This window comes from Beta vulgaris, chromosome 1 (genome assembly GCF_026745355.1).
Source record: "Beta vulgaris subsp. vulgaris cultivar EL10 chromosome 1, EL10.2, whole genome shotgun sequence".
Lineage (NCBI taxonomy): Eukaryota > Viridiplantae > Streptophyta > Magnoliopsida > Caryophyllales > Amaranthaceae > Beta > Beta vulgaris.
In genome coordinates, this window is record NC_079202.1 from 14,761,810 (window position 1) to 14,816,809 (window position 55,000).

At 36.7% G+C, this 55,000-nt stretch overlaps 1 protein-coding gene and 1 long non-coding RNA gene across 2 annotated transcripts; both read right to left on the reverse strand.

Annotated features, from left to right (window-relative positions):
- Positions 1-14,190: 14,190 nt before the first annotated feature.
- LOC109133838 (uncharacterized) lies at positions 14,191-15,252 on the reverse strand. Its single transcript, XR_002039056.3, has 3 exons — positions 14,793-15,252; positions 14,619-14,701; positions 14,191-14,536 (listed from the first exon to the last, which is right to left on the reverse strand). It is a non-coding gene; the product is annotated as an uncharacterized LOC109133838 (long non-coding RNA).
- A 4,456-nt stretch (positions 15,253-19,708) lies between these two features.
- Positions 19,709-20,536, reverse strand: LOC104884909 (uncharacterized). Its single transcript, XM_010669611.1, has one exon. The coding sequence runs from the start codon at positions 20,534-20,536 to the stop codon at positions 19,709-19,711; it is 828 nt and encodes a 275-aa protein (XP_010667913.1).
- Between the last annotated feature and the right edge of the window lie 34,464 nt (positions 20,537-55,000).

The following is a 55,000-nucleotide window of genomic DNA, read 5'->3' on the forward strand; positions in this document are numbered from 1 at the left end:
GAGCACTTGTTTGAATGTTTATTGGAATGATACAAAGTCAATGTGCCAAAGTTGAAGTTTAAGTTTGTTATTCGAGTCGACTTGAGTAGGATGAGCGATATTTTACCTTTTCTAAACACATGAGAGTGTGAGAGGGAAGGGATATTATGGTTGGGTTGGTGAGCGTTCGGGCACACTTTATGCTCGCCACAAAAATTGAGAGGAGTGACACCTTGGTGAGTCCCTTTTCAAGATATGCAAGTTATGTATGGCGCTATTTTCGGATAATTTGCTTAAGTGATTGGTAGTCAAAAGTGATCTGATTCAACTGAACTTGAACTTTGCTTGCTTGAAGGTTATTGAGGTCAAAATGTTTGAGTTTCGTACTTTTAGGGGTGAGGCAAATTCTATTCATATTCATGTTGTGCTTTGCTTAGGGGCAAGCAAAGGTTTAGCTTGGGGGAGTTTGATATTAGGTTTTATATAGATTTTTTCCCTTTTTATGTGCTAAAAGTTGTGGTTATGGTCTCTTAGGAGCCATTTGGTACTAACTCTCTCCATCTAGTTGTGGTTTGCTGTTTTGTATTGGATTGTGAGTTTTATGTAGCTATTACCTACTTATATGATTGCACACTGGATTAGAGAGGTTGGATGCTGAATTTCTAGATCCCGAGGATGCTTTCCGGGACTTTGAGCAAAGGAGAACAAGAAACGAAGCTTATGCTGACCGGCCCAACAGGATCGGGCGGCACAGCCGATCGGCGCAAGAGACAACTTTTATGGCTCTGCTGCGGGCCCGATCGGGCGTTCAACGCCCTGTCGTATTTCGGTGTTTCGCCCGATCGGGCGAGTGGCCCGACATCGGGCGCCCTCCAGCTGCTGCTGTATTATATTATCAGACCGCCCGATGTCATCGGGCGGGTCAGCCCATTCATCGGGCGTCTGGCGATTTTGGTCTTTCTCATTCGCTTTGGAGCCCGATGTCGTCGGGCGACTTTGGCCCGATCGGGCGTCTGACGAGACGCGGTTTTTTAATGATTACGGGCCCTTCTTTCGAGATTTTCTTCTATTGTTTTAGGGCTTGTATAAATAGAAAAATCAGAATTATTAGCTCGGATCTAGTTTTTATTATTAGTTTTCTCTAGAGAGTGTTTCAAGAACCTTAATTTAGTGCTTTGTGATTTCAATTCAAGATCTTTTGCTTATTCATAGTTCAATATAATTCGGTAATCTTTCTTCATTATTTCTTTGTTATTTCTCCATTGTATAATATTTATTTTCTTAGTTATTTGCCATGTTTCAAAGTATGAGTTTTTATATGATTCTTGTTATTGTTTTCATGATTATGATGAGTAGTTCTATATCTAGAATTGTGGAATCTATGTATGCAATGAGGGATTGATAGATTAGTTTGATTATCTTGTATTTCAATTGTTTCCTTTGATTGATTCTTCATGCTAGGATTATAAGTTAGGCCTGATTTATATTTCTACTGTTGCAATACTGAATCTACTTCGAGAGGAGAGATACCGTATAGGCTTTCAATTATTAGGCAAAGTGACCCTTGACTATGCGAGAGCGGCTGGGTGATCTTTGAGGGAGGTAATGTTCGAGAGAAATTACATGTGCCTGACAGTTGACTTACTAGGTGGTTATTATTTATCCTGATTTCCCGAATTGTATGCATATATGATCCATGATTCTAGTACTTTATTAATATATTTACACCTTCATATTGAATCTGCTATCTGTTTAGCTTAGTAACACAACCATTCATCTGATTTCGTTAGTATAATATTAGAGTTCAGATACGATAGTATAACTTCTCCCTGTGGATTCGATCCTGACTTCCCTGACTACTAGTTAGTGGACCTTAGGTTATTTTTGATTAGGTGATACGACTTTAGCCTATCAAACATACCTCGGGATCCTCTAAACTGCTGCCATGTGAGCTTTGCTTCGCTCACTCATGAACCTTGACAAAATGGTTACTAAATTAACTATGTCGGGCATCATGTGTGTGAGATAGATGAGAGAACCGACCAGACTTTGACATATTGATGATGCATCGACCTTATATTTGCCATCATTCTTTGATAGCCTTTCATTAAGTGTCATTAGTGTAGCCAATGACTTGTATTCACTCATGTTAAACTTCTTGAGTAGGTCATCTGCATATTTCTCTTGTGAGAGAAACATTTTTCCCGGACTTTGCTTGACTTGCATGCCAAGAAAGCACTTCATGGCTCCAAGGTCGGTCATCTCATACTACGACATCATTGCCTTCTTTAATTCTTTAATCATTTTTGAACTAGTGTGTGTAGATTAGATCATCTACAAAGAGGCACAATATGAGAAAATCTTGAGCTCCTTGGTCCTTGATATATAATGATGGCTCAATTGGGCTTTTTGTGACTCCATTTTGAAGAAGGTACCATCAATTTTTCCATTCCAGGCCCTGGGAGCTTGCTTAAGCCCATAAAAGGCTTTACGAAGGCGGTATACTTTGTCATCTTTGCCTTCGATGAGATATCGTTGCGGTTGCTTAACATATACTTCTTCTTCGAGCTACCCGTTTAGAAATGCTGAATTGACATCTAATTGAAAAACTGGTAATATAAGTTGAGCAACAAGCAAAGAGCAAGGACTGACCTGATAGTCTCCATGCAGACAACAGGAGCATATATCTCGTTAAAGTCAATCCCTGGTTGTTGGGAGTAACCTTTTACGACGAGAGAGCCTTGTATTTCTACGTGGAGCCATCTTTGTTATACTTGACCTTATACACCCATTTGAGACCGATGACTTCTTTGTCTTCAGCTTTCTCAACAAGCTCCCATGTGTTCATCATTCATGACCTTGACCCATTTATCTTCTTATGCTGCTGGTTGAAATCTTTGTGGTTCGATGATGAAGAGAGCCTTCATAGCTTGATTGCACTGAAAATCTTCCAAGTATCTTGGTGGTCGTTGATCCCTTTGTGATCGTCGAACTCGAGCTAGACTATGAAAACTAGATTGTGTTATTGGACTTACCGATAATGATGGGATATTATAATGCTATTATATATGCAACTGATAGGATTCAAGGGTATGATATTAGTCAGACTGAAACAATTCATTTTAGCAACTTTATGAAGGAACACCAATTGACTAAAGCTCCCTTCTGGTGTTTATTATTCATGGAATAATAAAGGTACATGTGGGGACAGGATTTCAAGCAGAATTGAGAAGGCTATAGTCAATTGTGCTTGGATCTCTGTTTATACTGATGTTGTGATTAAGTATCTCCTTGCTAGAGCGTCATATCACACTCCTTTATTGTTTACTCTGGATAGAATTCAACATGAAGGGGGGAGACCATTTAGATTCCTTAACTTTCTTGCATACCAAGAATGTCTTGGAGAAGATGAAGGTTATTTAGCATGCTCTTAAAGACTTTCATGCCAAAAGTTTCTCTAAATCTCATTGTAAAGTGGAGGAGCTTAGTGAAAAACTTACTACATTACAAGCTTTGCCTGCATTACAGTCTGATGTTACCTTGCAACATGAAGAGAAGGAAACCCTGGAGCAATTGAAAAAATGGTCTCATATAGATGAGAGTATCCTGATGCAGAAATCTAGAATTAACTAGCTATCAATGGGTGATTCTAACTCTAAGTTTTTCTTCACAGCTACAAAAATGATAAACGTTGGAAACAAGATTTCCTTGCTTCACAACTATTAGGGGGTTGTGTTGACTAATCCCCGAGACATCCAAGATGAAATTAAGCTTTCTACAATAAGCTCCTAGGTACTCATTCTGATACACTGGAGGCATTGATCTAAGAGTGGTCAGAAGTGGGCCAAGATTGACTCAACAGGCCTGTGAGTTATTGACTCAGCAGGTAACATTTTGCAGAAATTGACTGTGCCTTAGCTGCTATTAAGGATAATAAGGCTCCAGGGCTGGATGGATTTATTGCAGTGTTTTTTTAAAAAAAGTTGGCACATAATTAAAGAAGATGTGTATGGTGGTATCATGGAATTATTTGATACAACTTTCTGTCATAGACTAGTTAATAACATTGTTATTACTTTAATTTCCAAAGTTGATAATGCCATATTTGCAAAAGATTTTAGACCTCTAACTTGTTGTTCTGTAATTTACAAGCTGATCACTAAGATTTTAACTAGTAGACTTCAACAAGTTATTACAGAGGTGGTGAGTTTCTCTCAAACTAGGTTTATTCCTGGTAGGCAGATAGTGGATAATATTCTTTTGGCCACTTAATTGATCAAAGGTTATAACATAAGCCATATGTCTCCTAGATGTGTCATTAAAGTTGACATTAGGAAAGCTTATGATTCTGTTGAATGGTGTTTCTTGGATCATTTGATGAAGGAGTTACGGTTCCCTAATTAATTTGTAAAATGGGTGATGGCCTGACTATAATCACTCTCATACTCCATTCTTCTAAATGGAATGCCTACCTTCCCATTCCCTGCTCAGAAAGGCTTGAGACAAGGGGATCCTTTGTCTCCTTTCCTATTTGCACTGACTATCGAATATCTTAGTAGGTGCTTCGGGGTTATGAGTAGTCATGCTAGTTTCAACTATCATCCTAAGTGCAAGAGATTGAAGCTCACTCATCTAATGTTTGCACATGATGTGCTCATGTTTGTGAGAGCAGATCACAGTTCGTTGGGGAAAATGATGGAAGCTTTTAGGAAATTCTCTACGACTTTAGGGTTGGAGTCAAATAATGGAAAGAGTTGCATCTATTTCTCTGGCATTAACCAAGAGGAGGCTACAAAACTGGCATGTAGTATTCAAATGCCTACTGGCTTATTGCCTTTTAGGTATCTTGGTGTTCCTCTTGCAACCAAGAAACTTAGTGCAAACCTCTTATTGACAATATTACTGTAAGGGCTCAAGGGTGGATATCTTATTTCCTTTCATATGATGGTAGACGTTAGCTTGTTTAGTCCATTCTTGAGAGTATGCAAAACTATTGAGCTCAAATTTTCCCTCTTCCTAAGAAGTTATTTAAGGTAGTGGAGACAATCTATAGAAGGTTCTTGTGGACTGGAGCTGTGGATAATTCTAGAAAGGCTCCTCTGGCATGGTCTTCCATTCAATTGCCTAAAACTGCTGGTGGCTTGAATGTGGTGAATATGGTAAACTGAAATAAAGCAGTTATGTTGAAGTTGTTATGGCTAGTGCTTTTAAGTAGGATAAGCTCTGGGTGAGGTGGGTCCATGCCTACTATGTCAAGAGAAGTAGTGTGCAGGATGTGTTGCTATTTCCTAGTAACATTACTTGGATTCTTAGGAAGTTCATAGCTTCCAGAGACCTTTTGGTGAGAGTTGGAGGATAGAGTGCAATCAGTTCTCCTCTTGCTTTCAACATTAAGAAGATTTACAGAAAGCTCCAAGAAGACAGTGAAAGGGTTGAATGGAGAAGATTGGTGTGTAATAACAAAGCAACTCCAAAGAGCAAATTCATCTTATAGCATGGCTCTACTTGCTCAACAGGCTAGCAACTGCCTCTACAGTGAACTAGTGGGATTTGAATGTTAGCCCTTACTGTAAGATTTGTGGGCAGGAATTAGAGAGCATTCATCATCTATTCTTTAGCTGCACTTACAGTAAAGAAGTTTGGCCGCATGTTTTGGGGTATATCAACTGTCAACCATAGATAAATGCAGTGGGGGAGCTTGCAAATGCTATAAAGAAAGAAGTTAAAAAAGCAAGGATAAGGTGTTTGTGATGCTTTATACTGAGAGTATTTATGCAATATGGTTGCAGAGAAATAGTATGTTCTTTAAGCAATCTCTAATGAGTCCTAGCAATCTAGTTAAAGATATCATCTTTAGAGTGTCATGTAGATGTAATGAGCAGGAAATGACTAAATTGATCGTATAATCTGAAGGCTGTAAGTTTCTAGTGGCTAGGCAGTCTGTTGTCTTTGCTTGAGGGTTTGTAAGGTACTGTTGCTTAGGCAGCCTGTTGCCTATAGTTGCTTTGTCTGTAAATCCTTTTTTTTGGTTGTCAATAAATAATTTGAATTGTCAAAAAAAAAAATAATAAGTAAGCACTACCAACAATTATAAGCATAAGAATATAAATAGTTAGCATGGAAGAAAAAATGCAGATATATAATTTTTCTATCCTATATGTCCTTCCTATATTACCCATCTCTCACGAAACAATAAAGTAAATAAAACAAAATAGAAAAATTAAAATAATAGATAATTAAATAATACTATATAATTTTTGAATAATAAAAAAGAATCGAAAATTAAAATAATTTTTTCGAAAACCCGAATTTTCGAATAATTTTTTTTTCATAACTTAAAAAAATATATATTTTAATTCGAACCAAAATACTTGACACCTCGAAACATGTTTGAAAAACTAATTTAAACACAACGAATAAGTAGGAGCTCAATCCTAAGAAATTCATTTTAAATAACCAATTAGTTGGGCGTTTAAAATTTTTAAATAAACCTAAAGCTCCTAGATACCACTTTGTAACACCCCGATAATTCTCTCTTTTTCAAAATACCTTTTTAATATAAAATTTGAGAATCATCAAAGCATTATCGCCTGTGTGATAACGTATCGGCTTATTCAAAATTTTGGAGCGGAAAACATAACCACTAACTTTAGAATTGAAATTTAATTAATAAGAAAGTCAACTTCAAAGTCAACCAATAACATCAAAGTTAACTTAAAACCAAATCAACCATAAAGAATGCAAATCAAAGTACGATAAATAATTAATAAACTACACAAGCTCTCCATTCCGGAACCCAATGATGCATCATCTCCAAACTTCTAGATGACAATGCACTAGAGAGTCTGCTCACTAAGAATGGATCATCACAGGATCAATAAGGCAAAGCAATGATCAACACACCCAAACAAAAGCACGTAAAATCGGCAAAGCTGAGTACTACATAATAAATAAATAAACAATCCTAACATGATACCAATAAATAGTAAGTCTGGATAAATAATAACATAATAACTTGCATATAACTTTTACTGAACTAATCTTTAACAACATTCTTATTACTCTAAATGGAATAGTCACTGGACCGAGTTGTCTAACTAAAACAGTCTTCCCTTTGGAAGACGAAATACGGGCGCGACTCCATATTCTCATGACCTTGGAACCTTTTAAATAAACATAGGAACATTGATCAATTCGATTCCTAGAAAAATCCATGGCACACTCACCATGTACCCCAACTCCTATTTGTCCAGTACTTCAGACTTGCACCAGTCCAAATCTTATTACTATCCAAGTTTAACTTTACATGATTTACCATTTATTAATTGTTATGACACACAAGAAACACATATGATATATGCTCAAACAATCATAACGTTTTTTAATCTTAGGATTAGATAAGTGATCACACAACTTACAACCCAAGTAAGATTAATTCCTTCTTTAATCCAACTTTCTTTATTTGTTGAACTTAGCCAACAACCAACTTACCTTTCAAAGGTATAAAATATCAACTTACCAAATAAGGTCATCGGTCCTCGTAGAATAGTGAAATAATAGTAAAAGGGAACAACATGATTCAATCATGATCAATACCAATAAATATATTAATTCCCCTATGTCAATTAATAAAATAAAGTTCCTAACCAACATGCTTGCATCAATCTTCCATACAAACATGATATAAATATCATAACTAACATGTTCGCACAACGGCATAAAACATGCAAAATCCAACATAATAGCAATCATATCTGAACTCACATAGTTCCTATACATGATACTACATAACTTTCCTTCTTAAAATCATGATATTACATTAATCAACATATAGGTATGTACGTACCTTGTGTAAACAAACCGATAGGCTACTTCAACAATCTTAAAAGTTGCCTAGAGAGAATTCTCTGCATAAAACAACCAATATAAATTCATAATCAATACTCAAATAATTTCCAGCAACTTCAAAATACTTTAAACCTCCTTTAAAAATATTTAAATTAATCGTCTCCATCATTAAAACTTCAAATACTAAGACTTCCTAGCATAATAGTACCATACTTGTTATTAAAATCTTTAAAATTCCATTAATAATATCCTTTTTAAAATTCCAGCAACATATAATCTATCAAAACTCTCTTTAAACTCGCTTCAACATACTTAACTTTTAAGAATAATCAATTCCATAGTATATAACACACTACTATTATTTTCCAATCTTTAACACCCTAAAAATCCATGCTTTGATAATTAAAAATCCAATCTAAACATAATAATTAAATCTGAATTTTTATTTCTTCAATACATAAATGACATAATCTTAGATTAATAATCAAATCATCAAACTAAAGCTTTTAAATATAATTAAACTAAAAACAAATCTTAAAAACACAATCTTTTTTTTTGGTAAAAATGTAAGAACTTTGTATTACCAAAAAAGCAAAAAAGCACCAGCCACAACACATAGCAGCCTCAACATCTCAACAACCAACATATACTACAAACAACAAGACAAACAAACTACCTGAGGCTAACAACAAAATTAGAGAAACACACCAAAATCAGTTATTAGGACCAACTAGTTCTACAAACCATCGTTTCTCACTATCCCTCTATATATGACAAAGTTTACCTTTGATTATAATACACACATCTATCTGAATTTTCTTAAGTACAAAATCAGGTCTCCACACAACAGCTTCCCAAAGTGCATGATTTCCAGCTTTCCAGATTTGGTACACTGTGGCAGCAATGCACACATAAGCAATTTGTTGTTTGACCTTGCTAAGGAAACTTCTACGCTATTTCCTCTAGTGAACCTAAATATTCTCTTCAGTACTCATTCTTATGTGGGACCAATTCATAATGCCTTGACTAACCACCTTGTTGAAAAGGCATTATTTGAAAAAATAGGTGAGAGCAAGAATCATTACCATGTTGACATGGAAGGCACTCAATATCCAGACATATACCAGCTTGTTGTAACTTCTCACATGTTCTGAGCTTTCCCAACATGGTCAACCATGCTATGAAAGAGTGCGTGGGATGCTGATAGAGTTCCAAACCCAATGTTGTCACCCTACATTGTCTTGTTCTCCTCTAAGCTATTTGTAATCTATTATTTACCAAAATACTCTTTGTTGCCATCTAGCCATGAGTTGTTATGCAGCTCTAGACATATCCTTTATTCTGCAAGTGACTTTCCAGTACCAGCTTGCAGAGTTAGGAGCTACATAGCTCCACCAATTCTCATTTTTAAGATAAATATTATGCACCTATCTAATCCATATAGTTTCTTCTTTTTTTTTTGCAATTTTCTATGTGTACTTTTCAATTGCTGTCATGTTCCACAAAACACAATCCCTGATACCACCACTCTTCTTTGGTTTGCAGACAACCTACATACTAAAGGAGATTTTATGTTAATGAGACTTATCATCCCACAAGAATGCTCTACAAATTTGCACTATCTTTTGCAACACTCCTTTGGGAAGGATAAAAACTTGCGCCCAATATGTATGAAGGCTGAGCAATACAGAGCTCACTAGGAAATTTCTTACCGCATAAGACAAATGCCTAAAAGTCCAGCATAGAATTCTATTAAGAATCTTATCCACTAAAATATCACAATTGGTAACTGACACTCTCTTGGATGTGATAGGAACACCCAAGTAACAAAAGGGGAAATTAAATTTCGTAAACCCAGTCACCTGTAACATCCTGATTTGTATCTCCTCATGCACATTACCAAAATAAATAGCAGATTTTTCATTGTTTGCCCTAGTCATAAGCACAACACACTTCACCTCCCCTTTGCAAAACAACATTAGGTCATCAGCAAAAATGAGGTGAGTGATCTTAAGAGAAGAGCACCTATAGTGATAAACAAACCCAAGTTTAGTACTCATCTTCTTAAGAATTCTAGTAAAGTATTTCATAAGTGTGAAAATATGCCTTGAATATGTTATAGTCGAGCTATCTACAAAATGCAACTCGCGGAATTAGTCACGACACGCGCCTGAAATCGCCGAGAGCTAACCGCGACTCGTAGCCAACGTCGTGACTTGCGCTTTACGCGGAATTCTTCGTCGCGTGTTTTGTTAGTGTTATTAGCCGAGTTAAATTCCTATTTAACCTAATATCGTTTATTTAACGATGTTAGCATATATAACATCTGTAACTCTGTTTTTCCTCATACACATCAATAAAATATTCTGTCTCTTTTTCCCCGTGGACGTAGCCAAATTGGTGAACCATGTAAATCTGTTGTCTGCTTTATTGATTTTTCAATCTATTATTTGTTACTTTCTCACATCTGTCATAACAATAAATAACACAAATAAACTGAGGAGAGAGGGGGTCCCCCGATCTAAACCCCTTCTTGCCCTTGAGAAAACCACATAATCCACCATTAATGCTTATAGAGAAAGCAGGCCAGGACTAGTGATACAGGTCATAATCCGACCTTTAAACTTCTTAGGAAACTTCAGCTTGCTTAATAGATCACCTAAAAAAATCCAGCTAACAGAGTCATAGTCTTTCTTTAGATCAACCTTCATTGTGCATCTGGGAGGATCACTTTTTCTTTTATAATGATTTAAAATTTCTTGACAAATCAAGATATTATGCATGATGCTCCTATCTTCAACAAATGCACTTTGCACTTGATCAACTATGCAAGGTTAAACAAGCTTTAATATGTTGCAAATCATTTTAGAAATGATCTTGTACAGAATGTTGCAACAGCCAATAAGACGAAACCAACTTACCTCTGTAGGTTGCACAACTTTAAGAATTAAACAAAGAGTGGTAGCATTAATCTACTTGAGTAATCTACTAGTATGAAAGAAGTCCAATATTGCTGCCACAATATCAAGCCCCACACAAGTCCAACCTCTCCTAAAAAAAACCACTGGAGTAACCATCAGGCCCAATAGCTTTCCCCTCATTAATATCAAACAAAGCAGCTCTAACATCTTCTCCAGAGAAAGGAGCACATAACGCTTGCTGCTGACTACTACTAACCACCACCTTCAGAAATAATAGCACTACTCACTCTGTTGTCTGCACTAGTCTCATTCCCATTAAGTATTCATAGCACCTTAAGAAAGCAGCTTCAACATCACTAATATTCTCCTACCAAACCCCGTCAATGTCCTTAATGCGTTAGACATGATTTTGTTGTGTTCGTTTCCTCAAACAAGCATGGAAATAAGTAGACTTTTCATCTCCACCTTTTATCTCAGCAGTCTTAACTTTCTGTTTTACAAGACTAGTTCTTGATGTTGTCAACCTGGTATACTCTTACCTAGCCAACACCTCCTGCTTGTGTAAATCATCATTCAAAGCTTCTGATAAATTGCTTTTTGGATGTTAGTAAGCCTAGTAAGAGCAACCTGGGCATCCTTCTCAACATTTGCAAATCTATCTCTATGTAAAGCTTTAAAATAAGGTTTGAGCCTCTTAAGCTTTTTAAGAACTTGGTACATTGCAACTCCCTCTACACTACCTTACCAGCTCTCTGCAACTATGCTAAAAAAACCCTCATCATCATACCACATGTTACAAAACTTGAATTGTTTAGCTTTCTGCACCACATTAGCATCCAGTTTTATAATAATAGAGTAGTGATATGAGATACTCTCTGGTAAAAAAAAAAGCATTAGCAGCCCTGAAAGAGTTGAACCAACTGTCATTGGCCAAGACTCTATCAGTCTTAGAGAAAACCAACTCTCTCTCTCTTCTTTATTTGACCAGGTGAAAAAAGGCCCACTAGAAGGGTGATCTTGAAGCATACAGTCTCTCATACAATGTCGGAATCTTGCAACCTCATCCATTGTAACCTGGGACCCAATTCTTTCCCCTATGTTCAGGATATTATTGAAATCCCCAAGTACCAACGGTCAAGCTCCTCGAATTGTATTGCTAATATGCACCAGAGAGTCCCATGACATTCCTCTGTCACCAGCATCATTAAATCCATATACCACAGTAACCTCAAACTGCTTCCTAGTGGCCTTATGAATCACCTCACAATGAATGAATTGATCAGCCCCTGCATACTCAGACACATTCACTACAAAGATACTAGGTCGCCAGATTAACTAAATTCTCCCTCCAACATGAAATCGGATATTATTTATAATAGAACAACCTCTTAGGGTATACTTTATGGAAATTTCCAACCCCACCCTAGTTTGCAGAAGCCCTAATAGTCCAATTTTATAGTGAGATAAAACCCATTTAACATCACTATGCTTTTGAGGACTATTTAGGCCTCTCATGTTTCAGCATCCTACACTATCCATTAGGAGGCTTCAATACTCCCTCTTCCTGCATCTTGTTAACAGCCTCTGACTGATCATCAGTTTTAGGTGCCACACCAGTGAGTTCCTTGTTCTTCCCACTACCATTGTTAGGCAAATCAATTCTCCTCCCATCTTGTCCCAGCTTAGAATTCTTTATTATACTGTGAGGAGAAGGGAGTATTATACCTGATATCTCATCATGCACCAGCCCAACAACAGCTGCTCCCACATTAGTATCATCAGCAACCTCTCTTTCAATAGCAACTGAAACCACCTTCTCCTTCACAACCAACTGTTTCCTAAGCTTCACTTTTTCAATGCTAGTTCATACTTCTTTTGTATGCACTGCTCTCCAGTATGACCAATATCCTTTGCACCCTCACAAATTATAGGTTTGCAATCATACAACACCTTCTGACTCACTTTCAACCCTTTCTCATTAGTAAACACCACTTCATGTAAAAACACAATATTTAAATAAAACTTGAGGCAGAAGAAAGGTAATCAACCAAAACAAAGAAGAAAAGAACAAAGGTGCCTGCGGTGGTGACATGGCAGCAGCTCGGCGGCAGCATGGTGGTTGCTGGTGGTTAGATTGAGGAAGGGAGGTTACTTGTTGAAGAAGAAATCATTTCTTAGAAGAGATGAAAGAAAAAAATTGTGACAGAGAAAGAGGGAGGAAGAGGCGTCGATTTTTGGTGTGAAGTGAGGAGAGAGAAAATTATGTGTGGGAAAAAAATTATGGGTTCAATGAATTTATATATGTGTTTTCCTTGTGGGCTTAAGAAAAGGCAATTGGGCATAAACAGAGTTTAATGATTAGTAAAATTGATGTTTGGATCTCCTAACACAACTAGAAGTCCTTTTCCTAATCTAAATAGTGTTTAGGTTCCTCAAGCCCCTTTAGACACCTTTTTCAAATCCAAAAAGTATTAATTTCAAATGTTTTTCAAAGCATGCTTAAACACAAAATTTTTAACTTCTTTAAATTCTTGAAATAATTCCTTTGACTTTCAAATAGTCAATCTTTTAAAGAAATAAATTATTGAATATTAAATTATATTCATATATATATTATACTAAAACATTTTTATAAAACTGATAAATTTACGGGGGATTATATTCACGCCTGAAACCTTTGGACTGCAAAATCACCACCCTTCACCTGTCTCTAGCAGCCGGGGTACCCGTGCACAACCCTCGTCATTGCTCACACACCTCCTCTTTTCCCTGCCACTCTTTCTCTTTCACCTGCCGCGAATCTCTCCTCCCCTCCGCTTCACGTTGCTCGCGCCATTCCAGAGTCGTCTTTGCCACCTTCGATTAAGGTTAGAGGGGGGGATGCACGACTCTCTCCTCCCCACTGATGCATGTTGGTTGCGCTTTCTACCGGAGGAATGGGGGGAGGGGGGTGCACGACTGCAGGTGCAAAGGGGAGTGGGGTTTGAAACAATAGTTAGGGATGGGAGGGGGTTCGGGATAGCAGGGGAAGGGGAGGGGGAGGCGGGTCAGTGGTGTAACAGCCCACGTCCTAGCTTTCTTCAAATCGATTAAAAATTGAACTTAATAGCATTAGCGGAAGCAAATCATAGTAAAAATGGTACGGAGGTTGACACCTGCTTGAGTCAACCCATTAATATGGCTGAGTTGACTTTATGAGCTGAGTTAAGAAAAAACATACATCATACGAAATATAGTTTAGTTATTACAGGCCCATATAGTAATTATATCATAATGTACATCCAAACATTCTTCACCAAAAGACAAGTTTTAAGTTTCAAAAGATGATCATGTTCAAGCTTTGGTCAGCTATGATTGCGGAGGTATCATTTCTCCAGAGCTTCCCATCTGCCTACCTTAGCTTGCTAGTTCCTGCACAAGAGTCTGCCCCCACCAAGACAGGTACATAGAACAAAATTCAGCTTACGCTGGTATACAAATCAATCCTTTACGAAAAACCGAATACAGCCACATTTAACCATTTTCTAGTATAAGAAAGAAACCCCATTTCATTTGCTTTTCCAACATGCAAGGGTTTATACTTAATTACAATCAAAATACAGTAGCTAATAGTCATACAAACCAAGAATTCATCCTCAATTTTCCTCTCAAAAATACTTCGAATAGTTTTCACAATACTTATCTTCCAAAAAGGGATTGAATTTGCATATCTCAATTTGTAATTGGTACGATCCGACTTCTCCTTCTCCTTAGGATGAGATTTTAACTTCTTTGGAATCCTTAAACACCTATTTACATCCACACAAAAAAATCATAAGAACATACCTAAAGGAAGTATCTCAATTTACCCAAACTATTCAACATACTTACTATTTTTCTAGTTGAAGAAGATAGCTCTTTTTCTTGAACTTCTTGGCCTCGAAATGGTGATTCCTTTTCTTCCCAATATGCTCCTATATGTAGTGAATGAGAATCAGGCTTTGCATGTAGAGATTAAGAGACAAAAATCCAAAGAAACGAAGCTGAGGTAAGTTATGGCTTTACCGCCAGAACTGGCGAGTGAAGAGAGGAAGGAGGAAGTGTTTTTGGGCAGATCAATTTTGGTTGGTTTTGGTGATGAAAATTATGTAGGATGGAAAGGTATATAAGAGGAAGGTATGGGTGCATTACTTCAAACTTGGTCAACCAATTTGAGTTCATTAATGTGGCTCCCTTCCACTTGGTGCATACCAGAAATTTTCAGCTCTTCCCTTTTGTCTTAACATGACTCCAAATTCTGTAACAGCCCGCACTTTCGAGCTGCTAGCTAAACACACTTAAGATTCACTAATTACAATCAACGCTTAATAAATCTCGAATTAATATTTACTCGTAGCGGAAACATAATCTATAATACGATCCTGAACCTGTGGGTCAACTCATGACCCACAGCATAATAACTTCAAAACCAACACTAGGGGAAAAAAAAAGGAAGGGCTGCGGAGGAAGGGCTGCACTTTTTCTAAAATCGCGCCCTACTAGTGAAGGGCTGCACTTTTGTACAAAAGCGCAGCCCTACACAACAGAAGGGCTGCGCTTTTTTATAAAAGCGCAACCCTTCACTCAATAGGGCTGCGCTTTTATAAAAGGCGCAGCCCTTCTGACTAAGTAGGGCTGCGCTTTTGAAGAAAAGCGCAACCCTTCTTTAAAAAATTTGAAAAATTCAAGTTCGCGGGCTTCAAATACTAAGCGGGTCGTCAAATATATCCCTCATTCTTCTCTCTCCTCTCTCACGTCCCTCATTATTCCTTTTCCTCCTTCTCTCACATCCCTCCTCCCTCTCCTCCTTCTCTCTAATCCTCTCAAAAACTCCCAGAAATGTTGCGACAAAAACGCTGAAATGATTTGCATGAATCATGCCGATGGAGTCCGATTGCCTATTGTGACACCTTTTCGGAAGCGGAACGAGCCAACGAGTCAAACTCACCGCTAGGCTATAACGTTTAGGCTTTTTAAGCCATCCGAGTTCGTTTAAGCCTCCAAATAGGCATTTTAAGATTTTTCGAAAAAAAATTTTCCCTTAAATTATGTATTAGGGTTTGTTTTATGTATTTAAACATTATTAGGTTAATGTTTGGAGGTATTTCTTGTATTTCCAGATCTATAATGTTCTTGTATACTTCTCTTTGTTTATATATTTTGATTAATGTTCTTGTATACTTCTCTTTGTTTTGATTAATGTTCTTGTATACTTCTCTTTGTTTTGACGATTAAGGTTCTTGTATACTTCTCTTTGTTTATTTTGATTAATGTTCTTGTATACTTCTCTTTGTATATAATTTCTTGTATTTTCATCTTTGTTTTGATTAATGTTCTTGTTATACTTCTTGTATACTTCTCTTTGTATATTAGTTTTTGTTCCTTTTTTTCATTTTCGTTTCATTCTTTTTTTTGTTTTGGGTTTAGTATTTTCGTTTCGTTTCTCTTCTCTTCTGTTTAATTTCAGAAAATAGGAGATTATGAGTAAAAACATGTCCAAAAAAAAAAAAAAATTTATTTTTTTTTTTTGGTAGGAAGGGCTGCGCTAGTTAGGAAAAAGCGCAGCCCTTCTAGCTCAGAAGGGCTGCGCTTTTTCCTAACTAGCGCAGCCCTTCTGGCTAGAAGGGCTGCGCTTTTTCCTAACTAGCGCAGCCCTTCTAGCTTAAGGGCTGGGCTTTTCTAGCGCAGCCCTACTTAAAAAGTGAAGGGCTGCTACTGAAAGGGCTGCTGTCGAAAAGCGCAGCCCTACAGGCCTTTTTCAGCGCAACCCTTCTTCATTTTTCCACTAGTGCAAATACCAAATTACAATTTACTTGATTCTAAAATAATAGAATATTATATTATTCACTAAGCACTTGAATACTTCCAAATACAACTTTGAATCCCTAATATATTTACAATTTGATAACCAACTCTTTATTTCCGATCCACTATGAGCACCCAATACAATCCTGCAAATTACAGAAGAAAATACAAAACAAAAACAAAACTAAAATGAGCGGAATGCTGAGTAACTTTACTTCAGCCCGTCAAAATGATTTTGGTTCGTAAACATTTTTCATATAAGAAACTGACTTGGTAATTGTTCGAAAAATAATTATTCTTTTAAATATATCGCTGGCGTAGCTTAATCACGTAACAAAAATCACTGGCAAGTACAGGCTCATAACATAACACAACAAAATATTCGACCTTTTCTGGACTTAACTCATATCTGAATCATTTCTTTTAATCAGTACCTTGCCCACTATTCATCTCAGTTCATAAACTAAGTTAGCTAAAACCATTTCGAAATCATCTCCTCATTATCATACCCAAATCATATTCTAAGAAACATAGTATTTCCGAACAATTCCAATAACTGAACAAAATGATACTTTTATAACAATCCAATAGCAATTCACAACTAACTAATAGAGACGCATCTATAACCATGGCCATGACTACAAACGATGTATAATATAAAAAATACAACATAACACATACGTACATATAAATACATTTTTGCTAAACATAAATGTTACCTTAACTACAAACCAATTTTTCCTACTAACAATCTTCCATAGAATAACACTGATTAATCTTCAATAATAATCCTCAATCCCCAATATAGCATGAGCTCAACAAATTCATAACCATAGTCACATTACCAATAACAATAAGAATTATTAGATAAACATTCCATAAATTTAATATACAAAAACTAATCTACTAACTCATTCTTATAACCTATACTTATTCCTAATCCCCATTCATTTGTCATTTTTATACACATATCAATTAATCTTGCACTCCATACTCTCAATCAAAATGAACTATCATCAATATCCATTCTACTAATCCAACTTACAACAACAATTTCTCACTTTAATTAACCTCATAAGCTAACTCTAATAAAACTCATTTCTCTGAAAATCATAATATAATAGCAAGTTCAATTCTCCAATCCAACTCTAGATTGACATAAGGGTTTTATAAAACAAGACCAAATTCAGAATTTACCAAATTACTTAAAAACAAAATCAACAAGTTGATTTTATAATTTACTTAACAAAATAGAAGATTATAAAGTAATTCAAAATGAGTTTCAATCTAAGTAATTGAACAAAAGTTCTAATCTTTAATCTCAACAATCCAAATAATACCAATTTCAATCCCTTAATCTGATTTTGCAAATCAATAATAATTTTAATTACACTTGTAAAAATCAGAATTATTAATAGTATAAAAATCATATTACAATTGATGAAATAAAGGTCATAATTTAAACCCAAAATTTATACATTCATCTAACAATTGGGTTTTCTGAACAAAAGTGAGAGAAAGATTGAAAGAGTAGTACCTAACATCAACACAACAACAACAACAACAACCACGAAGCTGCAGCGACGACAACAAAAGCATGAAAGAAAATAGCAGCAGCAACATCAAACTTGCAAAGGTCATAACTCATAGCTCCGGACTCCGAATTTAACGATTTTTAAGTCTAAATTCAATAACTTTTCGAGATCTACAACTTTCATGCAATACGTTTGGGCAAATTCCGACTTCATAATGCAGAAATGAAACATGTACAGTACGGGGTATAAAATCAGAGGAGAGAGAAAATTATTGTTTGGGGTTTTATTTTGGTTTTGGGGTTTCCTTTAATCTTGATGAAGGAAAATGGAAGATTGACCACAAGGCAACCATGTGGCATATTTCACCTATTGCCACCAGAGAGAGATGAGAAATTGAATGGCTTTCTCTTTTTTTTTTTCCAAAATATAACTTAAACCCATATTCTATTTACACATTAAAATTTAACTTTTCAAAGATGTTTTACAATAGTTTAATATACAATTAAGGTGATAAAATATAATTATCTTTTAATGAAACCTGCTTAAAAATATGGGCTATTATAAGCGGGGGAAGGAGAGGGGTGGTGGTGGTGATGGTGAGGGGGTGGTGCTGAAGTGGGGGTAAGGGGGATGGGATGGTGGTTAGGGTTAGGGTAAAGCTTAATGTATTAGATTAGGGTTAATGTTAGGGATATATTTAGGTTAGTTAATTAAAGTAGAGGGAGATTACAGGTTGATGACTAACGGAGTTATACTGCGTTAGTCGTTAAGGGTAAGTGGATATATCTTTTTGAAAATGGGAGGTATATGGTGAATTTCAAAAGTTAAAGGGTATATGGTGCAAAAAAAATTGTTTGGGGTATATGAGAAAAAAACCGTATAATTTATGTGGTGTTTGTTTTTAATTTAAGGGAGTTGGTTTATCTTGTGTTTGGTGTATTAGTTTTATAAGAGTATGATAATTTATATAATGTATTGGATGTTTGGATTTAAATGGCTGTGATACCAATGGTTGTGGAATTGTAGTGAGCTTAATGTATTTTATAAGTAATATTATTGTTGTTTATGGTAGAGTGGTAACAAGGAAAGGGAGAGCTTTGTTAAATGGTTTTGGACTTGTATTAGATGCTTAGTTTTTTTTTTCTTCATACATGCCCATACTCCTAGTTCTATTTATATGGTCCATTGGTTTAACCGACTTAGGTAGATATTGTTTTACAATGTTCTAGTGTTTTCTAGGGGCTTTGTAGACTAGATTTTTCCTAGAATATTTATCTTAGATATTTCTTAAGCTAAGTCATCGACATTTACATAGTATATTCTCGATTTTTCTAGATTAATTTCAACAATCAGGACCTATAGGTCTGTATGAATTGGAAACGAACATGGATCGAATCATAGAGATTAAATGGTTTAGCAGAGATGGGAAAAAGAAACAAGCATGTGAGCGTGAGGAAGACAACATAAGCAAAAGACAACATGGATAGAAGTATAACATTATGGCGCAAACGAGATGTGTCTAAAGACTTAAATCGTTTCTGCTCTTTGTTTAAGATACTACAGAATTTTGTGTTCATTAAAATATTGGTGCCGGAATGGCATCTAAAGATTGAGTACATTGAGAAGGGAAACTCTTGTTCTAACAAAGCATCTAGAGATAGACTCCAAGGCATCCTCAAGGTCAAGGATAGCCATTTCTAATAACTCTACTTGCCTTAGCACTACCTTTGAATTGTTTTCTGAAAGAGAACTGAGGGCACGATCAATGTATACTACTTCGCTATCGTTTTCTGCATCGAGATATGCATGTTTAGACTTCACAAATTTTGCAACCAAGGACCAGCCCCGTGTCTGAGAGGCGGCCTTCTTCCCAATGACATACGAGAAAAGGGACTTCAATGTAAAGAGACTGGTTGTCTCTGCCTCTTTTAGCATTAATACTGTAATGGAGACATTTTCAGGTTGTGTCAGACAGTTTTTCTCAGTTTTCTTCATATTCCCAAGGCATTTAGAGACTGCCTTGCAAATCTTCTTTCTCGACATCAAATATACATGAACACCTTCATCGTTAATTCCTCTACGAAGAGCTGATTTGATTTCTAGAATAGATTCTTTCATTTGGGATAGTGCATCAAGTGCAGAACTAGAAGCATCTAACAATGCAAGAGATCCATTGAGAATCTCTTCGACATCTTTCCTGTGATGTTCATCAGAAAGAAGTTGTTGGTTATGTGGTAAATGAATCATAATGTTCATTTGCTCATACAAGTCCTTTATGCTGCACATGTTTTCGCATATCGATGAAGACGAGGGCTCTGCTTGTGAGGCCCTAAGCTTACATAAGTTAATTTGTATGCTTGAATCAAGTGGATGAGATGTGGATGGCAAACTGAGTGAACGAGTGTGTGAAGATGTTTTTGGGATTGCCATTTTCAGAATTTTTGTTGTCAAGTATCTTTTTATTTTGGTTTGAGGATTTGAATGGTAAAAGCCTTTGCCAACTTACATATTTATATAGCATACTTACCCAAAGAAGCTACAAAATGGCTCTTCCACGCGGAGGTTCACCATGGATTCCGCCTTTGATTCCTCATTCACACGATTACACCACATGAACATTATAAAAATCAATGTTTACGAGTGAGAAACAGGATAACATAGACACAAAAGACAGGCATTTGATGATAAATTACCACATGAACTATATTACTCAGTAGTAGATCTTGTGGTTTGCAGTCAGGTAACAGAAAGAATATTGACAACCTTGGGTCTACATTAAAAATTGGTAATCATGTGTTAATTTAGCTGTTTTGTCCACTATATATAGTATAATCCACTTTCAGATGGTTTATAGTTTTTTTATATCTTTTGAATTTTTGATTAGGTAATGGTTGTAGTAATGGAAAAGCCATATTTGGATGTAATAGCCACTTCAACCTATGTTAAAGTCAGTCTATTTGAAAACTCGGAGTGAACAAGAGGAGATTATAAAATTTGCAATAAAACTAGCTTTTGCTTAATTAAATATTGGAATCCAGACTAGGGAATAGAGTTAGAAATTCTAAATCAGAAGCCGTGTTTGGGCAGGAGTGCTTCCTTTGAGGAGAAAATGAAATCACTAAAAGACAGTAAACATCTCATAATATTTGGCATAGCTGTTGAATATGCAGGATTCAGGGCCAGGTAGAAATTTTATAACCCAACTCAAATACGCGAACGCACTAATGCAGGCTTACTGCACTATACTCTCAATTGTGACACTTTCACAGTATGTGCTACTTCGACTGCTGATATATTTGTTTACAAACTGAAAACAGTATAAAAAAAAGAAGTGAGATTTTGAAAAAAGACACGAGGATGAAATATGAATCTTGCAACATTGTATTTAACTATGTTTACTGATATATACTTATATCTTGGTGAACATATATGGTCGAAGTTTTCTAACTTTGATCTCAAAATCCAGTGTTGCAATTTTTGCGAAACAGAATATTTTTTGACATTGTTACACCCACGAGCGGAAGAGTATTCACTGGCTTACATAAACGTAAAAGCTTGGTTGCTTGAAGGGGGTGTGTGCGGACTGCGGAGAAAGGAAATTGATGGCACAGGAACAGACAAATGGAATCCTCTATCTGAAGTTACTCAGAAATCTGTAAATGCTGGTTACGTTGTATTAATTTATATGCTACTTGTGAATTAAAACATAAGGACATAAAGATGTCACATGAATAGCCAGCCCCTCTAGATCACACAGGGTACGCAGCCAACCACTGACATACTAGTATATACGGATATACCATCTCAAGTACATAAAATATCCAAATACTTATCAATTTGCTGAAGAGTCAAGTTGAATATGATGTGATATAATATTGGCGATTTCAACCTCCTATAGAGTCAGTGTACTTTACTCCAAAAATGTACACTCTTGTGGAACAAAAAATCGGAGCCGATACTTGCTCTTTGTCGCTGGTTAATCGTCAGGTGCATGAGCAGCAACTCTACATCGAGACATGGAAGGGGTTACAACAAAATTTTTAGAGGAACAACTCAATGAGTCATGCAACTAGACTGTCCTAATAATATTTTAAACTCAATAAGCACATTTAGACTAACTAACTTTTCCTTGCTCAACTTTAGACTGAACAAAAGTCAGAGAATTTTGTCGTATTGCGCTGAAACATGCACTAAACCAAGCATCTTGTACTATATCAGAATAGGTGTTAGAGGAACAGGACTTACCATGTAAGTTTATTGTGAAACGTTGAAAATTATAAGCTATCTCTAAAAATAATAAGCAACCATATATAGTTGACATAGCAAATTTATTATTATCTTATGATAAATTATTGCCCACTCAGCTTTTGATTTTCAAATCTAAAATTAATTGTCATTAATTAAATTCGAAGTTCAAATATTTGTTTTTTCCCTTTACTGATTTTAATGAAGATTGTATATTTGGAGAAGAGAAATGATTAATATAGGAGAAAATTTTTGAGGTGAGAAAGGATATATTGAGGAGAGACAAACTTGGAGGTGAGTATCAATGGAGGACAGAAAAATTTAGCGGTTAGAGAAACAATGTAAGAGAGAGAAAATTGAGGTAAGAGAAATAATTTAGAAGAAGAAGAGTAAAGCTAAACGAGTGATTAGAATAAGTAAAGTTCTACTCTTTTGGAGAATTGATTACAAAATTGTCATTGGGTGTACCATGAGACACCCAGGTGTACCATGAGTGGACTCCTAAATATAGGTTTACAGGCTCATTAAAAGGTGAATTAGTTGAGTGTCAATGCTTTCACTTACAATCATGGATTTAAGTAAGCCAATGCAAAGGAGACGCGAAATTGATAATCGTTAAATGAGAATAAGTGTGTGAAAGAATTTGATGTGATGAACAATGAACTTGTGCTTTTCAATAGAGAGAGTTTTCTCTTGTTGCTTTCATAAACATGTATAGAACAATAAATTAGAGTCCTTTGAAACAAATGAACATCTGATATTATATGACTAATAACTGTCACAAACCAACTGAAGAGATGCGAAAATAAGCGAGCATAGAGGAGGAGCTGGCGCTCCCCTCTGAGCGGGCGCTCCAAGTAGGAGCCGGTGCTCCTCGCGCACTTTTGTCAGCTTTTCGCGTTCTTAAAATCCCTGTCAAATTTGATTGCTCGCTTTAAATCGAGCGAACGCTCCTTCATCAATGTAATAAATACATTAATGAACTCTATAACTCATGTTGATTCGAGTCACACCACCACAACCATTGCGACTCAAAATCACGTGATATGAAACCAACACATCTAATATTCTAAATCTCCAACAATCCTCCCTCATTTACAGTATCCATTTGTATTACTAGCACACACTTCATCACTATAAAAACAACCTCATGCATAAATGAAAGTGTACAAAGACTTGAACTTCCACTTAGTACAATACACATTCCAAGAATTCATATCCAAATTGTGTCGTTAAACGTTTGAACCATTAGCAATACATAATGAACACTTGAAGATATTATACACACAAGATCAAATACTTGTTCTCATTATATACTTGACACTAAAATAGCCATGTGTCCGTATCATTCATAAGTACATCAAAGCTATGCCCACTAGCTCCTTGAATCGGCCAAACTTCACATTTACATAGGTAGATCCCTTAGAAGAAACATGCTCCTATGATAAAGCATAATGTCAAGAGACCTATTAAGATTATACAACCTCTTAAATTATCACAGATTTAAAGAACTTTACCTTAGATGAGTATATTAGTTCTTTCAATCGTCAAACATGGAAATTAATCTTATTGAACTCAAGACCCATCTAATTCGGCGTTAAGTTAAGATTTTCCTACTCGTGATTTTCATTGGAACCAATCCTAAACCGACTGCCATCCTCTTTATCGTATCTCTAGCTAAAGCCTTAGTGAAGCAATCCGCTAGATTATACGTAGTCCTTACATAGTCAACTTTAATAGCACTATCTTTGATCAATCCTTGGACATAGCTATGTCTCACACCAATGTGCCTTGATTTACCATTGTAAACTTGACTATAAACGCTTGCCAATGCTGCATCACTATCACAATGTATAGCAATAGGTGAAATCGATTTCGCAACAAAGGTATCTCAAACATGAGATTCCTTAACCACTCGGTTTCTTTGCTTGCCGATGACAGAGCTATAAACTCAAATGTCGTCATTGAAGATCCGCAATGCAACTTTGTTTCTTGGAAGCCCAAGATATAGCACCTCCTCCAAAGAGGAATATCCATCCACTTGTAGAGGAATGATTTTCTATGTTAGAGATCCAACTTGCATCCGAATACCCTTCTTAAACCGAAGGATATCCACTATAGGACAAACCATAATCCATGGTTTTCCTTAAATACTTTAATACTCGATGAATAGCTAGCCAATGTTCCATTACATCCGGCCTAATACTCGTCATAGCATACATCAAACAACCTATAACCCTCGCATACTCAAGTTGAGATACGACATTACCATCATTTGGCAAAAAAAATTCACTTGGGTCCATAGGAGTTGAAACAAGAGAACAATTACTAACTTGAACTTCTTGAGCATTTTCTCAATGTAATCAGATTGTGATAAGATCAATTTTCCATTCTCTCTCTTAATTCTTATACCTAAGATGAAATCCGCCTCTCCCAAATCTTTCATGGAGAATTTTGACGATAGAAAAGATTTTTCCCATTCAACTTGTGACAAATCCGTTCTAAAAACCAACATGTCATCTACATATAAACAAATCATGACACCATTACCAATGTCATCAAATTTGCTATACACACACTTGTCTGAATTATTCAACTTGAAACCATTAGACAACACAACTTCATCAAACTTTTGATGACATTGTTTTGGTGCTTGTTTTAGCCCATACAAAGATCTAACTAACTTGCATACTTTGTGATCTTGACCTTTCACGACAAACTCTTCCGGTTGTTGCATGTAAACCTCTTCCTCTAGCTCTCCATTCAAGAAGGTCGTCTTGACATCCATTTGATGGAGCACAATCTTATGAATCACCGCAAGAGTTATTAATAACATTATAGTAGAGATTCTAGGAACGGGTATATATGTATCGAAATAATCAATACCCGTTTTGTGAAAAACCTTGAGCCACAAGACGGGCTTTGAACTTATCAATAGTCCCATCCACTTTCATTTTCTTTTTGAAAATTCATTTACATCCAGTTGGTTTACACTTTGGAGGTAAATCAGCTAGAACCCAAGTGTTATTCCTCATGATAATCCATCTCATCATCAATTGACTCTTTCTAAAAAGCAGCATTTTGAGACCTCATAGCCTCATTAAACGTTGAAGAATCCAATTCCACATTAAATATATATGGAAACTTAGTCACTATAGAACTCCTTGATCCTTCAACCAAATATACATGAAAATTTGGGCCGAAAGATTTCTCTTTTCTCGCCCTTTTACTTTGTTCTCCTAGGTTGTGATGATGTCGATGCAACATTCTCATCAAGAGTTTGTTCATCAACTTCTTGATCAATGTGGGTTTGATCAATTTCAACTCCTTGATCAATATTGGTATAAGGAGTAATATCCTTTGGTCAAGGAATTGATGAATATCTATTTTCAAACAAAATTGCATCTCTTGACTCCACAATAGTGTGTATTGACCAAACATCGTTTTGTTCTATAACATAGAACCTATAGGATTTGCTATGAAGAGCATACCCTATAAAGATGCACTCAACTCCCCTTTCACCGAACTTTTTATGTTTGGGTTCCGGCACTTTTACAATTGCCCTAATCCCCAAACTTTGAGATAACTCAAGTTTGGTTTTATTTTATACCAAAGTTCATATGGGGTAACCTCGTTCTTTTTCATTGGAACGCGGTTTAAAATATGACAAGTTGTTAAAATAGCTTCTCCCCAAACACCATCACTTAAACCCGAATAGGATAACATATAATTTATCATTTCTTGGAAAGTTCTATTCCTTCTTTCCACTATACCATTTTGTTGTGGTGTATAAGTTGCGGTTGTTTCATGTATTATTCCCATAGATTGAAAATAACTTGGAGTATAGAATTCACCACCTTTATCGATTCTAAACCGTTTAACTTTGTCATTTATTTGTAATTTAACTTCGTTCTTATAGATCTTAAACTTATCAAGGGCTTCATCCTTAGTAAACAACAAGTATACATAACAAAATCGAGAATAATCATCAATAAAAGTTTTCATGTATTTTTCTTGTTCCCTAAGAAAGGAGTGCTATGGAACTCACATAAATGACTATGCACCAAATCAAGCAATGAAGTATCTTTTTCCACATTTTTTGGAAAATATTTTCTAGTTATCCTTGTTAACATGCATGTTCTACACTTCTCTATACTTGGATCAAAAGAGGGAATCAAATCATGCTTATACATGGAAAATAACTTTTTATAGCTAACATGACCAAGTCCATTATGCCATAGAGAAGAATTGTCATTAACAACAAAGCAAGTATCTTTCAAAGCATTCGAAATACTTAGTTTGAACATACTATTACAAAGATAACCAAGTCCTACAAATGCACCACCCTTAGACAATATAAATTTATCAGCTTCAAACACCATTTTAAAACCTAGTCGATTCAAGGTAGCACCGGAGACTAAATTTCTCCTAAGTTCCGGAGCATACAACACATCTCTTAAAATAAGAGGCTTTCCGGAACTAAAAACTACTTCTACTTGTCCTATGCCTAGAACCTTAGTCGTAGAATCATTTCCCATGTTAAGAACTTCTCCATTGTCAACGTCCTTGAAGGTCTTAATTAGAGACCGCTCCTAGCACACATGGCTTGATGCGCTCGAATCGATCCACCATGAACAATCATCCTGTACACAAAATGTTTCAGAATTCATACACAATTCAGATTTGAATTAAGTGAAACTTGTGTACTCAACCTTGTTGAGCATGGGTTTGGCTAGATTCGCCATTCCCACTATTCTTTTTGTTCATTTTTTTCTTCCAAATAGCGCAATCCTTCTTGAAGTGGCTAGACTTTCCACATTCCCAACAACCTCGTTGAGCACCTCCACCAAACTTAGGCTTCTTCCTATTATTGCATTTGGTGAAATTATTAGCCCTCTTCTTAGGATTAGAAGACTCCTTTTATTTACCATCCTCCACCATGTTAACGGTGAAACAATTAGGATTGACATCCTTTTGTCCATCTTGGACTCGAATGCCCTCTTCAATCCGAAGATGAGCACCCAATTATTGTTAAACATTCATATCGTCTTTCTTATGCTTAAGATAATTTCTTACATCTTTCCAACTAGGTGGCAATTTGTCAAAAATAGAGTAAACTACAAAGGTATCATCCATCACTATGTTGTGTTGTTTAAAACTCCCTAAGATTCTTTGAATTTCAAGAAATTGTTCCATAATAGGCCTTTAATCAACCATTTTAAAGTTATTGAAATACTAACCAGAAATTTCTTGCTAGATGCATCCTCGACCATGTAATTACTTTCTAAATCATCCCAAAGAATAGTAGTGGATTCTACAAATTGATAAACATCAAACAAAGTATATAGCATACCGTTAAGGATGTGACCACGAAATATGTAATCGTTGTTCTACCATTTGTTTCTCTTCCTAATTGCTTCAACAATTTTATTTTACACTTCATCGGGTTTGGAGTACTTAGAACATACGCCACACTTAGAGAGGTAAGGAGGAAATGCATCTTCTTCTGCCATCTACGAGAACTCACGCCTTCAAACTTGTCTAGTTTGTGAAAATTCGTTGTCATCTCACAAACCGTAGTCATCTTCGATAAATAATGCTTTTGGATTGTTATAAATGCTACAAAGATGTTACAAGGATCACAAATTTGACTACTAGAAACACCAACGAAAAATATTCTAGGCGCGATACGCTTTCCCAAAAGCAATATTCTAACCCTTACTTTGAGCACGGATTACACAAAATTCACTCTCGAGATACAAAGAAGAAACAACTATGATCACACTCACTATGATAATCGTTAAATGAGAAGAAACTCTATCACACACACACACACACACACACACACACAAACACACACACACCCACACACACACACACACACACACACACACACACACACACACAAACACACACACACACACACACACACACACACACACACACACACACACCACACACACACACACACACACACACACACACACACACACACACAAACAAACAAACACACACACATATATATAATATGTATGTATATGTAGGGGAAGACTCTTGTGAGAATACTTTCTTTAGGTGAGAACACTTTTTTATGTGAAAATCTTATGTTCTAAATTTAAGTGATATTTTCTAAATTATGTCGTCTTCTAAAAAAGACTCCATTAAAGTTTCAAACTCAAATTCAACCAATTTCTTCACAATTTTTTCTAAATTCTTCATGATTTTTTTTGAAATTCAATCTATTTAGTTCGCATTCATTGACTACGAATTTATTACGTTTCTTTCTCCCGTAGAGAAGACTAATTGTTTCTCCTCAAGAATACCCGTTTTTTTTAATGAAATAGACTTAGTTGAGGCTCCATATTCAACTTTAATCAAGTTCTTCGCAAAGTGCAACAAAATTATTCATAAAGATTCAAATTATTTAGAATGGATTCATGTTTGGTATCTTTTGTCAAAATTCTTTTTTTTTTTACTACTTAAGAATACACATTCTCTCTCCTCAAAAAACTCCACCAAATTCAAGATTAAATTCAACAAAGTTCTTCATATATAAATCAAGAAAGTTACATGAATTCAATAGAGGTGCTTACCAAGTTTAACGAATTCTTCATCAAAAGTTTGGAAGTTCGAATGTATTTAGGTTGAATTTCATGTTCTAAAATTCTATATTTCATGCTCTTAAATTTGTTATTTCATATTCTAAAACTTGTTATATCATGTTCTAAAATTTGTTATTTCATGTTCTAAAACTTTTTATTTCATGTTCTAAACTTTGGAATTTCATGTTCTAAAAATTATAGCATATGTTCTATAAATTATTGTTCTAGAAAGTGTTGCATATGTTCTAAATATTGTTGAACATGTTCTAAAAATAAAAAGTTAAGTATGTTCTAAAAAGTATTGCATATATTCTAAAAATTATTGCGTATGTTCTAGTCATGATATATGAAAAAGTATTGCATAAATCTTTTCTCACATAAGGACTCATTCTCACCGGATCCTAATCATATATATACGAAATATACTAATACATATATTATTAGTATTAGTATAAGTAGTAATTTTTCACATGAATTGTGAATTGACAATTGATATTTAGTCGATTTGCTGTTAACCGATTGCTAAATTTTCATTTGTTAATATTTATTTGAATTGTTAAGTCTCCAAATAGCTTTTTCTAGTATCATCTATTTCGCACTTGCTCCACTCCTCACCCGTGGTTGATAGAAGGGACAGATATGGATGAAATTTTTGATGGGTAAAGGATGGTGTGGAGTGGGGATTTGGATCGCGGGTAATGAGGACGATTGAGATCCATGTGTCCCATTTTCAAACCATTGTCAGCCCTATTTAAGAGTTGAAAAATTATTCTATTATGAGCGCATATCTTTGAGTCCTTGTGGGCGTGTGGAAGTTTTTATAATTCTTCTTTATTGTACTCCCCTTAATAGTATTTACGTTTTCTTCTTTCTCCATATCATTATATCTTATACTCCTTTATTCCTATTTTTGTTAATCTCAATATTTGTATTATGAATTTGTATTTAGTTCATATGGGTGTAAGATCACTGGTGCACAATGGTCCAAGAACTTTTTTTTTGAGATACTAACATTTTTTGCACATTATGCTTGTGTGTCATATTAACGGTTTTATTTCTCAATTAGTTATTCATTATTGTTAGAAAAATTTTGATTCAAACAGAGATGTATAATTACTCTTTTTAATTTGTTTTTCTTAGATCTATTTTTTGTTGGTTTTTTAGTTATTTGTAATCACTATTCAAATATATAATTGAGAGAAGGAAATATAAGGCACGAGAAAGCTTGTGCTCAAATAAAGTGGAAGAATTGGTGTATTAGGTTCTATTGAATATTAATAAAGTGAAAGCATTTGATTCAAATAAGAGATTACAAAATAATAATCAGCATTTAGGTTTTAAAATATTATTAGTATAATTATTAATATGAAATTCAAGTTTATATTTCTTCATATGATTGTGTCAATCAAGTTATATTGTCAATTTAATTTTCGATATAGTTTTTCACACATATATATGTAAGAAGAGCAAAATCATTCTCCTTAATTTATTATCTATTTGAAATTTCAAATCCAATTCCATTGTTAAATTGTTCAATATATATGGCGAGTAGGAAGAAGAAAAGGTTATTATATATATGGTAATTTAAACTCATTAAGGATAATCAGACATCATCTTCCTTCTCATTGACTTATATAACAGAGATCTATATCTAGTCTCATAATTTCCACTAGGATGGAAAAATATCCTTCGAAAAATGGACCTAAATCAAATTCTTTTCAAATGAAAATAATGCCACATTTAATTTACTTTCTATTTCACATTCCCTATATCCGCTCCCTTTATTTCTTTTCGATCTAATACCTCTCCATTTTTTTTTTTATACTTTGACATTTTTCATTATTAACAAATCTTACTTTAATCATCATTTGTGATTTGCACGTGACGTAAAGTATAGTCATGTGAGATTCTGTAAGATTCTTAATATGAATATTATAAATATCTACTCCCTCCGATTTTTGTTGTTGTTCTTATTTAAAATTTTATAGTTAGAGGAAATTGGTCAAAGTAGAAAGAAATTTTGAAAATCGATGGAGTACTTTTTAGTAATTTTTCGAAATACAAAACTAGAGACATTAATGCTCAAAATTTTACATTGACATATATTAAAAGGCAAAGTCTAACAATGTTTTCAAAAAGGTTTTCTCAAAAATAACAACCAAACTACAGGTGGCTATTGGGCGGGCCCAACCGGGCACAACGTTGGACACAACCGGATAAGGAACCACCCGGACCGGACCACCAAGTTGACAGTTCAGAATAGGGTTGGCGTGTGTCGAATGTGGGTGGTAAGGAACTAGATCAGACCACCCTGAACCCGGACCGTAGACGGGATTACGATTGAGGGTTGGCCCGCCCACGAACCTGAACCTGAACCGTGACCGTGATATCACCAGCCCCAAAACCGCCCTCTCCCTGAACCGTGACCATGACAACACCGGCCCAAAAACCGCCCTTTCCCTTCATGCGTGCTACAAAACCGTGAGTTGGGACCGTTGAAGACCGACGCCCTCTCCTGCCTTCGAAATCGTGGGTTGGGAGTTGGAACGTTCAAGATCAGCGCAAAAACCGTTTTCTCCTTCCCTGCCTTCGAAAATAAAGCAGCAAATTTTTGAAAATGAAGGTGGACATAGTGCCATACTGTGATACTGAATGAGTGAATGGCGTGGAAAGGAGAGGATAAGATTAAAAGGGAGAAGAAAAATAAAAAATGGGTGGAAACTGAAAAGCCTGCAACCACCATTTTTGATTCCACCAACATATTGTTAGTAACAGTATCAATTATAGAGAGAATGAGAAAAGATGAGTCGTGTAATGTGTTGTATGTGGGCCACATGGGTAACTATTTAGAAAAAAATAATAATAATTCATCTGTTACTGTTGCAAATGACTACTGAATGAATTTGCATAATGCAATTGCAAGCTTTTGCAATGTAGCTCTACTATGCATCAATATATTTTCTTTACTTACCAAAAAAAAAAAAATGTAGCTCTACTATTCATTTGCAGACGGATGAATTATCATCCACCCACCCTAATTCAGCAATTATCTCCCAACATACTTCATGATTTTCCCACCCCAATTGAAATTCAAAATTAAAATGTTCCCCCAAAAAAATTCCTATAAATACCGCATTGGTAATACCGCATTCGACCATTTTCATTCTTCACAATTCTCAGCATCTCATACTCTCAAATTATTGCAATCTCGCATACTGAACCTTCTATTTTTATTTCTTTGAGTACTACTTAAACATCCTACTTTCCAATTTTATTTATTGCAAAAAAAAAAAAAAAAAAAAAAAAACTTGTTTGGCTTTCTGTTATCTACTTAGCTAAGTTTTAGTTCCTTAAACTATTATTTTACTATTTTTTTTTTACTTTATTAGTTCTAACAATATCACATTACTTTAATACTTTAGTTTCTATCTCCAAAAAAAAAATGTCTACATTTTTCAAAACTATAACTGGAAGAGGTAAGAGCGGTGGTTCAACTAGTCGAAAGGGTGGTTCTTCTAATTCACCGTCCATCAACAATAGCGATTTCATCCAAGATTTAGAACATGAGTTGTTAGATGATAATGAAGTTTTTGCTGCAGCCACCTAACCGACAACCATCGGCTTCAAACATGCAAAAACCGGGTTAGTGTTCAATAATTAGCAAATCAAATATCACTTAGCAATTTATTTATGATTATTTTAATAGTCAATGTAAATAGTTAAGTCAATGTAGATAATTAATCATGATTATGATACATTAATAATAATTATGTAATGGTAATTATGTTAATTGATATTGATTAGGCTAATATATCATTGATTATGTTACATAAAAATAACTTAATCAATAACCATTATGTAAAAAAAGTATGACTTAGCTAATTAATGGTAGTGGTGTTATTCAATAATGATTAAGATAATTATTCTTGATTATGTTACATAAAAATGATTTAAGCAATAACAATTATGTAAATCAAATAACACTTAGTTAGTTAATCGTGATTATGTTAATCTTAAATAATTAAGATACTTAATCATGATTATTTAAAATTAATAATATTTTAGCAATAATAATTATGTATCATAAGTACATAAATAAACTATCACATAGCTAGTTAATTGTGATTATTAACGATTTAAAATTAAGATAGTTAATCGTGATTTTGTTTAATTAATAATGTTGTTGCAATAATAAGTATTCATAATAAGAACGTAAATGAACTAGCACTTAGCTAATTAATTTTTATTATGTTAATCGACAAAGAGTAAATATATGTTAACTTAAATTTCGTAGATGAAGCTGGTGAAACCGACATTGGCAACGACGACGGTGGAGCTGGTGGCTCACAACCTCAAGGTACCAAAAAAGTGTCATGGGTGTGGCCATTCATTAAAAAAGTTGCAACCAATGAACCCAGACAATGGAAGTGCATTTGTCAACTTTGCAAGAATGCATGCGTCAACCCACCATCGACTGACAACTGGAGGAACGGTGGTGGAACGGGAACCTTAGGTCGTCAATTGACCAACAAACATAGCCTTACGGCAGAGAATGTTAGCAGTGGTGTTGAACCCTAGTTTTGATAATGACAAAGAAACAAAGGAACAAACTAAGTAGTGAACTAATGAGTTATTTAAGTGTATGGAGTTTAAGGTATCAATGCAAGGAACTGGGAGAATACGAAGTCAATGAAGAAGTCAAGAGAGGATTTCAAAGGCTAAGTAAAGAAGTTTCTATGTTGATACTGGAGCAAGCATTGGATCAAGAAGAATAGAAGCTAGGCGTTTTATTTTCTAGTTCCAATGTAAAGGAACAAAGAAAGAATGGTAAGGAACTGTGGCAGTTATTTGAGAATGAGAGTTTGTTCCTTTGTAAGGAACAAACTAAGTGGCACTAACGAATATGTTAAAGGAACTGTTATAAAAGGAACTAGACTTAGGCGCAATATTAATAACGGTTAAAAGATAATGAGTAAGTCATGCCTAAATTATAGGAAATTAGTTATCTAATTTCAAATGATAAAATCAGTTTTAAAAAGAAAATCTGTTTAGGAAAAAATTTTATTTTCGGAAAATAAGAAAATAAATATCCGGTTGTTAGAAAGATTTTTTTAAAAGATATTATTTTCTTAAAGATTAAAATTCAGTTTAAAGATAAAAAGTATTTTAATAAACTGATTTTCGGATAAGCTCAAGGAACTCCTATTACTTAGGAGTAATGGCTGAATATTATCCACGTTCATTATAGTTCATGGGATCATGGGACATGATGTAAAACGTGTTCCTTAGGGGAAGGAACATCATGGGTTAATGGATTAAACTGTACTCTAATTAATCCCACGTTCTTCATGATTAACACTATAAATATAGAAGTCTAGATAAGTTCCAAATTGTGTCTGACTAAGTAATTAAGTGAGTTTAACTTATTAAGTGTCAGTGCCTTCATTCTCTCATAATAGCCATTTGTTCTTTGCCTTCTTACTCTAATTCCACTAAGCTTATTTCGATCAATTGTATTTTGGTTTTTGGGGTAAGGGAACTTTGAGTGAAGTTCTGTAAGAGAAAGGCTTTGAGTGAAGCTTGTATGTGTGAGAAAACTTCGAGTGAAGTTGAGAGGAACTGCTGTTAAGGGAACAGTGGCTCAGGAACTTGAGTTTAGGAACTCAAGGTGTGGCTCGAGTTAGAATTAGGTTGTAACAGAGTTGTTTGGCCTAATTAGTGAAAGTGTTGAGTTTAAAATCCCTAGTGGTCGAGGTTGTTTCTTCTTGTTGGGCCCAAGAAGTTTTTCCTCGTAAAAATCCCTTGTGTTCCTTTAGCTTGTTTATTCGTTTAAGTTTTAATTTCCGCAAAAAGTTACGTTTATTTCTACACCTACAATTCACCCCCCCTCTTGTAGTGTTCCTAGGGAAATAACAATTGGTATCAGAGCTAGAACTCACGTAAGATAGGAAACCCTATTGAGAAAAAGATCCAAGGAACAATGAATACCACCGAGAAACTTGAAGAAGGTTATTCCACTCAAAGGCCTCCTATGTTCAATGGGAAGTACTACAACTATTGGAAGAACCGCATGGAGATATTCATCAAGGCTGAAAACTATCAGGTATGGAGAGTCATTGAAGTTGGTGATTTCGAAGTCACAACTACAAATGACAAAAATGAGGTAACTCTTAAACCCCTCTCTGATTATGACAAATCTGATTTTGAAAAAATGGAAGTAAATGCCATGGCTATTAAATTATTGCATTGTGGACTTGGACCCCATGAACATAATAGGATCATGGGATGCAAATCCGCAAAGCAAATATGGGATTTACTAGAAGTAACCCACGAAGGAACTAATGAAGTTAAAAGATCGAAAATTGATTTACTTATGAATCAATATGAACTGTTCTGCATGAAATCCAAAGAAAGCATCCGAGACATGTTTACTCGTTTTACTAACATTATAAATGAGTTGGCTTCTCTTGGAAAGTTTATTTCATCTGAGGAACAGGTTCGAAAGGTTCTTAGGAGTCTTCCTAAGGACAGATGGATGGCTAAAGTCACTGCTCTTCAAGAAACAAAAGACTTCACTAAGTTCAACTTAGAACAGCTGGCAGGGTCACTTATGACTCATGAGCTTCACCTTGATACTGAATATGGTGAAAGCTCCAAATCAAAATCAATTGCTCTCAAAGCAGATGATGAAGATGATTCGGACTCTGAAGAAGAAGAAGCAGCCCTCATGGTTCGAAAATTTCGAAAGATGTACAGGAACATGAAGAATGGAAACTTCAAAGGTAAAACTAAGAAATTTTCTAACAAAGCTGCTTGTCATAAATGTGGAAGTACAGATCACTTCATCAAGGAATGTCCTCTTTGGGAAAATGACAAAACCAAAGAAAGGAACAAGGAACGCTTTGCTGAAAGGAACAAAGAATCAAAAGCACCTTTCTCTAAGGCAAATGTGCGCAAAGCTATGATAGCTGCTTGGGGAGATTCAGAGACGGAAGAAGAAGAGGAACAACCAACTGAAGAAACAGCAAACCTTTGCCTCATGGCAAACACTGACGAAAAAGAAGATGAAGAAAAAATTGAGGTAAGTCAACATGGACTTGAGTCAGAACTAGATGGTAAAACTAGGCCTGAAATATATGATCTTCTTTATGATGCAATTCTTGAATGTAGAGATGAACGTGAAAAACGTGAACAAACGGAACAAGCCTTAAATTTGCAAGGAACACATAGAATGGCTTAAGAAAATGAGAACGATGTCGAAACAAGATTTTTGATTTTTTGATAAAAACTTAAAAATCAAAGAATGTTATGAAGTTTGAAAAATGAAAATTATCTAATTAATTTAGAGATTTCACACTTGAAGGAATTTGTCCCTGTTCTGAGTTCCTTTGATATAAGATCAACCCCTTTGAAAGGATACAGATCTGAGATTGAAAAAATAATAAAGAAAAAATTATTTAAAGGAAGAAATCTGTAATCTTAAAAAGGAACTGGTTGTCGCAAGGAACAGAGGCAAAATCATGAAAGTTCCTAAGTGGATTGAGAAACCACAGACCAAAAGGAAGGAAGGTCTTGGTTTTGAAAACTACAAGAAAAGGAACAAGACAAAGAAATATGTTGATCTACCTAGTGATAAGTTCTGTATGTATTGTGGCAAGGTAGGTCATTACATAAATCAATGTCAATAAAATCTGAGATGATTGGGAAAAAGTGACAATAAGTAAGAAAAAATGGGTTGTCAAAACAAATCCTAGTCAAGAACAGGAACCCACGAAAGATGGGGTTCCTTCAACTAACAACTAGTTGATTTTTGCAGGTTGGAGTGAGGGGGAACAACACTGGTATCTCGATAGTGGTTGTTCCAAGCACATGACAGGAGACAAAACGAAGTTTCTCTCACTCACAACCTATGAAGGTGGAGTGTAACATTTGGTGATAATAAGAAAGGTAACATGTTGCTATGGGTAAGGTCGGTAAGTCACCATTACACTCCATTGAAAATGTATTTTTAGTTGAAGGTCTAAAACATAATCTATTAAGCATTTCTCAATTCTGTGACAAAGGAAATACTGTAAAATTTGATAAAAAAAATGCTTATCATCAACATTAAAACTAAGAAGGTTATCTTGGAAGGAACAAGGAAAGGGAACACATACATTGTGGATCTAGACCTTGTTCCTCAAATCAATTTAACTTGTCTTAGTGTTATTGAAGATGATTCACTTCTATGGCACAAGCGTCTAGGACATGCTAGCTTTTCATTACTTGAGAAACTTAGATCAAAAGACCTTGTTTTAGGATTACCATCCATAAAATTTCATATTGATCAAGTTTGTGATGCATGTGCACGAGGTAAACAAGTAAGATCCTCTTTCAAATCTAAAACGATTGTAAGTACCACTAAACCATTAGAGTTAATTCATATGGACTTATGTGGACCCATGAGAATTCAAAGCAGAAGTGGAAAGAGGTATGTACTTGTGATTGTAGATGACTACTCTAGGTACACTTGGGTTATTTTTCTCCTAGTAAAGATGAAACTTATGATGAGTTCCTTGTCTTTGCTAAAAGAGTTCAAAACCTAAGTGGACATAAAATAATGCACATTAGATCAGATCATGGCAAGGAATTCGAAAATTATAAATTTGATGACCTAAGCAGAGATAATGGCCTAGATCATAATTTTTCTGCCCCTAGAACACCACAACAAAATGGTGTTGTAGAAAGGAAAAATAGAACTTTGGAGGAAATGTCTAGAACCATGTTAATTGCTAGTGAACTTCCAAGGAACTTTTGGGCTGAAGCTGTTAATACTGCTTGTCACATAATTAATCGTGCCATGATGAGACCTATCATTAATAAAACTCCTTATGAACTTTATTTGGAAAGAAACCAAATATCACCTATTTTAGAACATTTGGTGCAAATGTTATGTGCATAATAATGGAAAAGATAATCTTGGAAAATTTGATGCAAGGAGTGATGAAGCAACATTTTTAGGATACTCCTCACATAGTAAAGCTTATAGAGTATATAACAAAGAACTATGTGTGTTGAAGAAAGCATTCATGTAATCTTTGATGAATCTGACAAAATAATCCAAGCATACAGGTTGATGACTATGAGATAGGGTTAGCACAACTAGTACAAGGAACACAGATTCACAAGAAGAAGAAGAAGTGAAAGAGGAAAGGAACGAGGAATTGAAAATAATGAATCAATGATGTTCCTGTTCCTCAAGGAGGAGAAGATGCTCCTGTTCCTCTAAATGAAGGAACTGAGTCCACCGAGGCTAACAGAGGAACAACTGAGCAGAGTTCCTCATCTCTCAAGGAACTCATGAGGAACAACATGTTCCTATAAGAGAGTTTCAACCAAAACCTTGGAGATTACAAAATCACATCCTGTGGAACTCATAATCAGACATATCCAAAGGTACGCAAACTAGATCTCAGTTAAGGAACTTTTGTGCATTTCATGCGTTCCTATCAATGATGGAACCAAGAAATCATGAAGAAGCCTTAACTGACTCTGATTGGATTACTGCAATGCAAGCTGAATTAAATGAGTTTGAAAGAAACAAGGTATGGCATCTAGTTCCTTCATCTAAACAACAAAAAGTAATTGGCTTAAAATGGGTGTTTAGAAACAAACTAGATGAATATGGAACCATTGTAAGAAACAAAGCTAGACTTGTAGTAAAAGGTTATAACAAACAAGAAGGAATTATTATGAAGAAACCTTTGCTCCTGTAGCTAGATTAGAAGCCATTAGAATTTAATTGCATTTGCTGCTTACATGGGATTTAAATTATATCAAATGGATGTTAAGTGTGCATTTTTAAATGGCTATCTAAACGAAGATGTATATGTTGAACAACCCCCTGGTTTGAAAATAATAATCTCCCAAATCATGTCTACAAGCTTGATAAAGCTCTTTATGGGTTAAAACAAGCACCTAGATCATGGTATGAGAGATTATCAAAGTTCCTTTTAGAAAAAATTTAAAAGAGGAAAGGTTGATAAAACCTTGTTCCTAAAATCTAAAGGAACTGATATTTTGCTTGTTCAAATATATGTTGATGACATCATATTCGGAGCTACTAATGAAACATTGTGCAAAGAATTCTCAAGTCTCATGAGCAATGAATTTGAAATGAGTATGATGGGTGAGTTAAATTTCTTTCTTGGACTACAAATCAAACAAACTGAAAAAGGTATAATTGTTCACCAACAAAAATACATAAAGGAACTATTAAAGAAATATGGCCTCGAAAATTCAAAGATAAATCACACTCCTATGGGAACTTCAACTAGATTAGATGAAGACTCCATAGGAACAAGTGTTGATCAAACAAATATAGAGGAATGATTGGTTCACTTTTGTATCTAACTGCTAGTCGTCCAGACATAGCTTTCAGTGTTGGTTTGTGTGCTAGATTTCAAGCAAATCCAAAGGAGTCTCACCTCACTGCTGTGAAGAGAATTCTTAGATATCTTAAAGGAACAGATGATCTTGGACTCTACTATCCAAGAAGTGATACATTCGAACTAAAAGGATATGCAGATGCAGATTATGCTGGAGATCTTGTAAAAAGGAAAAGCACCTCAGGTATGGCACAATTCCTTGGTCATAGTTTAGTTTCTTGGAGTACCAAGAAACAAAACACAGTTGCTTTATCCACTGCTGAAGCAGAATATGTAGCGCTGCTGCATGTTGCTCTCAAATGCTTTGGATAAAACAACAACTTAGTGACTATGGAATAAACTTTGAATGTGTTCCTATTTATTGTGACAATACAAGTGCTATAGTATATCTAAAGATCCAGTGCATCATTCTAGAGTAAAGCATATACATATAGACATCACTTTTTAAGAGAAAATGTTGAAAAAGGTTTGATTAAACTTGAGTTTTGTCAAACTGATTATCAGATTGCTGATATCTAACTAAGCCTTTGCAAAGAGATAGATATGAAAAATTAAGGCTTGAGTTAGGTTAATAAAAATTAAGTGATTGTTCCTATGTCATTCCCCCATGTTTGAATCAATTTGAGTGACTTTGTGTGCTAAAAATAATTGTGTTTAATTGCCTAAGACCATTGCAAATTGGAATGTTGCAAAACATAACATGAATCAAAGAAATTAAACAACTCACAAATGTCACATAATACTCCCCTTACTGTTCCTAAGGTCAAGAAACATGCATAGTATGAAGGAAATTGATATGTAGCATTAGTTGTTCCTATAGCACAAGTTCCTTAGCATTTATTTTCTTTCAAAAATTAAAATTCATAAAAATCCGAAAAATCCGAAAATTCCCAAAAATAAGGGAACCAGTTTTAATTAAAATCTTGGTTCCTATTATCTTTTTCGTTTTCTTCTTTTTTATTTATTTATTTTTTTTTTCTTTATTTCTTTCCCGCGTGTCATAATTACTATTACATGCAAAACTTCCTTCTTAATTCATCTAAGAAACCGTGTTCCTCTCAAACCTTCATCTTCACCATACCGAAACCTCATCACACCCTTTGATACTCCATAAAAACCTCCAAACCTTCAAAATCATGGCAAAAACTTCAAGAAACTCTCCTTTTCCAACATCAAAAACAACCGACACTTCAAAAATGGAAATTTCTTCATCTCCAACAAAACCCTTGAAACCGACATAATTCAAGAAAACCCCATAGAGGAACACAATTAGAATCTCCTAGAAGGAGCATGCAGAAGAAAATTATTGGGGAAGACGATGAAGAAGAAACCCCGGAACAATCTCAGGGGGAAGAAGAAGAAATCACCTGTTCCTTCCAAAGGAACTGTTTCTTCGTCTTCCAAGAAAAGGGTCGAACGAAGTGAATCTAGGTATGTTTGGGTTTTGCGTCGATTTAGAATGGGCAATAAAATATTCTAGAATTAACCTCCATTCTAAAGGAACAAGGCATGGAATTCTTGTTTGAATTCGCCTTTAATAATGCTCTTGTTCCTCTAGCTATGGATGAGTTTTGTGCAAATTTGTTAATACTAATGGAACTTGCACAACTGAGTTAGAGGAAAGAAAATAAGGTTTAATCAAGCACTTTAAGCAAAGTATGGGAAGTTCCTTGCAAAGGAACTGATTTGTATTTTAAAGGAAAGGAACTGTTTCCTTTCCGAATTTTCCTCAAGACAAAATCTTAGAATATTTTGGAGGAACAGCTGGCCAAAACAAAATTAACCATAACCTACTCTCTCCCCTTCACAAAGTCTATTTAATTGGTTTGGAGAGCACTCATTCCTCGAACTGAAAAGAGGAATGAAGTGGGTCTCTTGGATATGTGTTACATGTTTTGCTTGGACCACACATACAAATCAATTTCCCTTCCCTCTTCATTCAACACTTAACCACTGTATTGAGAACAATTGTGTATTGGTACGGTGCCTTGATAACTTCTTACTTCATCACTTTGAAGTAAGACTTACGGGTTGGACCACATAGGGTCAAACAAGGGAACATCTTGAATGAGAAGACCCTAAATGGACTTGGTTGTCTGTCCAAGAAGGTGTTCTCATTCAAGGAGAATGGCTTCCAGTTCCTCAGGAAAAAGAAAACTGCCCAAACTGACTTAGAAGAAGATAATGATGTAATCTTGGATAACCTGTTCCTAACCGGAGGAACCGAAACCTAAGAGGCGCAAACACATTGCCATAAGCCTAAACCCTCTGTTCCTGAGAGTGAGAAGAGCACTCGTGAAAAATTGCTCCAGTTCCTGTTCCTTCCAACAGGACTCTCCTTTAGTCCTTTCGGATAATGAGGAACAGGTACCCTCACTCTCAAGGAACCTACCTCCACCATCTCCCAAACTCTCTGTTCCTTTCACAAAATCCCTCCATTTCACCTTCTCCTTCTCTGTTCCTTCCAGTTTTGAGCAGTTGAAGGATGAAATAAAAGGCCAAATCCTTTTGCTTCCACCTCCACAACTCTTCCACCCACACCACCATTTCTTCCTCCCATTTATCACCCTTCACCTTCTGTTTCCATTCCTGGAACAGATGAGCCTTCCACTCAAACCCCCCAGTTCCTTCACAAATCCCCATCTGCCTCAGTTCCAAGGGTAAGGAACAGGAAATCCGGATGATCAACTGGGTTAATGAAGTCTGCCTTCCTGCACAACATATGATAAAATTTATAATCATCTTCATTGGACTTTGGATGCCAAAACTGATACTATGTAAGTCTTATGAAGAATTGAGTGATACGTGGTTGCGCAGCAAAAGAAGATGGATCTATGGCTCGTCTTGGAGGAGCTGAAGGAACAGGTTGACTCAATCATGGGTGGTGATGAAAAATTGGAGGATGTGGTTGAAGAAGAAGTTGTAGAGGAACACCATTCCCCTTCCCTTTCTTAGTTTTTTTGTTTTGTTGTTCCTGTTTCTTATCAAGGAACACAACTTTTGTTTTCCTTTTTCTTTTCTTTCTTTGTTTTGTTATGGAACAAGTGCTATATAATCAATGACTTTTGCTATATTGTCTATGTTTCTAAATGTTTGCATAATTTCTTCCTTGGAATGGCTAGTATTATGTGATTGATGTTTGAGCAAGTTTACTCTTTGATTTTCTAACTTAACCACTAATGGTGCTTGCATATTGGTCTTAAGGTGTTAAATCAATTCATCAATTCATGCAGAGTCTATTCTTTTTGAGGATGACAAAGGGGGAAAAGGATTTAAGGAACAAACTGTACATAAACTTGAAAAAATGCAAAATTAAAAAAAAAAATTAAAATGGATAAGTAAATGAAAAATCAAAAATAGGTTAAGGTAAATGAAAAATCAAAATTCAGTTACTACATAATTGTGTTTTATTTTTCATTTTCTTCTTTATGTTTTATTTTCATTCACTTATATTATTTGTTATTTTCCTTAGTTTGTACCTTTGTTGTCATCATCAAAAAGGGGGAAATTGTTGAACCCTAGTTTTGATAATGACAAAGAAACAAAGGAACAAACTAAGTAGTGAACTAATGAATTATTTAAGTGTATGGTGTTTAAGGTATCAATGCAAGGAACTGGAGAATACGAAGTCAATGAAGAAGTCATCAAGAGAGGATTTCAAAGGCTAAGTAAAAAAGTTTCTATGTTGATACTGGAGCAAGCATTGGATCAAGAAAATAGAAGCTAGGCGTTTTATTTTCTAGTTCCAATGTAAAGGAACAAAGAAAGAATGGTAAGGAACTGTGGCAGATATTTGAGAATGAGAGTTTGTTCCTTTGTAAGGAACAAACTAAGTGGCACTTGAAACAATATGTTAAAGGAACTGTTATAAAGGAACTAGACTTAGGCGTGAATATTATAAGGTTAAAATGATATGAGTAAGTCATGCCTAATTATAGGAAATTAGTTATATCTAATTTCAAATGATAAAATCAGTTTTAAAAAGAAAATCTGTTTTGAAAAGATTTTATTTTTCGGAAAATAAGAAAATAAATATCCGGTTGTTAGAAAGATTTTATTTAAAGATATTATTTTCTTAAAGATTAAAATTCAGTTTAAAGATAAAAAGTATTTATAAAACTGATTTTCGGATAAGCTCAAGGAACTCCTATTATTAGGAGTAATGGCTGAAAAATATCCACGTTCATTTATAGTTCATGGGATCATGGGACATGATGTGAAAACGTGTTCCTTAGGGGAAGGAACATCATGAACCGCCTTGAACCGCTCTTCGGCCCGTCATGAACCGGTGGTACCTCGGTCCCGGTTCCGCACTTCGTATCCCTGACCCTGAATCGGTCCGGACCGATCATCTTCCCAGTCCAATTCAGGTTCTTCTCCTAGTGAACCGGCCCGGGCACCAACCCAGCCCTGAACCGGCCCAACCCAGTTCGTGGCGACGTCTAAACCAAACTAGAGAAAAATAATTATCAATGTTGTTTTTGTATAGAGAACTAAAAGACATCAGTTCCCTATTGGGGACGGGACAACTATATATTGTTAGGCCCATATTGGGCCATCATGTATATGTCGATTACTTTGGTGTATTAGGGTTGTAATTGTACAAGCCCATTAGTGTTAAGTGCTCATAGAATGTAATTAATACTGCCAAATCAGAAAATACACAATCAAGGAAAATTCATTTCTAACATGGTATCGGAGCCTCAAACCTAACCCAACCTTCTGCATCTGCCGAGTCTGCTCAGCCACTGCTCACGGCAGTGCTGCCGCAACCTCCACCGTAAAATATTTCATTTTTTTTTCTCCTCTCTCTCTCCTTGCGTTAGTCACCATGACCGACGCATATAAACTCGACCCTGCTTCTCCGTTTTACCTTGGCTCGGGTGATCAACCCGGAAACTTAATCACCCACGTGATTCTCAAAGGCGACAACTACCTTGCATGGGCTAGGGCGATCACTTTGTCCCTGAAAGCTCGTCGGAAATTTGTATTTGTTGATGGCACCATTAACAAACCTACTGAGAAACGGAAACTCCTCGATTGGGATACCGTTAATTCTATGCTCGTTTCCTGGATGCTCCGCAGCATGGACTCGAAAGTTGCAGCCTCTATCCTCTATTTTGATGAAGCACGGGCCCTTTGGCTGTATTTGGAGTCTCGTTTTTGTGTTGCCGACGGCCTTCGTCTTCAACAATTGCGTGCTACCATCACAGCTTGTAAGCAAACTAAAGGTATGCCTATGGCTGATTATTACAACACTCTCATGGGTTTATACGACGATTTATCTCGTTTGAAGCCCTTACATGGCTGTATTTGCGGTTTGTGCACCTGTAATGTCGCCGGCAAATATGCCGCTGATCGCGACGAAGAGAAACTTCATCAATTTTTCATTGGTGTGGATGATGAGCTTTATTCTACCGTTCGTTCCAATCTTCTTTCCCAGCAGCCTCCTCCTGATCTCAACCGCTCTTATCAAGCCTTTCTCCAGGAAGAACGTGTGCGTGGGATTGCACGTGACAAAATCGTGGTGGTCGACGCCTGTATTTTTGCCGTGAAAGCTCCTTCGGGTCGGGTTGACAAAACGTCTCTTACCTGTGCTCACTGTAAGAAACATGGCCATGAAATCTCCACGTGCTTTCGTCTTCATGGCCGTCCGGCTTGGTGGGAAGAAAAATTTGGCAAGTCTTCCCCTTCGGCTGCATCTTCCGACTCTACCATGGCTTGCCCAGCTCCTCCTGCCTCCATTGATCGTCGCTCACCTTCTACAGCGGTGCGGGCTCATGCGGTGAGCGGTCCTGCTCCTCCCTCTAGTAGTGGCCTAGCCTCGGTCTCCTTTAGTGTCGTGCCTACAGGTGGGAGCTCTTCTCTTGATGCGTTGACCCCAGCGCAAGTCCAGGTCCTATTGAACTTGGTAAATGACAAAACAAATGATCACATGATGGGTGAGTGTATTTCCTATCCTTGGTTACTTGATACAGGTGCCTCCTATCACGTTACGGGCCATTCTCATCTCTTATTTGACATTGTATCTATCCCTGCATGTCCTGTTGGTCTGCCGCATGGTGAACATATTATTGCTACTTAATCTGGCTCGGTTACTCTTGTTGGGGGCTTGAATCTTCGCAACGTTATTATCGTTCCTGGACTTCAATGCAATTTAATTTCTGTGTCACAATTGATTGATGACCTCTTTTGTTTTGTCTGCTTCACTGATTCTTTTTGTGCTATACAGGACCTTTGCTCGGGGAACCTGATTGGAGCAGGTGAACGAAAGGATGGACTATATTACTATCGGGGGATTCCGAGTGTGTGTGTTGTGACGTCTCCTCCTGCTGTCAGTGAATTTGAGTTGTGGCATCGGCGTTTTGGTCATCCCTCAGATAAGATCGTCAAGCTTCTTCCTGTTTTTAGTTCTAGTGGTAGCTCGAAGTCCTTACCTAAAGCTTGTACTGTTTGTCCTCAAGCTAAACAATCTCGTCCTAGTTTTCCCACTAGCTATAATAAAGCGAGTCGTATTTTTGAGTTAATACATTGTGATCTGTGGGGTTCTTATAAAACTCCGTCTTCTTGTGGTGCTCATTATTTTCTCACTTTAGTGGATGATTTTTCTCGTGCTACTTGGGTTTACTTATTGACTTCTAAAACTGATGTATACCAGTCATTTTGTTCCTTCTTTGCCATGGTTGAACGTCAATTTGAAGTGACTGTCAAAACAGTGCGTAGTGATAATGGTATGGAGTTTCATTGCATGCTTGACTATTTTGCCACTAATGGGATTATCTTTCAAACCACTTGTGTTGGTACCCCTCAACAAAATGCTCGAGTTGAGCGCAAACACCGCCATATTCTTAATGTTAGTCGTGCTTTGATGTTTCCAGGTAATCTGCCTGTCTCTTTTTGGGGTGAATGTGTTCTAGGTGCAGTTTATTTGATTAATCGTACTCCTTCCCGATTACTGCATAATAAAACTCCCTATGAGGTTCTCTTTGGTGTTCTTCCTGATTTTGATATGTTAAAGGTGTTTGGTTCCCTGTGTTTTGCTCATAATCAACGCTCGAAGGGTGATAAGTTTTCCCCCCGTAGCAGGCGATGTGTTTTTGTTGGCTATCCCTCTCATAAAAAAGGTTGGAAGTTATTTGATTTGGAAACTCATGAGATCTTTGTTTCACGGGACGTGAAATTCTTTGAGAACGAATTTCCTTTTGATGCTCACCCTCCTCTCATGCCTACTGCTGATGGTGTGGGTGGTGAATTTTTGGATGACATGACCCAAGTTCTAGTCCCTACTGATGATGACATAGTTGCTACCTGTGCTGGGCCTCAGCCCGCGGCTCCTTCTGGGTCCATTGCTTCCCCTCCTGCTTCGTCGGCTTCTCTTGGGTCTTCAGACCCCTCTCTTGCCTCCAGCAGCGCTGCTGCTTCCACTGGGCCAGCTGCTGTGGGCCCTGATCATGTGGACCCTGCCCGTGTCTCCCCTGCTGAGTCTATTCCGCCTTTGGGTCGTGGCCAGCGTGCCAAACGTCCCTCTATTTTGCTCCGTGATTACGTCACCACACTCACTCCTCCTGCCGGTGCATCCCCGAGTTCATCGTCTTCTTCTGGTTCCTCAGGTACTCCTTATCCTTTAGCACATTTTGTGAATGCTGACAAATTTTCTATGCGCCACCGTCTTTTTCTTGCTGCCATTACTGCAGGTTCTGAACCTCGTAGTTTCAAGGAAGCGGTGTCTCATCCTGGTTGGCGTGAAGCTATGCAAAAGGAAATTGATGCATTGGAAGCCAATGCTACTTGGGTCTTGACTCCTTTACCTCCCGGAAAACATGCTCTTGGTTGCAAATGGGTTTACCGCATTAAATATCATGTTGATGGTTCGATAGAGCGCTACAAAGCGCATCTTGTGATCTTTGGTAATCGTCAGGTTGAGGGAGTTGATTACAATGAGACTCTTACCCCTGTCGCCAAGATGGTGACCGTGCGTGCGTTCCTTGCCATTGCTGCAGCTAAGAACTGGGAATTGCATCAGATGGACGTTCACAACGCCTTCCTACACGGTGATCTTGATGAGGAACTCTACATGAAACCTCCTCCCGGTTTTCAGCATACTACTTCTGGTTTGGTGTGTCGTCTTCAGAAGTCTCTTTATGGACTTCGTCAGGCCCCTCGCTGTTGGTTCGCGAAATTGGCTACCTCTCTCAAACAATATGGCTTCTCTCAATCCTATTCCGATTACTCTCTCTTCACCTTTACTCAGGGATCTGTGCAACTCAATGTTCTTGTTTATGTGGACGATCTGATTATTTCTGGGAATCACTCTTCTGCTATTGTTGATTTTAAACACTATTTGGGTTCCTGCTTTCACATGAAAGACTTAGGTGTTCTCAAATACTTTCTCGGTGTTGAGGTGGCTCGCAGTCCTGAGGGACTCTTCTTGTGTTAGCGCAAATACACCCTAGATATTATTGCTGAGACCGGTCTTCTTGGTGCTCGTCCTTCTACTTCTCCGATGGAACAGAACCATCGGCTTGCTCTTGCCACTGGCCCCATTCTTGATGATGCTGAGAAATATCGACGCCTAGTGGGGCGTCTCATTTACTTATCTTTCACTCGTCCTGATTTGGCTTACACTGTTCATATTCTCGCTCAGTTCATGCAGGCCCCTCGCCAGGAGCATTGGGCTGCTGCTCTTCGGGCTGTGCACTACTTAAAGGGGTGTCCCGGGCAAGGGATTCTTCTTCGGGCTGATTGTGATCTTCAGTTGACTGGTTGGTGTGATTCTGATTGGGCTAGTTGTCCTCTTACTCGAAGCTCTTTAACAGGTTGGATTGTTTTTCTTGGTAATTCTCCCATTTCTTGGAAAACCAAGAAGCAGCATACCGTCTCTCGCTCTTCCGCTGAAGCTGAGTATCGCTCCATGGCCACTACCACTTGTGAGCTCATTTGGCTTAAGGCCCTGCTTCAGAGTCTTGGCATTGCTCATCCCTGTGCGATGACTCTTTATTGTGATAGTCAGTCTGCTCTTTACATTGCTCAGAACCCTGTGTTTCATGAACGCACGAAACATATCGAAGTGGATTGTCATTATGTCCGTGATGCGCTCGAAGCTGGTCTTATTTTGGCTCATCATGTTCCCACTACGTCACAATTGGCGGACATTTTCACAAAGGCCTTACGCCATCTTCAGTTTCGTCTTCTCTTATCCATGTTGGGCATTTGTAACCTCCATGCTCCAACTTGTGGGGGGTGTTAGGCCCATATTGGGCCATCATGTATATGTATGCCAAATATTCCCTATGTTTCAAATTATAAGGCATTTTAGTTAAAAAAATTTTGTTTCAAAATATAAGGCATTTTACATTACCGATGTAAATTAAATGCAACTTTATACTATCAAGATAAGATTATAGGTTATTTTCTATTAGAGATATAATATTTAATGTCAATTCTTATTACCTATGCAAATCTAACTAAAACTAACTAAATTTTTAATATGCGTAAAAGTGATTTACATGCTTATAATTTAAAACGGAGAGAGTAACCAGTAATTTAGTAAGATGTTGAAATTAATTTGTTTTGTTGATGAGGGAAATGAAATATATTCTTCTTTCCCCTTTCTCATCTTTATATATTATAATTTTACGTATATCTATTGTTTTTGCAATAGTCACTAACGATGCGTGAAAAGCTCACAAATGGAATCTTCTATCTGAAGTTACTCAGAAATTTGAGATATTCAAATGTCACATGCATGAGTGGCTAACCCCTTAAGATTACAAAGGGGCATAGCACGCGGCCAACCCCTGACATATACCCTTCTCAACACTCAAGCATAAACTACCCAAAGATCGATGTGCATCTTGCATAATAATAAGGCAGTTCAAGTTGGATTTCTACAGACTATTTAAATTAGCCATCTTAAGTATACTTAATGTCACAATTACTGTGAACTTTGATAATACTATCATGAAATTAAAGAAAGTAAAAGCGTGTGATGTGCTCTTAGCTCATAAGCTACTTAAGATAACTTCTCAGACGATATTAATTGTTGTGTGTTTAATTCTGCTCTTTTAAACAAATTTTGAAAGTTAACACCATACGACTTAAAGATTAGAGACTTAATCAAGTGTACGTATTGGATAATATTATATGTAAAGGGATAATATTATAATGTAAAGGGTAGAATGGTACTTTCATAGTCATAGGTATGTATTGTAAAAATTATATATATTGAATAATGTCAGGTTAACCTACAACAGGTTAACACAATTATTTCCCACACTTGTACATGGTATCACAGCCAGAGATTTTCTAAAAAAAAAAACAAAAAACAAAACACAACTCACGTTTTTTTTTTCTCACGTTTTGTTTAATTTTTCCTCTCTTGCAATGGATTCTTCGCTCCATGCTTCCGCCCAGAATTTGCCGTCGCTGACCACCGGCGCCTCTTCGCCGGCGACCGATCTTCCACCCTCCGCCGGCATCTACGCCCCTTCTCCGGCGTCTTCTTTGCACGCCCAGTGGTCTGCTGCTGCTCCCTCAGCGTGTACCGTCGAGTTCTTCTCCGGTCAGCACCACCTCGCCTCTTCTCCGGCCACTCCGTCGCGAGTCCCGCCTCTTTCTGCGACCTGGCCTGCTGCTGCCTCCTTTTCTGCCAGTCTCTCAGCCTCCCAACCACACGTCTGGGCAACTCCGACCACCTCGTCCCGCGCCACGCCGCGTTTTCCGCCGGGGTTTCCCTCCACCACCGGCGCTGCTCAACACCCAATCACTAGTGGAATTTTTCCGGCCTACTCCATGCCGTCCAGTTCATCGGTATTTGCCCTCCCGCAAATCTCCTTCCCTAATCTCAGTAATTTGGTAACTATTACTCTTTCTTCTCCCGAAGATTATTTATTGTGGAAAACCCAAATTACTTGTTTATTACTTTCCCATAATCTGCTTGGTATGGTTGATGGTTCTGCTATTATTCCTCCTGCAACTGTTCGTGATGAACATGGTGTTTCTATTCCTAATAATCAGTTCTATGAATATTTGCGTCTGGATCAACAAATAATATCTTGGATTTTTGCCACCCTCTCTAGGGATGTCTTTGTGGATTTTCTTTATTTACATACCTCTGTGGAAATTTGGACTAGATTACAATCTAGATTTATGCATGCTAGTATGGCCAGATCAATGGAACTAAAGGGTCTGTTAACTCGTATTAAAAAGGCTTCTTCCCAGACCATGGATGGATATTTACGTGAGATTAAGGTGATTGTTGATTCCCTTGCTGCTATTCAGTGTCCTGTATCGAACCAGAATTTAGTGCAGTATACTCTTTTTTGTCTTGAGCGTGATTCTGAGTACGATCATATAGTTACTACCCTTCTGCATTATCCATTCCCACTTAGTTTTGATGATTTGCGTCCCAAGTTGTTACTGCATGAACAACGATTGATAAATTCTAAGGATGCATATGATCCATCATCCCATCATGCATTACTTGCCGTTAAATCTACTGGTACTGGTTCAAATTCCTCCTCCCAGAATAATTCTAGAGGGAGAAATCGGGGAAGGAATAACAAAAACAGAGGTGGTAATAATAATCGTGGGGGCACCAATGCTCGGAATAATAATGGTGGGAATGGTGGCAGCAATAATAATCGTGGCCCTGGAGGAAACAACAACAACAATGGTAATCGGGGACGCTGAAATGGTATAAGTAAATTTTCTAACTTGTCATCCTATAGTATGCCTTGCCTGGATTATATTACTAATAATTTGTCATCTGTAGGGAGTAATTCATCAAATAGTAACAATGTTACCTCTACCCCTACTTCTGATACATGTGGTTTGTGTTGGTTTCCATGTCACCAAGCTGCCTACTGTCCCCAGCGTTTCAATCATAGCTTTGTTCCCTCCTCCTCAGAAAGTGTCACTCGAGCCTTAGCTGCACTGTATGTTGGTGGTGAAGCTAATGACTCAGTCTGGCACCTGGATTCGGGAGCTGCTTCTCACATGACTCCTCAGGATGGTACGTTCTCTATTAAAACTCCTTATACTGGGTCTAGTTCTATTGTGGTTAGTAATGGTACCTTACTCCCAATTAAAAGTTTTGGACATTTAACTTTAAAAACTGCAAGTCATCCCCTCCGTTTATCATCTGTCTGTCATGTCCCTAATTTAAAACATAATTTATTATCAGTTAACAAGTTGTGTCATGAAAATGATTGTGTTGTGAGTTTTGATAAAATTCTGTTTATGTTAAGGACCAGATAATGGGGGAAGTTCTGCTTCAGGGAACCAGTAAACAAGGTGTCTACCCTCTACAGCCCAGCATTGTCCCTCCTGAGTCTTCCGTTCCTGCTTTCCTAGCCATTAAGGAGTCTGGCGACGTGTGGCATGCTCGTCTGGGACATACATCTTCTAGCATTTTAGGAACCTTATGTTCAAATAAATCCATCACATGTACCTCTAAATTCCATGATGATTGTGTAGGATGTAAGCTAGGAAAAATACATCGTTTACCTTTTGATTCTGTTGAACATCTTTCTACATATCCTTTATATAAAATTCATAGTGATCTTTGGCAATCTCCTGTTTTCTCAAATCAATTATTTCGATATTATGTTGTGTTTGTTGATGATTTTTCACGCTATTCCTGGATTTATCCATTGCGTCGAAAATCGGAAGTTTATTCAAAATTCCTTATGTTTCAAAAGATGGTTGAAAATCTTTTTAATTGCAAAATTAAAATATTTCAAAGGGATGGAGGAAGGGAATTTGACAATTCTCCTCTTCTTCAACATTTTTCTAACAATGGTATTATTTTTCAAAAATCTTGTCCCCACACTCCAGCTCAAAACAGTGTTGCAGAACGCAAACATCGTCATATCATTGAAATGACTCATACTATGATTATTCATTCTGACTTTCCTGCGGAATTTCGGGTTGATGCATCATATACTGCCACTTACACTATCAATAGATTACCCAGCTCGGTTTTAGGGGGTGTTTCTCCTTTTGAAAAATTATTTCATCGTCCTCCTTCCTATCAATTTTTGAAAACAGTTGGATGTGAATGCTTTTTTGTTTCTAAACTCTAAAAATCACAAACTGCAACCTAAATCTAAAACTTGCGTTTTTATTGGATATGCATTGGAATATAAAGGGTATCGATGTTTTGATCCTACTACCAAGAAACTCTACACTAGTCGTCATGTTCTTTTTCATGAACATAAATTTCTGTATCGTGCTTTGGTTGGTCATGTGTCTCATGAGCCTTACACGTCTCCTAGTGTCTTGTCTGCAGACTGGCCTGTTACTAATGTTGCCCGTCCCTTGGTTTCTGTGTCACGACCAGTGTCGTCCGTCCCCGTCACCCGCAGCTATGCTGTCCCGCTCCCCGCGTCGCCTCCTGTCGAGGACCCAGCCCCAGCTGGCTCTCCTCTTATCTCGGCTGCTGGCACCGTCCTCCCTGCCAGCTCGTCAGTCACGCCCGCTGGCTTCCCCGCGACTACGCCAGCTCGTGACGAGGCTCGCTCCACCGCGCGAGTTGTCTCGGCCACAGCACCTGCGGTGCAGTCGCCCCCCCCCCCTTGCGTCTCCATCTCCTATATCGCCCTCTAGTCCTGTGGCTCCTGCACCCTCCCCACCTACTATTGTTGCTAATAAACATCCCATGGTTACCTGTCTTAAAGATGGTGTTTCTAAGCCTCGTGTCCTAATGAACTTAAATACTGAAATTGTAGAGTCTGAACCTACTAATTTTAAACAAGCTTCTAAAGACTCACGTTGGCGTCAAGCTATGTTAGATGAATATAATGTTATGATTAAAAATGACACATGGGAGTTGGTACCTCGCAGCTATGATAAGAATTTGCTTGGTTGTAAGTGGGTTTACAGGATTAAATATCATTCTGATGGTTCTGTGGAGCGGTTCAAGCCAGACTTGTTGTTTTTGGCAATCATCAGCAGGCAGGTATTGATTACTTTGAAACCTTTAGTCCTGTTGTTAAACATACTACTGTTCGCTTGGTTCTTACTATTGTTGTTTCTCTTAAATGGTCTATTCGTCAGTTAGATGTCAAAAATGCTTTTTTTTTCATGGTTTTCTCAATGAAGAGGCTTATATGCGTCAACCTCCGGGTTTTATTCATCCATCTAAACTAACTCATATTTTTCGTCTTCATAAGTCCATTTATGGTTTGAAACAAGCTCCTAGAGCTTGGTTCTCCAGGTTTAGCAACTTTTTTTTATCCATTGGTTTCAAGTGCAGCAGTTGTGACACTTCTATGTTCACTCTCAAATTTCTTGGTCATCTCATTATTCTGCTATTATATGTAGATGATATTGTCCTTACTGGTAGTAGTCCTCCTCTTGTTGCCAAATTCATATCTGTCCTTTCTTCTCAATTTGCTATGAAGGATTTAGGGGATCTTCATTACTTCTTAGGTGTGCAGGTTGTGCGTACTCCCTCTGGTTTATGTTTTTCCCAACATAAGTATGTTTATGATTTACTTCGTAAATTCCATCTTCATACTGTTAAACCAGTTACCACTCCTGTTGTCTCTAGAGTAACATTGTCTCTGGTTGATGGAGAACGTCTTGCTGATCCCACAGATTATCGTAGTATGGTTGGTGCATTGCAGTACTTAAATATGACTCGTCCTGATATTGCTTATGCTGTTAATATGGTATCCCAGTTTATGCATGCTCCCCGTACTACTCACCTTCATGCTGTGAAAAGAATTTTCAGATATCTGCAGGGCACTCTGGATTATGGACTTTATTTATGTAGCAGCAGTTCTCCTACTGTTGTTATTGCCTATTCTGATGCAGATTGGGCCGGATGTCCTGACACACGACGTTGTACTACTGGATATGCTGTTTTTCTTGGGAAAAATTTAATTTCCTGGCGTTCGAAAAAGCAACCTACTGTCTCCAAGTCCTCCACTAAAGCTGAATACAGGGCCATTGCTTACACAGCTGTAGAAACCATTTAGCTCAAGCAACTTCTTGCTGACATTGGCCATTTTCTCCATCGTCCTTTAATCGTCTATTGCGACAATGTCTCTGCTACTTATCTCACTGCTAATGCAGTTCATCATGATCGTAGCAAACATATCGATGTTGACTATCACTTTGTTCGAGAAATAGTTGCTAAGGGAGGTCTTATTGTTCGACATGTTCCTACTCAGTCTCAGGTTGCCGACATTTTTACTAAAGGCCTATCTATTGACTTATTTACTAAGCATCGTACCAATCTATCCGTTGTTTCACCTCGTAAGATTGAGGGGGTGTATTGGATAATATTATATGTAAAGGGATAATATTATAATGTAAAGGGTAAAATGGTACTTTCATATTCATAGGTCTGTATTGTAAACACTATATATATTGAATGCCAGGTTAACCTACAACAGGTTAACACAATTATTTCCCACACTTGTACAAAGTGCACGCCTCGGAACCCCACATGAATCATTAAACTCTTGGTGATGTGGTGCAAGCATGTTAGACTTCGAATAAGCCTAGATCTAGAAGTTGCAGTAATATTGCAAAAGGTATATTGTACATCCGGATGTATTGTACATCTAAGACTATTTTTTACTTATTTGGACTTTTATATTGAGTAATGA

Coding starts and splice junctions, on each gene's coding strand:
- LOC104884909 (XM_010669611.1), bottom strand. CDS start 20,536: ATGGCAATCCCAAAAACATCTTCACACACTCGTTCACTCAGTTTGCCA.